The following is a 60,948-nucleotide window of genomic DNA, read 5'->3' on the forward strand; positions in this document are numbered from 1 at the left end:
TGGCGCTCGCCTTTGCGATTTGCAGTAATTACTCATTGAATGGGGGACATCAAGAAGCTGCTGACGCCGTCTCGTTTTTCAGCAATAACAGAGCGCTTTCCACATCGCTCTGCGTCACAATCATTCAGTCACCTGGAAATGTGAGTCCCTCCCCACACAACAACACATACTAGCAAACTTTTCACGTGCTTCTGCTGTGTATTGATCAATGCGGAGGAGAAACGGAACATAATACTACATGACCTCTGTTGACATTATAATGTTGCATTATTGTGTAATACAGAGAAAAGTGATGACAGCTTAAAAAGGCCGCTGCACAAGTATAATAGCTGACCCGTGTACATTTTGCATAGACAAAGATAAGGAGATAGAAACCCCCATGAGGGGCAAGAGAGACAAAGAGAGCAAGAAAGAGAAGTGTGGGAGTGAAGCATGAGAAAAGAGAGCGAGAGGGAGAGAGTGTGGTCTGATAATGGAGGGCAGGGGAAGGTTGCTGACCTGCAGATCATTCTAGGGGTTGTGTTACAGAGGCAGGACAAGGTCAGCCTCCTTAGTTTACCACTGTGGTTTCATCATCTGTGTTTTATTTAGTATCACAAACAAATTCGGAGATACCCTTAAATAGACATTACCGAGCATCCGACCCAAACGGCATCATTTCTTTTCTCTGTGATGAAAGGCAAAGCAGTGCACGATCTTAGAAGAAAAGGTTCTATCTAGAACTTTAAAGGGTTAGTTCACCCAAAAATGGAATTTCTGTCATTAAGTACTCTGTCACCCTCATGTTCCAAACCTGTAAGACCGTTCATCTTCAGAAACACAAACGAAGATATTTTTGATGAAATCTAAGAATTTTTATCCTCAATAGAAAGCAATGAAATTACCACATCCGTGGTCCAGAAAGTAGTAAAAACGTCATTAAAATAGTCAACTTTCAAGAATACTTTTGTGCGCAAAAACAAAACAAAAATAATGACTATATTCAACAAATTCGTCTCTCCCCTGTTATTCTCTTACACTATTTGCATTGCAGCGCTTCCAGGTTCTACGTCAGAACGCCGGCTCAGTATTGGCCGGCTCCTCCGTCAGCATCACACTCATCTGTCATGCTGCTCATGTGAACTAGGTTCACAGCATCAACTGTGAACCGATTCTGACAGGTGGAGAGACGAATTTGTTGAATAAAGTCCTTATTTTTGTTTTATTTTTGCGCACAAAAATTATTCTCATCGCTTCATTACATTAAGGTTGAACCACTGCAGTCATGTTGACTATTTTAACAATGTCTTTACTACTTTTCTGGAACATGAATGTGGTAATTTCATTGCTTTCTGTTGAGGATTAAAAAAAACCTCTCGGATTTCATCAAAAATATCTTGATTTGTGTTCCGAAGATGAACGAAGGTCTTACGGATTTGGAACGACATGAGGGAGAGTAATTAATGACAAAATTGTCATTTTTGGGTGAACTAACCCTTTAAAGGTTTCTGTCAGGCACTTTCTTCATTTATAAAATCTTCCCAGCATAGCATCATTGGGTCTCATTCACTAAATGTGCGTGAAATGTGTGTAGGAACAAATCATGATTCACCAAAAATTTCGTACTAAAAATCATTCTAAATTTTCAAGAAAATATAGGAAGAACTGAAAGCACTCATACGCAAAAAAAGCACCATTCTGTAGGCTACGGCCTTATAATCGTGTTAAGAAGTTACAAACCCAATTCCAAAAAAGTTGGGACACTGTACAAATTGTGAATAAAAACAGAATGCAATGATGTGGAAGTTTCAAATTTCAATATTTTATTCAGAATACAACATAGATGACATATAAATGTTTAAACTGAGAAAATGTATCATTTTAAGGGGAAAATAAGTTGATTTTAAATTTCATGGCATCAACACATCTCAAAAAAGTTGGGACAAGGCCATGTTTACCACTGTGTGGCATCCCCTCTTCTTTTTATAACAGTCTGCAAACGTCTGGGGACTGAGAAGACAAGTTGCTCAAGTTTAGGAACAGGAATGTTGTCCCATTCTTGTCTAATACAGGCTTCTAGTTGCTCAACTGTCTTTGGTCTTCTTTGTCGCATCTTCCTCTTTATGATGTGCCAAAGGTTTTCTATGGGTGAAAGATCTGGACTGCAGGCTGGCCATTTCAGTACCCGGATCCTTCTTCTACGCAGCCATGATGTTGTAATTGATGCAGTATGTGGTCTGGCATTGTCATGTTGGATAATGCAAGGTCTTCCCTGCAAGAGATGACGTCTAGATGGGAGCATATGTTGTTCTAGAACTTGGATATACCTTTCAGCATTGATGGTGCCTTTCCAGATGTGTAAGCTGCCCATGCCACACGCACTCATGCAACCCCATACCATCAGAGATGCAGGCTTCTGAACTGAGCGCTGATAACAACTTGGGTTGTCCTTGTCCTATTTAGTCCGGATGACATGGCGTCCCAGTTTTCCAAAAAGAACTTCAAATTTTGATTCGTCTGACCACAGAACAGTTTTCCACTTTGCCACAGTCCATTTTAAATGAGCCTTGGCCCATAGAAAATGCCTGTGCTTCTGGATCATGTTTAGATATGGCTTCTTTTTTGACCTATAGAGTTTTAGCCGGCAACGGCGAATGGCACGGTGGATTGTGTTCACTGACAATGTTTTCTGGAAGTATTCCTGAGCCCATGTTGTGATTTCCATTACAGTAGCATTCCTGTATGTGATGCAGTGCCGTCTAAGGGCCTGAAGATCACGGGCATCCAGTATGGTTTTCCGGCCTTGACCCTTACGCACAGAGATTGTTCCAGATTCTCTGAATCTTTGGATGATATTATGCACTGTAGATGATGATAACTTCAAACTCTTTGCAATTTTTCTCTGAGAAACTCCTTTCTGATATTGCTCCACTATTTTTCGCCGCAGCATTGGGGGAATTGGTGATCCTCTGCCCATCTTGACTTCTGAGAGACACTGCCACTCTGAGAGGTTCTTTTTATACCCAATCATGTTGCCAATTGACCTAATAAGTTGCAAATTGGTCCTCCAGCTGTTTCTTATATGTGCATTTAACTTTTTTTCCGGCCTCTTATTGCTACCTGTCCCAACTTTTTTGGAATGTGTAGCTCTCATGAAATCCAAAATGAGCCAATATTTGGCATGACATTTCAAAATGTCTCACTTTCAACATTTGATATGCTATCTATATTCTATTGTGAATAAAATATAAGTTTATGAGATTTGTAAATTATTGCATTCCTTTTTTATTCACAATTTGTATAGTGTCCCAACTTTTTTGCAATCGGGTTTGTATATAAATTTGAAATTTCATTCTAACAAGACTAATTATATTAAAGTATTTAATTGTATTAAATAATCCATATAAAAATTATATAATAAAATTATTAAATAATACAATTTAAACTTAAATAGCCTACATTTCATCTTATACAGTGATTATGTACATTTTTTCTTTCTTTTTGTTATATGAAGGTTACATTAAAGGGTTAGTTTACCCAAAAATGAAAATTCTGTCATTAATTACTCACCCTCATGTCGTTCCACACCCATAAGACCATCGTTCATCTTCAGAACACAAATTAAGATATTTTTTGATGAAATCCGAGAGCTTTCTGACTCGTTTGTAGACAGCCATTTAATTACCACTTTCAAGGCCAAGAAAGGTACTAAAGATATTGTTAAAATAATGTGATTATAGTGGTTCAACCTTAATTTTATGAAGCGACGCGAATACTTTTTGTGTGCAAAAAACATACAAAAATAATGACTTTATTCAATAATTTCTTCTCTTCCCTGTAATTCTGCTATGCTGTTGTTGTAAACACAGTGCAGTTCCGGGTTCTACGTCAGAGTGGCAGCTCGTTATTGGCCGTCTCCTGCGTCAGCATCACACACATGCGTCGTGGTGCTCACGTGAACAGCGTTGGCCAATACTGATTCGGCGTTCTGACGTAGAACTGGAAGCGCTGCACTGTGTGTGGAGGGGTCAGAGAGCTCTCGGATTTCATCTAAAATATCTTAATTTGTGTTCCGAAGATGAACGAAGATCTTACGGGTTTGGAATGACATGAGGGTGAGTAATTAATGACAGAATTTTCATTTTGGGTAAACTAGCCCCTTAAAATGGTCTTGGATAAAGAATAAAGGAGCTAGACACTGGATTCCAAATATTAGTAAAATGTAATTTCCACCACAAAATGTTATAAAATATGTCTCTAAAACTCTCTAGTGAGAGTGTGAAAAAATGCGTTGCAAGGGAGTTATTTTTCTAAAAGTCCACATGCCCATAGCTGAAGGAAACACCCAGTTTCTAATTTCATCATTGTTGTTTTCAGGATTTCTAATCCAATCTTATAGCTTCATAATTGGAATCAGTTGGACTCAAGACATCTAATTCCATTATTTCCAGCTCATAAAGCAACTTTATGAAGCATGTCCCCTTCACTCAAGACCATTTTTGCTCCAACGTGGTCACAAACATACACTGGCACAAATTCCCAGGTTCCCACAAGCACACAAGCCACAAACCCTCTATTCCCCCAAAACATATTCTTCATAAGCTAAATCATCAGCAGAATTGCCCTTAACACTGAGACGAATATTCAGCCCTGTGTTCCTTTGCAAGCAGTGTCAGTATCACCCTAGTGTCTTGATAGCAGTGGGTAGGGGGTCATTGGCTGTTAACCTTTGGTCCTATAATAGAGAGTAATGGGATTTTAGTTATGAATGGTGGGGCCTGTCCCGTATGCCAGGGCACGGGAGTACTCTGTGCCCTAGACTACCTCCCGCTGTGCTGGTAATGAGTAATCAGGGCAACAGCATGTCAATAGCTTGCCGTGAACTGGACTGACCTTGCGTGCGTTTTCTCCCTAGCAGCCTGGCAGCAAGAGCCGGTAAGCGGCTTGACCACCCCCCCCCATCGCCCCAACATGGCCCACTCTGGCCTTCTGTATGTATATATATTTGTCTTAAAAACATGACACTCCTGATGTAAGACACTGAAAACACAGAGAGATGTGATACAACAGCCAAAGATCTCCAACGGCACACAAGAATCAAAGCAATTTCATCAAAATATATAATGAACCCATTATTTCCAGCAATTGTTTTTTCTTGTGTAATACATTTATGTAAGACTAAAATCTCTGTTTAAATTCAAACTATGTTTTATTTAAATTATATATAGAGATTTTTGAGTGCTGTGTAAAACTAAAATAAAATGACAAAAGGACAGAGGGTAAAGTCCGAAAACAGTATGAGGAAGCAAAAACAACATTGCTGGGTAAATTCCACCAAGGTGCCCTCCCCGTCCTCTGTGTTAGTCCTCTCCCTCCTTTGATTTTTTGGCTCACTGAAAGAGAAAATGATGTAGGAGAAGACTGCATTGGCCACAGCTGGATAATTCTTCTCTTTGCCCTAATTAAAGATCCTTTCTGTAATTATGCTGGTTGCTTTGGAGTGGGAAGGGCCTGGGCAAGATCCAGTTTATTAACCAGGGACTCTGGCAATCTAAGAGGGATCATAAAAATCAGAGCAATGAAACTTCAAAATGTACATAATCAAGAAGTAGCTCTGATCTGTTAGGAAGTTTTACATAAAAATACACTAACATTAAACTTGCATTTTGGCATAACTCAAAGTTAAAACATGCTTTGCATCTTAAACATAATGAACGCTACGTTACTTGATTAGTCAAACCAGCATAAGATAACAATGACTTCACGATAAAGCGAGTCTGACAGATGAATAAAACCAGCCCAGCTTCAAACAGGATTATATTTCATTGAACCCTCCGGCACAGGGGACCAACTTCAAATCTTTACTCTAAGAATAGATAGCCTTACTCAAAAGCACAATGCATTGACTCAGAATAGTCTTTGCGATTACAGGCCAAGGCCCTGGTAAATGAGTTCAAGCTCAGGCCCTTGAGACAATGCACGTAACGCCCTTGTGCTCTACTTCCAGACAGTCCTTGATGATTTTCCTGTTTTTTTTTTTGTTTTTTTTGAGAGACCTTCTCCTGCTATCTGATATTCTAATGAGGGATAGGCATAGCAAAGTGCTCCACCCCAACCACCCGTGGAACGAGCCTGGAGGATTACTTCAAGAGCGCAAAGTAGGTCAACAAGATGGGAAAACAAAGCATGCAAGGAGAATGAATGGCACGCCACAAAAGAGCGAGCAGGTCTGACACATCGCCGCAGTGCTTTGGCGGGGCTCCACTCCCCCTCAACCACACATCCACCAAGACACATGTGGATCAGTGCCTGACCTGCTTCTCAGCTCATAGACGGACAATTCTGACATGTTTTTGAAAGAATATAGGACATGCCAGAAAAAGAAACTCATTAAAAAATAATAACAAAAAAGGAGCCAACTGTGTTAGTAATCTCTGGGACACAAAGCCTAAGTCATTTGCATTTTGTGTTGTTGACTAGTAAAATGACTGATTTTCACTAGCCTTTTAGGTTTTTTGGACATATAAAATACTAAATAAAGAGCTCTCATATCTCTGGTGATGTATGCAGGACTTCTCCAATCATTTAGTCTATTTGCACTCCGCCCCTGCAAGCTCACATTCATATGCAATGCCCACATCTCAACAGCCAAACGGCAACCAATACGTATACAACCCGTCCTACTTTTTTTTTTTTTAATAATCCGTTAAACTCTGGTGTGTGTCACAATATGGAAGAAAAGATCTGATGCTAAATACAACCAAAATGTAAAGCATATTTGTACAACTCCACTTTTACTGTCAGCATCGTCACACTATGCCAAACCATGCCTTGGAAATGCTTAATTTTTCCACTTGCCATTACGACTCACCCACTGTCAAGCGTTCTGGCAGCACTGACCACAAACTTGTATGGACGCATGCGCAATACGACTGCTTTATGATATTTCACCTAGAACCTGCAGAGAACAGCATGGCTGCATCCAAAATCGCATACTTTCCTACTATATAGTAGGCAAAAGACATTATGTGACAAAAGAAGTAGTATGTTTAAAAGTAGGCAAAAAGTACCCAGATGACCTACTATCCCATGAGGCCACTTGAGAGGATTTGTAAATGGCAGTGAAACGGTAGATGTAGTACCTCCAGATTACATTCGTACTACACACATTTATACAGAACATACTTTTTTAGCGGTCGCAAAGTACCAACTCCAACACGTTAGTATGCGATTTCAGACACAGCCCATGTCTTCTTTATACACTGTATTGCCAAAAGTATTGGGACACCCCTCCAAATCATTGAATTCAGGTGTTCAAATCACTTCCATGGCCACAGGTGCATAAAATCAAGCACCTAGGCATGCAGACTGTTTCTACAAACATTTGTGAAAGAATGGGTCACTCTCAGGAGCTCAGTGAATTCAAGTGTGGTACCGTGATAGGTTGCCACCTGTGCAATAAGTAAATTTGTGAAATTTTCTCATTACTAAATATTCTACAGTCAACTGTTAGTGGTATTATAACAAAGTTGAAGAAATTGGGAACAACAGCAACTCAGCCACGAAGTGGTAGGCCACGTAAAATCATAGAGCAAGGAAAGTTGCCAACTTTCTGCAGAGTCAATAGCTACAGACCTCCAAACTCTGTGCGGCCTTCAGATGAGCTCAAGAACAGAGTGTAGAGAGCTTCATGAAATGGAATGGCTGAGCAGCTGCATCCAAGCCTTATATCACCAAGTCCAATGCAAAGTGTTGGATGCAGTGGTGTAAAGCACACCCCCGCTGGACTCTAGAGCAGTGGAGACGTGTTCTCTGGAGTGACGAATCATGCTTCTCTGTCTGGCAATCCGATGGACGAGTCTGGGTTTGGCAGTTGCCAGGAGAACGGCACTTGCCTGACTGAACTGTGCCAAGTGTAAAGTTTGGTGCAGGGGGGATTATGAAGCGGGGTTGTTTTTCAGGGGTTGGGCTTGGCCCCTTAGTTCCAGTGAAAGGAACACTTAATGCTTCAGCATACCAAGACATTTTGGACAATTTTATGCTCCCAACATTGTGGGAACAGTTTGGGGATGGTCCCTTCCTGTTCCAACATGACTGTGCACCAGTGCACAAAGCAAGATCCATAAAGACATGGATGAGTGAGTTTGGTGTGGAGGAACTTGACTGGCCTGCACAGAGTCCTGACCTCAACCCCATAGAACACCTTTGGGATGAATTAGAGCGGAGACTGCGAGCCAGGCCTTCTCACCAACATCACTGCCTGACCTCACAAATGCACTTCTAGAAGAATGGTAAAAAATTACCATAAACACACTCCTAAACCTGGTGGAAAGCCTTCCCAGAAGAGTTGAAGCTGTTATAGCTGCAAAGGGTGGGCCAACTCCATAATTAAACCCTACGGGTTAAGAATGGGATGTCACTAAAGTTCATGAGCATGTAAAGGTAGATGTCCCAAAACTTTTGACAAGATTATATTTTGAATCGATAGACAGGCCTAATTTAATGCTTAGAGGGTAATACTTATCAGACATTTCAGCCGAAAACATTCAGTGCCGCAAAGCCCTTTAACATGGTTATGAGAACTGACTATAGACTCAGTGAAAGGTGGGAGTGAATAGCTAGATCTGAGCTGTTCGGCGGTGACATTTACCCAGTGTTAAATCACACAAAGGGCTAAGATGACCATCCACCTGATGACTTAGCCCTGGCTCTGAGCACCTCACCCTGCGGTCCTATTCAACTCAAAACCTCATTCGGTCGACTTTCCTTTAGCATGTACCCTAAATGGAAGAAGCGCACAATGAGAAATGAGATACTTGCCCCATTCAATGTGATCTGTGGATTATAATGTGAGATCCTTCACATGGAGGAGACAGTCGCCCAAGGCAAAATAAATGTGGGACCTCAGCACATTGATAAGAGGTATGCTCATGTAGAGATTAACATAAGCAATTTGTCATGGAAAGTCCAGCTTTTGATAGGGTTACCCCATTCAAATGTAGGATTATCACATGCCTTCCTCGGTACAAAGGAGAAATATTAACCATTTATGCCACTGAGATTCAAGGGAGATTTACTCAAATGACATTTTATTGCTAGAAGGAGTCAAAGCATCTTTTCTAAGTGGAATGGAATACTGATTAATATATTCAACATCAACATTTTTAAAAATGCATTTCGGATTTCATAGTTTGACTATTCAGTGCATTGGATAAACTATAAAGCAGGTTAGGCACAGCTCATACATCTCTAAACCTTTAGATTCCCCGAAGCTAGGTCAGTGATTTTCCATGCTTAAGCATTCAGATAAAAAGGGAACAAGGCCAATGAGAATTGGAAGTCCCTTTGGGAAAATTTGGGAGACTGTACATGGGTAAGATGTGAACTGTGGTGATGCCACACATGGCTGCACAATGTGCACACAGTGAGGCCTTTCCTCTGTAAAACGCCAAGTCTTCCGCCCCCGCTCTCCGCTCTGCCACACAAGTGCAGAAAGCCACAGTGTGTCACAACCCTGCACATAATACACTCATGGGGTTATTTCCTTTTTTTCTGAGTCTCTTTCTCCTCCACTTCCCTCACATTTGCTCTCTTAGATACCTCAGATCTTTAACCACATTGCCAGTCCCTGAATGCAACTTCTAGCCGTTTTCAAGTCATGCATCTGTGATGTCTTGTAAACATCCGATTATGGTTCTTTGTTATGAATAATAAATGTTTTTATTTGAACTATTATTTGATAAGTTATCTTTTGCACAAAGAAGAAACAACATAATGGTCTCCTATCCACTGAGAGATTTTTTTGTATGACATTTGTCTTTTATTTTCAGTGCTGTGTCTTTGGACACTGAAACCATGCCAAATCTTAAGCAGCTATAATAGCAACCTTACTTTCTCTGAAATAGTGCCGTATATGCGGGCTGCATGCATAAACAGCAGTTATTGATCTGCATCGCTCAGGGAAATAACGAGGGTTACATTATGATACAAGACCTAAATCCACAGAGTGTCTCACCTCAAACAAGCATTCATTCAAAAGGCACAGTCAAAGATGGTGAAACCAACTAAAAGCCACTGACTAAGTATTATGTTCCATTAACTAATCAGTGAAGATATTGACATACTCTAAGCAAAAACAAAAAATTGACACATTAATGGACAGGAAACGCTCCAGTATATAAGAATGTCAACCACTGGCCAAAACAAGCAATTAACCCCTCTGGGCAATCTGAATGCTTTGCCAAATTAGTTTAAATGCAACATCCTCTCACTTTAAAAGTACACAACAAGATACAGGCGAAACATGGGCAAGTTGTCACACCTTTTACTCCACTGAATATTTCTTAGAGTAGGTTTAGTTTTAAAAGTAAGTCAAATTTAGACACAAACCTTAAAATATTGGCTACAATAAGGTAATTGAACATTTACATTGTTATTGCCCATGAAAAATTAATTAAAAACATGTTGATCAATGGCCAGGCATGTTGTACTGCTATATGGGGCAAGTTAAATTGCCGTTAAACTGCTGATCTCACATCCTACTAATACTCTAATGAGAGTTAGTAGACATGTAGGATTGTGTTACTTATAGTCCAGAGAATGTCTAAAAGGGACCATCAAAATAAAGTATTACCAAAATTATTTAATATCACTTTTAACCCTTTGAGCGGTACGGTCCCACATGTGGGATGTTTATTTCTGTGCCCCTGGGCGTACGGTACCACATATGGGATTTCGAACGTTCAGCGACGTCACATAACTGCCAGATTCAAACTGTGCTTTCGCGCTCTGGCTGCGAGACGGACGCGCGCAGCTCTTGTCATATATCACAGGTATGCAGTGTTTTCAGCCACATAATGTTTCTTTTAAGGTTTCATACATTTAAATATGCATAAGCACCATTAAAACAATACATTAAGAGTTTTATAAAATACACACTGATGTCCGACATCAGTGGAAGCAGCAATAACAAATATAATTTGCCGACATTTATTCATATCAGACGCACATAATGGGCCTAAGTAACTATAAAGTTTACTCTATTATTCTTCCAGTTCACCAGCCACTTACTTGCATAATGCGGGAGAAACTGATGAATTCACCTGCTGTAATTCCGACTGACAGGACTCTGTGAACTGCAGCGCAAACTAAGATGGCGGCGCCCATCTCGCATTATAGATCAAGATAAAGATCATTTATAAAGGTTTTAAAACGACAAAGCACACTCACTTACACATATTTGAGAATCGGAATATCATATAGTTGATGACATGGTAAGCAATTTTGCGAATATTTTAAATATAAAAGGAAAAACTAAATAATAGCGATCCATCTGTCATACAGTGTTATTGTTGCTGCGTTCAGCGCTCGTGACACGCAAGACGCGTCGCCATGGAAACATTAAAGGCAAACGTTCTAAAATAACGGTCGCCTTAAAAAAACTCACTTAGAATATTTTAAACTCACGCTAGAAAGGGTTAAGTGTCTGAAACCAACGTACAAAAAACAAAGATTTGTGCAATTGTACTTTTTATTCAAATCTTTATAGTTACTGACATTGTGACAACTAGCCCCTAACTATAGGGCCCTATTTTAACGATCTAAGCACATGGTCTGAAGTGCATGGCGCAGGTGCACTTAGGGCATGTCTGAATCCACTACTAGTTTAACGACAGAAAAAATGGTCAGCACACCAGGTGCATAGTCCAAAAGGGTTGTACCTCGTTTCTTAATGAGTCATGGGTGTGTTTTGACTGTAACGTGCAATAAACCAATCAGAGTCTCATCTCCCACTCTCTTTAAAAGCCAGTTGTACTTGCACCATGGCGGATTCGCTATTTACAAGGTGAAATTTATAAGCGGAAAGACTGAATACTTCTCCAGAAAGAAATACCTTTATTTTTAATATTTGGCATGTTTGTTTGCTGCTGCGTGTCCCTGTGTGTGTAACAAGCAGAGTGTACGCGCACTGTGCACCCGCCTATAGGCGCATATTACTAACGCGTCCTTTAAATAACAAAAAAATTCTGCGCCATTGACTTTAGACCAGGTTTTTGTTGGTCAATGGCGCAGTCGTTTTCAGTTGCCTCAAAATAGTAACACGCCAACAATGCAACTGAACACACCTCGTTTTCAGACCATCATGCCCATGGGCGAACAGATGTGCGCGAGTGCATTTGCTATTTAAACAACGTGCTGCTGGACGTGAAAATGATAACTGCATCGGGCTGAAAATAGCAAAAAAACACTTGCATTGCACTTGGCGTCGCATTGCACCGGGTATATGATAGAGCCCATAGTCTTTGTTTGACAGTTATAGTTCATTAAAAAAGCTTAGTATGACAAAACATCTGAGACAGACAGTAACAGGCTGCTGAATAACTTTTTGATAGCTTTACTGAACTTTTTTTAAAGTTATGCTCTGAGACCTTTGAACAAATTACTTGAGGAAATGAACGTTGTCATATGAACATAAAGTGACAACACTTCATCATCAGAAGTTAATCACAACCCTAGACTCACAGCTTGGTTCTGGGCATCAGTTAACGCATCATGTAACAGTGCTGTGCAGTGCGTGCGTAGTTAGGCAAGTCGATATTCTAACCATATTTTTTCCCGAGGCACATTTTATCAATAAGGTTTATTGTGAATAAATATATTTGTGTAAACAGGGACAAAATATAATCCACACCAACTTTAAAGGGTTAGTTCACCCAAAAATGAAAATTCTGTAATTTATTACTTACCCTCATGCCGTTCCACACCCGTAAGACCTTCGTTAATCTTTGGAACACAAATTAAGATATCCGTGGCTGCTAGTGCCACCTGAAATCCGCTACGAGATGCCGCAATTTCAGCTTTGTGAGCATAGCTATCAGAAATTAATTTCTGTATAAATATCATTTATATTCATGTGCATTTCAAAGCAATGGATAACATTGCAATTTTATTTTATCAAAGCATGTGATTTACTTTCTCTTATGTAGTGGAGCATCAGAACGTTATTAACAAAATTTGTGATAAATGCTTACAAATGATAGTCTTCTGGTATATTATGTTATTTTGATTAAATGTAGTTTTTAAAATAAAACAAAAAACAACATTGAATTATGATGGCCAGCGGCAGGTGCTGCCGAATAAAGTCCCTGGCTGCTCTAGATGCCGATGCCGCGGCCGCTGGAGATGCCGCTCTAGCGACAGCTGCCGAAGAAGTCACTGGCACGCTGGAGATGCCGCCGGAAGTGCCGCTATGAGATGCCAATGCCGCGGCCGCTGGAGATGCCGCTCAAGCGACAGCTGCCGAAGAAGTCACTGGCCGCTGGAGATGCCGCCGGAAGTGCCGCTATGAGGTTCAATATTACTATTATAAAGCAACAAAAATATTTTTGGAGCGCCAAAAATAACAAAATAACGACTTATTTAGAGATGGCCGATTTCAAAACACTGCTTCAGGAAGCATCAGAGCACAGATGAATCAGTGTATCGAATCTGCTGTTCGGAGCGCCAAAGTCATGTGATTTCAGCCGTTGGCAGTTTGACACGCGATCTGAATCATGATTTGACACACTGATTCATTTATGCTCCGATGCTTCATGAAGCAGTGGCATTTTTCACTTCCAACCCTTGTTAACAATTATATATCACTTAGAAATGATTATATACAAAATTAATAGTATTTATTAAGATTGATGCGGTTTGGAAATTGTAAAATGCGCTTGGAAAATAATATGATCAGAATATCGACTTCTCTAATAATTATGCACACGCTTTATTAAATTACATTATTTTGTCTGCTACTACAAATCATATTTATATTTTAATGCAGCTACCTATATAGTCAGCATTCATCTCGCTCTGACTTCACAATGCCTATTTTCAGTGACTGTGTCAATATTGTGTTAAACAGTAATTTTCCTCTCTATGGTGGCCTCTTTGGCAAGAACAGCAACCTTTGTATTTGAGTCCAAAGGGGAGATGGCAGTTTGTGCTTCTCACCCCATATCCTTGTTTGCACCTGCCTGCCCAGAGAGCCTTTGCTCTTCCTGGCCATTGAAGGTTCAAGGGAAATCAGTGGAATCAAAGGTCATTGTCTCCTGGCAGACCTAATGTTTTCCTTTGTGACCGTCATATGCTGAGGCCAAAGTCCCTTTGTTTTTGCCTCTGCTCTCTGATCTGGGATCAGTGTTTGAACTGCTATCCGTTTCTAGAGGCACACAGAGGAAAAAGATGTGCTATAATAAATTGATATTGTCTTTCTTTTTTCAGTCAAAAAGAAATTAAGGTTTTTGAGGAAAACATTCCAGGATTTTACTCCATATAGTGGACTTCAATGGGGTACAACGGGTTGAAGGTCCAAATTGCTGTTTCAATGCAGCTTCGAAGGGCTCCACATGATCCCAGCCGAGGAACAAGTGTCAGAATTAAAATTATCAGGACATTTTAATTCTGAAGTGAACTATTAAAGTACAATACTATTGTGTACTAGAGATTAAAAGCAATATAGTAGTATTATTTGTTTAGAAAATTAAAGGATTAGTTCACTTCAGAATTAAAATTATCAGGAAATTTTAATTCTGAAGTGAACTAATCCTTTAATTTTCTAAACAAATAATATTGGTTTTACACTATAGTACACAATAGTATTGTACTATTTTTTTCCTTGAAAAAAGAAATTGTTATCACTCTGCAATATGTTAAAAGTTGTATATATAGTACATCCTACTTACCTGCACATAAAGCAATATAGCAAATCACAAACTGTAACTATATTATCAGCCAGGTCTTTATATAAAGTTGGATATATAAGTATGTCCAACTTTATCTGCATACACTTGTGTAGGGCGATATATTGCATATCTCAACTGCTTGATTGCTTGAATCATTGCACAATATAAACAATATTATTAATCGGTATTATTATCAGCCAGCTCTAATCAGCTAAATGTGACTATGAATATGTTAATATATTATTAATATTAACATCATGATTGTCTGTGAAGCTGCTTTAAAACAATGTGCATTGTGAAAAGTGCTACACAAATAAATTTGACTTGACACGATTTGGGTGGTAACTGAACATTTCACTTTAAACCTTAAACATATTTAGTCAGAGCCCTTAAAAAAATGTGTAAACATCACACAAGAGCAAAAGGTTTTTCTCACAGCTTGTCACACAGTAGTGAAACATGTGACTATCTTGGGAGGGAGAGGGAATCAACTGTAGTAAGGAGGGGCAGCTGGGATGTTAACATCTCTTTGTATGCAAGAGAAAGCTGTGAAAAACTTGATGGCTGATACTATGTCCCATCAGGATATAGCCCATCTGTAACCTCAGCGGGGCATGTTTACTCCAGCCAGAACCGTTGACTGGTCATATGGGGTCCCAAAAGGTGTGAACTTGGTGTAAAAACTGAGACTTCTTAAAGGCTGAACTAGGCAGGAAAGTCAAAGTGTAATGTTTTTGCATTCATTTTAACAACAGCAAACAAAATTAGATTTTAAACTACAATATTTCTTATTATAATAACATTACCAATAAGTAGGCTATGTAGAAATTAATTCAAAATAATAAAAAATCTAAATAAATTTACATGTTCTAATATATTTATGATAGATAGATAGATAGATAGATAGATAGATAGATAGATAGATAGATAGATAGATAGATAGATAGATAGATCTTTTGCTTTATGCAAAAAAAAAACAAACAAACAAAAAAAAAAAATGGGAAGGAAAGACCTCTTCAATCTGAGAGTCATGTGTGCACCTCCTCTGTGCTGGTTACCTTTGATCATACAAGTCATGATCTTATTTAAAGCCCAGGGTTAGGAAGAGGACAGATCTGTGGCTTTAAGGGTGGCGTCCATCAGCATTGTGAAGTCCGATTCATCTTAGCGATTCGATTCGCGCGGATGATTCAGTGAACCGATTAAAATGATTCAATGATTCGAATCATTACTCAAAAGTCTTCTCATAAGTCATTTTACACTTCTTTGATTTGTTATTGTTGTAAAATACAGTTAAATATGGGCAAACAAAAAAAAAATGTATAGCCAAATTTATGATTAATTATAGACTATTTAATATAGGCTATCAAATGTTGTGTTAACATGTCTCCCACCCCACAGATTTTTCCATGGTGACCACCGTTGCAACAGGCCACTATTGTTACTTTAATAAAGTTAAGTTAAATTGGTGTCAGCAACCAGCTATTATCAAACATGCAAGCAAATCAAAAGACAAACTCTGAAAACTTACTGCATTTGAGGAAGATCCCATCTCAACTGTTAAATCCAGTTTAAACTGGTAGGCCTGTGTTTTAACTTGTTTTTAGCTTTTTCCAATCTAGCTTTAAGCTGGCCCTGTCTTGCTATCTTTAAAACTAGCTATCCTGAGATAATTTATTATAGTGTTAGTGGTAATTATTGTTGTAATTATGGTGTTTTGGTGTAACTGTGGTTACCATAATAGTGTGTGTGTGTGTGTACACTCAGGTGATTTACAAACGCTTTGCGAATCGGTTCGGCTGAATCATTACAAGAATGATTCGTTTTCGAATCGGATCTCACTAGCGTCCATGAGGGTAGGAGGAGTGAACATGGCATTGCAGAGTGCCGGGGATACCTTGAATAAACAATTCAGTCAAGCGACTGACTGCAGGACTCAAGAGCACTAGAAAACCGCACATGTGGGGAATAGACGCTGTCAGCCCCAGTCATCTTTCCGTTATTACATCTGAATTGTTCGTAGAGAGAAATATCATATGCGCGTCTCTGACTATTCCCTAAATGCAGCATAATTTTCAACTGGATTCTCTTCATCCGAACAGGTAAGGCTGTGTGTGAAAATACGATTTCTGGTTTATTTTTTCGTCATCAATGCATTTGCAGCAAAGCCAGAATCCGCTATGTATTTTAATGGCTTGTGCGTACTATATAATATAACCAGGGAATATAGGGTGGTGGGAGCTGACGTTTCCATTTTGAGTCCTCATTTATTTCATTGAATGTTTACATGCAGACATGCACGTATAATGTGTGCGGTTGTTTTAAAAAATGCATGTGATCAAACGATTACATGAAAGCGACCAGGACTATACGCATCCTATATCAGAATATAGTTACACATGTACATTTTTAGAGGGTTCACCGGCAAGCACGTGAAATGTGATATAAAAGAGTGGTGTTGTGCTAATAGTAGCCGAGCTCAGTTAAAGTACTAGATACATTGTTACTGTGGTTGTGATAAGAGGATGACTCTGGCACCTTGCTTACCTCATAGTTTATGTTTAGTCTAACCGAGACTCTTCAAGTGCTTGTGTGGAATCTTTAAAGTGCTCCAAGACCTTGCATTGAGAAACAAGACATTATCTCGCATGCTATAAATCTTTTTCTTCTGCGATTCAGCGTTTATGCTTACTGAAAATAATATTGTTTTGTTCAGTGTTGCAGACAGTAGTTTATGAGATTTGTAAGAAGAACATTACATTATTCATATTAATTCGTTGAACATGAGGGTAGTTTTACAAATTAAACCACACTGTTGAAATAGCATTACAATTACACTAATATGAGACTTCAGCCGTTTTTATTTTTATTCTATGTGGAGGTGGTCGCCCCCTTATGGGCGCAGACATGTTGCTATCACATGACCAATTGGGTCATTCAATTGATCAATTTGATACTTTACTATTAGATTTTGTTAACATTTTTAAAAAGTAGGTTATTTACAAAGCATAAACATTAAAGGAAATTTGTCAGCCGCTGTTCCACCGAAAGAAATCGTAACAGTCTGTCAGCTGCGTAACAGCATGTACCACCAACAACGCATGCAATGCGATGTGATTGAATCCAAGAATATGTATTTGTGTAGTTTGTATGAGACAGAAAAAAAGATAAACAGATTTGGCCTGTAGTGGCAGCAGTTTGTAAACATACTACATGCCTCCAGGCCAGTAGGTGTCAGTATAAAGTTACTGAATGCACCTTTATTTATTATGTTTAGGCCTCTGGCCTTTGTTGCTTTTCTCAAATCAGTGTGGAGCTGTTTAACAACATGACCCGAAGAATATAATGTTCAGTGTGTTGACTCATAGGTATTTTCGCATAAATATACCTTATGATATAATTAGACAGTATTGAATGAGCATGGTGTTGTGTCATTAGCTCAGCTGTAATAAATAATAAAACCTACTGTATATTATGATCCGTATGGACACTCTTTTTTTTTAAAGCACATAATGCACTGTATGTGGGAAGTTGTGTTGATGTTTATTTTTGTGTTAAGCTTGACTAAATCAAAACCGCCGAGGTGGTTCTCTTCTTACATCAGACTTTACTCTGTTTGTTCTGGTTTAAAAAAGTACCAAATGTTTGCATTTTGGGAGGATCAGCTTGCTTAAGATCATGATGACATGTAACCCAAAAACCTGAACACCCACTCACATTATGTTAAAGTGTACTTTGTTTATAGTGTGGTTTTGTTTAAAATAATGCTCTTAGGCTTTCTTAAAGAGCTGTGAAGTAAGCTTTTGTTAACAATCTTGTCACTGAAGTCTAGATTAAAGAAGTGGATATCTTGGATAGTGATAACCAGTTAACAGTAATATTTGTGGACAGTTTTCCATATTTGTAAATGGATGATTTCATGTAGCATTTCTTATTATTAAAGGGGTAGTTCACACAAAGATTAAAGTTCAACATTTATTTACCCTGATTTTGCTTCAAACCTGTATGACTTTCTTTTTTCTGTGGAACACTTTTTTTTTTTACGTACATTGAAAATCAGTGGCATCCCACGCTGTTCTTGACCCCAGTTCATTCACTGTATGGACAAAAGCAGTTTTTAAAAATGTCTTCTTTTTAAGGCTTAAATCCCAAGAATCGATCTTTTAGTCTATGCTGTTTTCAGTTGATGAATGAATGAATGGAATTGTAATGTGCATCCCATCCATTAAATTGCAATAATCTTTGTGCTTTGTTACTTTGATATGAAACAAAGTCCCAGATTTCAAATTCTGTCAGTTTTATTATGAAACTCCAACAATAATGTTTTGGCACTGTTTAATGTGATGTGCCTCAGATCAATCTGAGCAGCAGCGCAAAGCATATGTGAGCTGATCATGTCTTTCGCTTTACTACTAGTTACAGCACAAAATAAACATGAATGAACATCAGAAGGTATGTTAAAAAATACAGCTTAGAGAAATCCTTATGTCTCGTGTAATCGCTTGTAAACACGTAATGTTTCATTTACCTCAGAAAAGCTGTTCTGTGACCATAAATTTGTTGTAAATGAACTATAGAGAGGAGCATTTCGTTAAATATATGCACCATATTACATATTCATTATTCGGTTGTTAAGTCTGACATCACGCGGCAGCGCTTCCGGGTCCTAACGCTCTATCTCATACCACAAGAAAACAACAAATGGTGCTAATATACACACACGATGTGGTGTAATACTACAAAAAAATTATAATCATATCCTTTATCTCCATACCAAAATTCCAGATGGCCAGACAATGATTCATCTTTTATAAATCGTTAAAATATTAATGTCTGTGACGCTGTGAGCACGGAGACTGTTGTGTAGACTGTAAGTATTTAAAATGTTTAACTTTTTAAAATGATTGATGTTTTATTCATATGTTTAATATGAATAAATAGCGCTCATAAACAGCCGTCGATGGCAATCTCAAGTGAAATGAGTCGAGGCTTGGACCCGGAAACGGCATTCCTTTACGTCATGACTTAACAAGCGGATATTTTTACTGTTTTTCAATATTTCATGTATGTTTAAATAAGTTAAATTTTTATGACGGCCACTATTTAAATATTTCAAAAAAAAAAAAAAAAGAATTGAAGTAGAAACATAACTATGTAATTATAAAGTTAGTATTGTAACTTTATTATTAAAAAAATCCTTCTGTGTGATATAATTGTTTGTTTACAAATCAGTTAACTTTATCCTTTTAGTAATGTAGTAACAACTAGCATTAGTTGAGAGATTTTTTTTCTTTGAGAAAATTTGCTATGTACCTGATATATCTAAACTAATTGCAATCAAATCAGAATTGTGTCGAATCACAAGCGTGTGAATCGAAATCGAATCAAATTGTGAAATTTGTGTCAATACCAAGCTCTCTTGTGTTCACAGAAGAAAATGTCATACAGGTTTGGAATGATTTGAGAGCGAATAAATTGACACAATTTTAATTTAAGTCATTAGATAGTTAGAGTCATGTATATAGACAAGTCAAAAGATATGGATATCTAAGTTTGTTTTTGTTTATTTTAATTTGTTTTTGATTATGCATAGAAGTGCCAGAGGTTTTCTTCTGTATTTGGTTGGACTCCCAAATGATGCTCATATAGTCCTACAGAGATGTTTGCCAACTTTTGCTTTGTTTTTTCGTTGTTCTGAATAATATTATGATGTCAGTTCATCATATTACAAATTGAATTTCAAAGCTCATGTAACTGGGCTTTGACAGAGTATGCGGTTGGCGTAGAGAGACAAAAATACTGTCATTTTACACAGGGCGGAACAGTAAATGCCATCTGATCATGTGGAAAGAAAGCCAGGATGAGGAAATGGAGGGATGAATTGAAAAGCTGAAATGGTTTGTGTGTGTGTGCATGCATATGGATGGCTGGAAGGGGTTCATTGTTCATGAGATAATGGCAGGATCATCTACCAGACAGGAGGTCACCACGCCCCTCAATCATAACCCATAATTGATTGACCATAATGGAGATTGAAGTACATTATTCATAGTTTGCGAGAAAAAAATTACAGCCAGCCCACTGCGAGATCGGGGTCAGATAAATCAGGAGGAGAGGTGCGCATGCAAGCAACGGCTTGTTGAAGAGACAACCGGCTGAACGTGATCTTGTAAACAACAGGGATCAATGAGATCTCAGCAGCGCACCAGCTTTTAAGAAAAAGACATTTACAGTGCCTCTTAAATTGGCTTGTGTTGTGGTCCGTGAGGAGGGGGGTGGTAAAAAAAAAAGACAAATGCAAGCAAAGAGTCCTGTATTAAACTAATGGCGTAAGCAAAAGTGGAGGGCAAAAGGAAAGAAGCATCTTAAATCATGTCTCCGTGTGCCAGCTCATCTATCAGCAGTACACCACAGAAATGATTTTTCCATCTGTAGAATAGAAATGTCAGCCCGAGGCAAGCGATGTGTATCAGTGATGTTTTTATAGAGTAGGCCAATATTAGGTATGCGATTTATGGCACATGTGCAACTATCCTTAACTTCACATGCTTAAGACTCTTAGCAATCAGAAGCCAAACTTAATGGGTTGGTAGTCAATGCTGATTGTGAAGGGGTTTTTTTATCCGTTTTTACAATATCTCAGTCCATAATCTACTTTTTTATTTACAGATTGTTATGAAGTTTTATAACCAAGTCCACATGGAATATGTGACCACAGAAAGTTCCATATTTCTGCAGAATTGGAATGCCTGTCATTCATAAAATTCTACACATTATATAATAATTGGCTAATGCTAAATGCTAAAGTTGGCCTTAAATAAAAAGTAATCTGCTTACTAAATGTATGTTCGCATTCATTTTTGAGTGCAATGGCCATATCTCAATCCAATCATCAACCCATACATAGAACCAAGTCACCGCCCAACACTTTCACTTGGATATATGTCACAATACAAAAGAAAAAAACATCACTTCTGTTTCATTGTGAGTTTTAGAGGTAGTTTAGCATTTCACACCGTACGACATGTTAACATCCCAGAAGTATTTCATATCAGCTATACCAATAAAGGCTCCATTTACCATATTTATATCCATACCACAGATTTTCCTCAAATCAGCATAGAATATGTGAAAATTGGCTGCAGATTCTGTCTGGAGCTGCTTATAATTTACTACAGTAAATGTCATAGTGACCTTTTGAAACTTTCAAACCAGTCTTTTAGTTGCTTAAGATATTGGCTGATCCTGCAAATATTTTCCAGAAATATTCACCAAAACCACTTCATTTTAGCTCTCTTACGTTGTAGATCAGTTTTGAATGAGGACAGCGGGGTGAGGCGATCATTTCTAACATGTATTGCCCTGGCTTCTGCGTCTATGTCTCTAGACAGCTTTAATGGCTGTAGGGATAAAGGTTTTCGTAGGTCACCATGTGGCAGGATCAGCATAATTGAAGGCTTGAGAGGACGCAGTAGGGGCGATAGTTAAATTGGACTTAAGACTGTTATTCAATGGTGTCTTAATTTAACCACCCTGGGTTATATGAAGCAAATCCCACTGAGAAAAGTGGCTCACTCGAATGCCAATCATTCCTCACCGATCCTGAGACTTTTGAAGGTTACAGGGCTGTCTGTGGCTGGGCTGACGGATTGATGTATGTCCCCCGTTGAGCAGAGAATTCAGAGTCCAAGGCCGCCGCAGTGCTGTCCTATTAGGGGGGATTGTCCTTCACAACTTCTTAGCCGCCTGTCCTTTCTGGAGCCTACAGAGCTCAGGCAAGGGCATTGTGTCTGCTACAATAAGCCGAGCCGTGGAGTGCTTCACCCACACATAATTATATGGCTTTAATGCAAGCATCTTTCACCGTTCATCCGCTCACACCAGCAAGCGCTGTGTTGTCAGAGGGAGTCGGTGGATGTATCCCTACTTCATTATGACTTGCTCTTCGGAGGGCTTTTTTAGAAATTAAATTGGTTCAGCAATTAACTAAAAGGGGATTTTTAGAATTTATGAATGACTGAGAAGATTGATATATTGCAAGAGTGGAGAGCGGCATGTGCAATGGATGTGAGGCAGAGGTAATGGATTTATTGTCACATTGAGAGGCACATGAAATGCGGTTAGGTGCGAGAATGACCATTTCCACGTTTTAGGACCGTAACGGTTAGGTGATCAGACTTGGTGGCGTTGTCTTTTTGTTTGAGACTGGTTTTTGCCAGGTACTGTGAAAGAAAAGTCTTTTCAAGGAGCTCTGTGGTGGCATTACGACACGAGTGATTTCACCGGCTGCATTTTTGTGTACCCAGTACGATAAGATATGAGGTCATGCTTGCTAGATGTTGTTAGGAAAATCTAATCCAACGGTTGCCTGCCGAGACAAAGACGGCTCTATGCCGAGCAGATCAAGAAAAAAATGCACAGCTTGAACTTAGACCTTCGAGGTGTTTCTTAAGAGTTAATTAAACAGAATTCATTACCAGGTAATCTATAACATATGGTGAGAAAAGATTATTGTGCCACCACTTTGAATACAAACGCTGGGTATTACCGCCTGCTCATGAACTGAGTATTGGATGCAGCAGGGCGGTTTGATGATATATTCTTTGTCACGGTGGAAATGTGTCAACTGGTAGATATTTTTCTGTCCTGTTTATACTGCGATATATCTTTTAAATCAGGCTGTATAGATGTGCTTATGTATTTTATTTTATTATTATATTTTAACAGCTTCAAATGTTGCTTATTATTTAGTCATGTATTTTTAATGCATTACTCTTTTAGTCTTTTTTACTGTGTTAGTCTACATGATGAGAAACATATTTATTATCTAAACTATATAGTGCTGAAATAACTAATTTATGTAGTTATATACACCTTTAAGCATAACAAGATTACCAAAAAAAATAAAAATGACACAAAGCACAAAATATTGAATGTCTTCACTGTTGGGCGGGTAACCTTGTATCTCCAAAAATGCTAATTTTTTTAGAAAATGGAAAAAAAACCCACTATTTTTTAAAATAATTAAACACTGCTTTGTCAAAGTTAATATTGTGGTTTTATATTATTAAAGTGTAAGACACTTGCATGAGCCATTATAATATTAACATTTTACCAAAACCAAGCTGAAATGGAGTTACAATGTTTTTCACCAGCAAATTTCTGAGAATTTAGGACGTGTGTGTTTTGTCCATCATTAGAACGGCTGCATCTGAGGTAGTAAGTGCAGTGCATTAGATTACGTTTTCATCAACTTACAGGTTATAGCTATGAGGGCACTTAGTTTTTTCTGACATTTGGAAAAAAATGTCATGATATTAAAGATGATGTGCTACGCACAGGATATTTAAGGCAATCAGACTCTGACAAATGCTAGACTAAAACACTCTTCTCCACTCCTCAAATACATAAAACATTAGAGCTGGGACAATAAATTTATTCATCTCGATTCGTGAATTGATTCTGAGATTTTCAGAATGTATTGCAATTCTCTCTTGAATCGATTCTGAGCTTAGTTTTTAAAGGGTTTGTTCACCCAAAAATGAAAATTCCTGTCATTTATTACTCACCCTCATGTCGTTCCACACCTGTAAGACCTCCGTTCATCTTCGCAACACAAATTAAGATATGTTTGTAAAATCCGATGGCTCAGTGAGGCCTGCATTGCCAGCAATAACACTCCCTTTTTCAAATGCCCAGAAAGCTACTAAAGACATATTTAAAACAGTTCATGTGACTACAGTGGTTCAACCTTAATTTTATAAAGTGACAAGAATACTTTTTGTGCGCCAAAAGTAACAAAATAGCTACTTTATTCAACAATATCTAGTGATGGCCGATTTCAGAAAACTGCTTCATGAAGCTTCGAAGCTTAATGAATCATTTGTTTCGAATCAGTGGTTTGGAGCACGTATCAAAGAGCCACGTGCACTATTGAAGTTTCAAAACACTTATGACGTAACAAAGCCTCGTTTACTGAAATCTTAGGATTTTGGCACTCTGAACCACTGATTCGAAACAAAAGATTCGTAAAGCTTTGAAGCTTCATGAAGCAGTGTTTTGAAATCGCCCATCACTAGATATTGTGGAATAAAGTCGCTATTTTGTTATTTTTGGCGCACAAAAAGTATTCTCATCGCTTTATAACATTAAGGTTGAACCACTGTAGTCACATGAACTGTTTTAAATAAGTCTTTAGTAGCTTTCTGGGCATTGAAAGTGTTAATTATCTTGCTGTCAATGGAGGCCTCACTGAGCCAATTAGATTTTATCAAAAATATCATAATTTGTGTTCCGGAGATGAACAAAGGTCTTACGGTTGGAACGACATGAGGATGAGTAATTAATGACAGAATTTTCATTTTTGGGTGAGCTAACCCTTTAACAGCAGATTGCACTCTATGCTAGTTTTTAACCGCACGCTCAAATGCAAACGAAGAAGAGTTTCGTGGAGTTTCGTTTCTTCAGTTTGAGGATCCAATGGAGATACAAAGTTTAGTCACAAGCTCTTTTTAATACTTTTTATTGGTTAAATATTTGCAAAACCCACAGACAGACATAAAGGGTAACGAATAGTAATGATTTATGAAAAAAAAAAAAAAAAGATGAAATGTGGAGATACAAGGTTTCCGCCAGACAGCGACGATATATAATAAAATACTTCCTGCTATAATAACTACATTTTATGTTGTTATATATTATCTGATATATACTGTTACTTTGTGGTTGGGCCTTTGGCACGGAGTATGAAGATCTTTAATGGGAACATTGTTTCTCTATGTTTTGGAGTCACCCATTTCATCAAATGGGTCTCTACAGCTAGTAAACGAACCTCTTATGGCCACAGGCACTGAGAATAAGAGGGAACAACATGTTCAGCCAAATAATATGTTCTTTAAAGACATTTAATATTTTCTTGTATGCTACGCTCTGGGTGGATGGAACCAAAAGATTGTGCCGTAAAATGTTTCAGACATGCTCTGTGGTTGTATTGGCATCACAGAGAGGTGTTCAAGGTTTTTGAAAATGTTTGAACCGTCAGAGAGTTCATGGTCAAGGGCTGTTTAGCGTGAGTGTCTGGAAAGTCCTCTGGCCATGATTTGGCAGAGAGCGAGTGGTGATGGCCAGCAGATCCACTGCACTAAAGCATAAACTGGACTAATCTGTTTCCGAGCAACAGCAGGCACCCCTTCACAACACGTTCTGGGTGTGTAGTTCATGCCGTTACCCGGGGGATGCGGTTTTGTTGAGTTCAGCTCGTGGCACATTTATTTGGAGTAGTCTGGTTGCCCTCCGTGTTTGGTCTGTGGAAGGAATCTGCGGTGTTGGAGAGACAGAAACACCAGGGACAGCTGGGTAAACATTACAGTTCTGTGTTTTCAACATGCCACTTTGATATGTTAATTCTTAGTGCTTTTGAGGTGAGATATGTAGTCTTTTTTGTTGTGGTCATGTGTGCTTTTTTTGTTTTGTTTAAAGGTTTTATTGCCGCCTTTGCGCTTTGAGCGAAAAGTGTCACCTCATTCATCACAAAGAGGCAGCTGTTTTTCCATTTGATAGTCATCAGTAAATCAGAACATTACCCTTCCCCCAAGTAGCACATAGTCGCATACTAAAGAGAGCAGCTTTCCGAGACCTTGGAAGTGGTGGACATGTCTTGGTCAAACCGTTGAGGATGACGCTGTCGTCACCTTTTGCGCATGTTGTTAGACCTGACCCAGAGGGCCAGATTGTTTCCCACCAGGGTGAGATAATTATCATCCAGGCTGCTTTGGAACAGCACTTTACTGTTCGTTGTTGTATTTTTAGTGGGCATCTCCAATAATGGGGGCCGAAACCTGATCCAGCTTGCTCTGTTGAGTGGATTAAGGCAGTTTATCGGTAGTGTGCCATCCACAGTTCAAGGTTGACATCCACTTTAGGAGTCAAACCAAGGTCAAGCATGGTTTAATAAGCTGTTTTGTCAGGTCAGGACACATGATCTTCCCTCGACCAGTGATTTGGGTTAATTATGACCAATGATCTCTCTGGAGCTGAGAAAACAAGGCTCCAGGAAGAAAGCTCTGTGTCAGACGACCTGAACACATGATTTGTTATTTGTGGAAGGTAACAGCCTCAAGTAAGGTGTTAGGCACTTTAAGGTGAACTGTGGTGAAAGTGATCATTATTTTCATTTGGGGTGGGAAATGTATATACAAATCCATTCAAGGTTTGGGAACCAGATGATTTTTGGATGCATTAAATTGTTCAAAAGTGACAGTAAAGACTTTTTATTTTACAAATGCAGTTCTTCTGAACTTTCTATTCCTCATAGAATCACTATGTATATTATTAATGTATATTATTGGATTTCTTAGAAGATCCTAACTACATATTCAGGGTTGGGCTGACCAAATGTAAAAATTATGAATAAACAATCAAAAAGCAAGAAAACAAGCTGAATATTGGGTGGACAATTCCTGCATGCATGATGAGAGCCTGGCTATTTTAATTCCTTTGCCTCAAGACAAATTAATATGACCTTAAAGTGTTTTGTGATGTATCCCACCACCAAAGTTTTGTCCTAAAAAATTTTATTACGGTAAGAGGATTTTCTAAAACCCACCATTGAAAACTTCAAAAGCTTTAAAAAGGATTTTTTTTCCAAATGCTAGATGGGCAGACTGATGTGATAGTTCTTAGCACAGACCTCATGGTATTTTTTTTTTTTGCTGTGCTGTGTTCATTTGTGGCATCAGCAGAAAGGAACTAGAACACAGAATCAGAACTGCTACGGTAGGGTAGAATTATTTGGGCCAAAGTGCATAAAATGGAGGCCACTTGTTGGATAGTTAAATCTTGCTGATAGCAGAACCTTATTGTTTTAATCTGTACATAGGCTATTTTTGTAGATGTAAACATCTACAAGTTCTAGTCCAGTGATCTCACTAGCACAGTATGTGTTACATAAGATAGGATAACTTGTATTAGGAGTCCACTTACAGGCAAATCGATCTGTTTTCAAAGTGAATCTAAGGGGATTTGTGATAATCTAAAACGACAGTTACGACCTTAATACCCTTTTGATACACGTCGACGTGACCCTGTGCAAACCAGACCTCAACTCTGGTCAACTGCAGTGACACAGTTTCACATATGCTTCAGTTAACCTCCATTTTATGCACAGCAGGCCAACAATTTTCAGCTTTTATGTGCCATTTTGTTGTTTATGTAACTGTGGTTTGCCTGACATTCATAGCTAGAAGTCTCTGATTTAGCTGGCCTGTTTTTTGAAAAGATATGCACTTTTTGTGGTTTGACCTCGCTGATTAGGAGGAGATTAGAGCTGACCTGAAAACATTTGAATGGCGTAAATAAGGGCAATGATATAATTGGAGCTCGGGTCTGCTCATCCACTATCCGCCTGCTCGGTTCGTGTGGGTGGCGAGGCCAGCAAGGAGAGCTGAAGGTGATAAAACATCCAAGTTGCCTGTAAATGAGATGAAGACTGGAGCAGCACCGGGTTCAGCCATTAAAGATGTTTTATAGCAGCCCTGCGTACTCTTCCCCTCCTGAGGTGCACACACGTAAACCTATCTATCAAAGGGAATTGACCTGCCTTTGAGTGATCACTTCACAAGACCTGCTGTTGTCATGAAAACATTCGCATGTCCTTCATGTAGACAGCAACACCACTCGATTAGGGTACAAAAGATATCCGATGTGTTATTTGAAAAATATAGTTCCTTAAAATGTGATTGCGATCACTCAGATTTTGAAATTTTGAACAAATGTGGAGCTTGAAAGATACAACACTGAAAACGATACTAATAAGTTGCGCAATTGAACTGGTGTGACATTTTTTTTAAACAAAAATCAGGAAAAAAATTGAGTTTGGGAATTTGAAACATCTTGCAAAAGTCAGAAACTACCATTGGTCTGTGGCGATTGTATAACCGGTAGGTTTTGTCTGGGGAGTGGAAATTTTCTCTGGTTAATTTCTTCTGTTCAGTCCGTCGAGGTCAGACGTCTGCGACTAAAAACGTGAACACACTGGGGAGCTGCTTTATACTAGAAATTACAGTTGTAATTCTAATTGAAAGCTCTTTTTTATGTTTAATACTGTAACGCTGCTTGTTTTATCAGATTCTGTTGTAAAACGTGATACATAAACATGACGTGACTTTACTGGAGTGTCAAATTGAAGCACTCATGCAGACATATCCACATCCCTATGATCGGATGCTTTCTTAACAGCTGTTTTCTCACCGCTGTCATTTATGTTGTTTATTTTGTTATTGAAAGGAAAACACATAGCACATAGTTACATATTCATCTAAATGCCATTTGCTGCCGTGTGGGCTGCCGTTGGGATGTATGCTAACGGTATACCGCTGCTTAGGTCTTTCAAACTTCTTTTTACCCCTAAGTAAAGAACGAAAAATAACTTTGCTGTGAGTATATCAAGGCCTTTTTAGTGTTTAAAACCGAAATTTGGTTCGCAAAAATGTTGTTGTGGGCTAGCATCCAACAAGTTATTAGCACACAGAGCTGTCGTATTTCTCTTCGAGTGATATTTATTTCTCTATCAATCTTCCACACTGTTCCCAACCGATTTGCCTGTATTCGGCGGATGCCCTTGTATGCCCTCGGTAACAGCGGATAGTGAAGCTGCCCTCTGAGCTCGTGGAACAAAGCAGAAAATAAAGTTGCTGCCTGCAAAGTGCTGCAGTGGGTGGCTTTAACATTCCCATCCACTTTCAGCTCCTGCTAACCTTGCTGAGCTCTGACATCATCCTGGAACAATGTCAGATCCATGTAGATGAATATAATTAAACAAGTGCTTATCATCCAGCCGGGAAAAGTTTAGTGGCAGGTCAGCCATGTTTGCCTCTCTTTCCGCTGAAGGTCGGATGAGGGTTAGACAGGCAGTTTGCAGGCTGGAAGGTATGTGAAAGACATAAAACACACTGTAGACCAACACAAGAATCTTTTTCAGAGCACAAAAAAAAATCTATTTTTACACTAGCTTGTTATTTACATTGAGCTCTGTCGGGCCAGACTATATTGGAAAAATTGAGTACCAATGTAAAATTTACCACAGTTACCACAGTTTCCTCATATTCCACAGTTAAAACTGTAAAACAAAAATGAATTAATATGTAATATAACAGAAGTAACTATGTATTTTATTGAAAACTATGGTGGCAAATAAAAAAAGAGTAAGTATTAATGAATTATATGGCAAATTGTGAATATATCAGTATGTAGTAGCATATCAATATGTAAATATATATCACATATATCAATATGCAAAAAAAAAAGGCCAGATAATTTAATAACAGACAAAAGCATTGAATAGATATTTCACAATGTATTAGATGACAATATTTTTTTATTTCCATATCGGTGAACATAAACCAATCACTGTCAACAGTTCACAGTAATGTTTTGCAATTGATTTTGTCATTCTGTCTGTGGTAGACTTGGGCTGTTTACATTAGACATGTTTGTGGTATTCAGTCTGCAATGTTTTAAAATTGATGGTCTATGTAAAGTACTGTCTTTGGTTGTTTGTCAGCATCTCATGCCATTAGAGTCACGTTTAATACATTGTGTTGAAGTTGAGAGTAGTTAAACTTAAAGTAGTTAAAGTAACAAGTCGTTAAAAAAAGCAACTTATGGCTTTTGTTACATTCTCCGCACTCCATGAATGTGTCCTGTGTGAACAAAAAATTACCTTTTCATTACCTAAAAAAATGAGATGCAAAATTGTTACATTTTTGTATACAGTGTATTGAAATGATATTATAATCATAACTATTTTTTAAAATTGAAATACTATTGATTTTGCCACAAATATAGCCATTGCTTCTGATATCACGTTAAATCATAAATGAATAACTAAATAAATGCTCTATATTAACGTCAAATGTGTAGCCTTACTATTTACACAAGATTTTAAAGGGTTAGTTCATCCAAAAATTCTGTCATTAATTACTCACCCTCATGTCATTCCACACCTGTAAGACCTTTATTCATCTTCGGAACACAAATTAAGATATTTTGATGAAATCCGTGACGTTTTTTTGATCCTCCATTGAAAGCAACAAAATTAGTACATTCAATGTCCAGAAAGGTACTAAAGACATCGTTAAAACCGTCAATGTGACTACCGTGGTTCAACCTTAATGTTATGAAGCGACGAGAATACTTTTTGTGCGTAAAAATGAAACAAAAATAATGACTTTATTCAACAATTTTTCCTCAGTCTGTTAAGCAGTTGGCGCAGTGCTGGGTTTCCGTGTTTATCTCCAAATGCCGGCTCATTATTGGCCGGCTCCTGCGTCAGCATCGTGATGAGGCGTTGGCCAATACTGAGCCGCCGTTTGGACGTAGAACCTGGAAGCTGCAACAAAAATAACGTAGCAGAGGAGAGACAAATTTGCAAATAAAGTTATTATTTTTGTTTTGTTTTCGCACACAAAAAGTATTCTCATCGCTTCATAACATTAAGGTTGAACCACTGTAGTCACGTTGACTATTTTAACAATGTTTTTACTACTTTTCTGGACATTGAATGTGCTAATTTCGTTGCTTTCAGGGGAGGATAAGAAAACCTCTTGGATTTCATCAAAAATATCTTAATTTGTGTTCTGAAGATGAACGAAGGTCTTACCGGTGTGGAACGACATGAGGGTGAGTAATAAATGACAGAAATTTCATTTTTGGGTGAAGTAACCTTTTAACATGCATTATAAAGGAAAACATTAACATGCAGGTGACTTGTAATAATTAATGAGTTGAAATCGAAAATTGTTACAACTAGGATTTGCAACCTAACCAGTGAGTAAACGTGGCTCCAAAATGAGGCAACCTGCCACGGCTAAAGCCGTGGTGTTAGGTCTCAGCTTTGAATTCTAGCGAGTTCCAGCGAAACCATTTGCTTAAGATAGCATGAGGCACAATATGTTACTTAATAAGGCAAGGGATTTTTAGAGTCCTCCGCCATTAGCTGCTGAAATAATCTCCTCCCTGAATGGGAAAAGGCAGCAGTGAAGGGAGTAAAAACGAGTGCACTGCATAGCCTTTGGATAGGAGCAGTATTTAATTAAGATCAGCCTGTCTCACATACATGCTGGCTGATAAGGGCTCCAAAGCACATCTGGCAATATGAGAGCTTGATCTCTCTTCGCTGGGGTTAATGAAGGTGGTCTCTGCTGAGTTATGTGATAAAACTCAGCTGAACTTTTCTTTTGTCCAGTAAAAAAAGTGGAAGACTATATGTGACCTATTTTCTCCAGCACAAAGCAAAGAGTCCCAATGAAATAAGTTTAAAGGGCTTGGAATGGAATCTTGTGGAAATAGAATTACATTGATCTGAAAGGTTATTACAAATATAAATATGGCATTGATTCAGTACTCTCTGTATGAAACATTTCTACATAGTAAATCACTATGGCAATAGTGGAAGATATATTTAATATTCTTCATATATTTGCAAGCAATGCAAATTATGATTTTGCAATGATTTTAATGTGCTTTTTATATGAGGGTCAATGACATGACGTGCATATTTTTGTGTCCAAGTGCATTATTTTCTTTTAAAATAATTTGATAAATTCATGACTTGTATCACTTTATTCTATAAAACCTATTTAGTTTGAATTTATCTTCAGTACATTTTGATAATAAATATTATTCTATGTTTTGGTATGTTTAAATCCCCAAAATGTCAGGTGGCACAACCATCCTCACAAATGAACAGACTAAGAAAACTATTTATAATTGTATTTTATGGCATAATTTTATGTTTGAAACCTTTCATAAACAAATTTCATAAATATGGCATCCAAGGCATCCAAGTAGAAGCCTGTTCAATGTAAAATTAGTTACAAAAGTCAGGTGGTGCAACTTAAGCTAGGATTGTCTGTTACTATTCTATTTTTTTTTTATTATTGTTCTAAAATGTTGGCTATAAGATATTTTACACTGTCAATTATTTTCATGATGATTATTTTTTTAAAATAATTTTAGATGCCACTATCGTATGAAGTAAAGGAAAATCAGTCACACTTTATATTAAGTGTCTTTAACTACTATGTACTTACATAAAAAGACAGTTAGGTATGATGTACTTGCTACTGCTGCTACTGAGGTGGGATACGGGTAAGGTTAGGAGACGTTTGGTGGGTTTAAGGGTGGGTTAAGGGGTAAGGGAAGGGTCAACATTGTATTAATTATAGATGCCATTACAGAAATTAATTACAGATTTAATATGCAGACGTTTTAACTTTAAAATCATCAAATAATAATTCAAAATGAACAAATGGCTGAAAAACTAGAGTGTGATTAGTTATTGTATTGAATGCATTTACTGATATACTTGAATTATTTTTTAAAAGTAAAATCGAATGCTAAAGACACTAAATTCCTGGCCACTTTTAATGCAATAATTATAAATTAATTTGAATAAAATACACAACCACAAAATAATAATGTGTAAGGCACTGGAGACATTTCACTTATATGTATTTCAGAGTTAATCTTCAGCAACATTACTTTTTTAATTAAAATTTAATTTAAATAGTTATTTAATATTCAGCTCATAGAGAAATTGCATAAAAGAATGTATATGAAATATGTAATAAATATTTTTTATATTCTCAGATGCCTTAAAAATAAAGTTTTATGGTATTATTTTTTTTATTTATTATTCTATTCAAATTCTTTACTTTTTATTTAAGCCATGTCACCCAGCTCTCTGGATCGCCTCTTATGGCCCATGATGTTGACCTTAGTCTTAAAGGAGAAGACAGACTAACTAATCAGCCTTTCCATTTTGCCCATGAACGTAACCTCTGATCTCAGGGTCACCTCATCTCAGTCCTTATCAGGACCCCTGGCAGTTGTTCAACATGTTGCCTTATAAGAAATGGATACCACTCTCCTCAGATATCCCTACAGAGTATTAAGGGGTAAGAACAAGGATTTGTCACGGTATATACCTGCACTTGAGTGATGTGAAAGGCAAATGTGTCCTAGCATTCCACTGACTTGTGTAAACTTAGCTTTGCAGGCCAACCTGCATGTGTTGTATTTTCAGATAAGATATCTGGCAACATGTTTTCAGCCATACCAGGCTGGGATGATGAACAACGCTGAATTCTGTCCCCTCCTGATCACCCTCCTGAGGTTAATCTAAAAACCGCTCTATGCAGGCTAAAGCACACCCAAGTGCAGGACAAGAACAGCTGGGTATCAGTGGAGCCACGGTTGGCAGGGTGTTGGGTTTCATCTGCCGAGGGGGTCAATTCTACTTCCTCGGAAGGGGGCCCGGGCCTCTGAGAATCTGTCATCGTTCACGTTGTAAACGCTCTGCATGTATCTGTTTTTGACCTGCCAGAAAAAGACCCCTATCAAGGGTGGACATCCAAGAAGTGTTAATGCAATAGCATTCAGAGTAGTTCAACCATGCATTGAGGTGGCAAGTTGTAATTACATAAAATGGTGTATATTTAATTAGTGAAAAAAATTGTATTACTTGGCTGAATTTTTAAATGTTACATTTTTACACAATATTTTGAATTAATTATTTTTAGTTTAACAACTTTTTGTACTTGAATTCATTTTTTTTTTTTTTGTAATGCCAATCGATCTGATTAATGTTTTGATGTATTTGATGTAAGTGATCAACTTCTTTCGAAAATCAAAAATAATATTTTTAGGCATTTTTGGCCAAAATTTTGTGGTGGAAAGGGATACACTGCAAAATTCATGTGCATTCATTTTTGTAATTGCTTTATATGGCATGCATGTGGCATGCGACTGTTATGGATGGCGTTCAAATTGGTGCAGCACTACATCAGTGTGCAAAAGCTATCTGACCTCCTTTTAAGCACCCTTATTCTTCTGTTCCCCCCCCCCGTTTCATCTCTTAGAGTAGACGATGCACTGCCTTCATATTGCAAATCATATCTTTGGCTTGACAAGCAGATAACTGTGCGATTCCACTGTGGTGTGAGGTTAGAGGTACACGGCTCTATGAAATTTTTCATCACTGGGAATGATAACACAGGCGGCCATTGAAGAAAGGCAGGATATTTGAGATATCTATCAGGGTACCGTGAAGGATTTTTTTTTTTTTTTTTTTTTGTCTTGCAGCTTCAGTTCAAGGACGCCTGCAGGCAGCACGACCCTCGCTGTGCTTCTGACGTGACTCAAGGTCACGCACACTCACCCTCTGACATTCACTCACTACAGACAGAGAGGAAGAGTGTGTGTTACTGAGCGAGAGAGTGGGGGAAGGGAGAGAGAGAGGATGGGGTTGCAGTAAAAGTCATCTTCCCCTGTGTGCTCTGAGTAAACAGTTCACTTTGCTCTGTGTGAGCGCAGCCAGGGCCTCATTTGCTCAGCCGTTTTTACTCATCTCTCCCATTTGCAGACAACTTGAGACATGCTGTTCTCTGGCTGCCTCTCGGTAGGACCGTTTGTCATGTCAGGGGGTTTTATTTGACTTAAGTATGAGTTATCTCAAACTCGGCTCTGAAATTAATGCACCTTTAAATTCTGTGCCGTTTCAAGCCTTTATAGTTCTTTTATGTGATCAGTACTGAGCACTCAGGATATTGAGACAGCATACGCTTCCATTCTCTGCTAAACGGATGCTGTTGTTATAATATAAGTAGATACATTACGACATATTGTATATTGATGATCTACCCAAAACTACATATTTTCATAATCGACTGGTCAGAACAAAGCTTTATATTATTAGCCTGGTTTAGCATGTCTGCCATAAGCATTTCTTAAAGGGGTTAGCTCACCCAAAAATGAAAATAATGTCATTTATTACTCACCCTCATGTTATTCTACTCCCGTAAGACCTTTGTTCATCTTCGGAGCACAAATTAAGATATTTTTGATTAAATCCGTTGGCTCAGTGAGGCCTCCATAGACAGAAATGCCACTGAAAATCTCAAGATCTGTAAAGATACAAAAACATATTTTAAAACAGTTCATGTGACTACAGTGGTTCTACCTTAAAGGGATAGTTCACCCAAAAATGAAAATTTGATGTTTATCTGTTTACCCCCAGGGCATCCAAGATGTAGGTGACTTTGTTTCTTCAGTAGAACACAAATGATGATTTTTAACTCCAACCGTTGCCGTCTGTCAGTCTTATAATGCGAGTCAATGGGAACTCTATCAATAAGAGTCGAAAAAACTTGCATAGACAAATCCAAATTAAACCCTGCGGCTCGTGACGACACACTGATCACGCTCTGACAACAGAAGTAACGTCTATCACTCTTGTTGAAGTATACGCGCGGGACATCACTGCCGTTGTCAGAGCGCGATCAGACCTCACTAACCGAGTGCTGAATGCAGTTGGACATAGTGGCATATTAGAGGTAAAAATAATATAAATACTGTTCGTTTTCTCACACAAAACGATCGTTTCATGTCTTAGGACATCAATGTGTCGTAACGAGCTGCAGGGTTTAATTTGGATTTGTCTGTGCATGTTTTATTTACTCTTATAAAGAAGTTCCCATTGACCCACATTATACGGCTGACAGATGGCAACGGTTGGAGTTAAAAATCATCATTTGTGTTCTACTGAAGAAACAAAGTCACCTACATCTTGGATGCCCTGGGGGTAAGCAGATAAACATCAAATTTTAATTTTTTCACTTTAATATTATAAAGCGACAAGAATATTTTATTCGTACGCAACATTCGGATCTCCTATCAAACGGCTAAACAGTTGAAATCACGTGACTTTGGCGCTCTGAACCACTGATTCGATTCGTAAAGCTCCGGAACAGTGTTTTGAAATTGACCATCATGAGATATTGTTAAAGTCGTTATTTTTTTTTGTTTTTTTGGCGTTTTAAATATGCTTTAGTACTTTTATGGATCTTGAGATTTTCAGTGGCATTGCTCTCAATAGAGGCCTCACTGCTAGGGCTGGGCGATATATCGCATGCGATTCTCACGCGCATTTTGTCAGTAAAGCCGGTTCCCTGATTACGAAGACTTCGATACTGAACGCGATTTTGCGTGGCTTGTCCGTGAACTACGGCTCTGTCTATTAAAAGGCGCTCCATTTGAAAGCAGGTGATGGCGATTTAGCGGTAATCAGGGAACCGGCTTTACTGACGAAATGCGCGTGAGAATCGCATGCGATATATCGCCCAGCCCTACTCACTGCGCCATCAGATTTAATCAAAATATCTTAATTTGTGTTCCGGAGATGAACGAAGGTCTTACGGGTGTAGAACGCCATGAGGGTAGGTAATAAATTACATTATTATCATTTTTGAGTGAACTAACCCTTTAATGGTTGTTCACATGTGTACTTGTGGACAATCAATGTAATTGTAGTATTATTTATATACTTATATAGTGTTTATTAATATTTTGAATTATTTTTACTTTTTAGTTTTCATTTTTAGAATTTTATAGAAGCTTTTTAATATTTCTATTTAGCTTTAATTTATTTTTATTTCAGTTTTAGTTTAGTAATTTTAGCATGTCAGCTTAGTTATTTCAGTTCAGGCAACATTTCTACATTTCATTTAAGTTATTCATTTAATGTTTATATTTTATTTCAGCTTTATTTCAATTACTGAAAACATTTTAATAGTTTTAGTTAACAATAACAATACTTGAATGTAGACTCAACTTCTAGAAAAGAATAATTTTAGATTAAATTTTTCTTGGGCACAGAAGTACAAAGAAGTAGCCAATTACTTTAAACAACATTTTTAAAACCAATTGGAAGCTTCTGTCACCCAGTTGAATGAACATGCAAATGGTAAATGGTAATCGTATCATGGCTAGCACCAACTTAATTCTGTTTGGAAAATGTGTTAGGACAAGCAAGTGATCTTTGTCATCCAATTAATATTCATGAGGCAAGCTAAATGTTTATATTATTTCCTCACCACTTTTCAGATCATTTCTACACCCCTTACTATTAGCATGCCAAAGCACACTAAAACCCCTCTCAAGGAAGTTTGAGATTTCCATCCTTCGAAGTTATCATTGTAAAAAATTATAAATGCTAATAGATTAGCATAGCATCAAAGTTGCTGATGACTAGCCAACCAAAACTATCTGATTCAACCCCTCTAAGTACAGAACATCGATTAACGGCAGGCATGACAAGGACATGTTATCGTTCATAAGTGTTTCTGCTACTGTTTGACGCTCATTAATAAATAACAAAACAGAAAATAGGACAAGAGGATAGAGGGAGGGAGAACAACTGTGTAAACGTAGCTTTTAAAGAGACAGGCCTGTCAAAGGTTTGCTGACTCGTTTAGCTTTGTGTCTTGACTGTTATCACCTCCCCATTAAGTTTTTAATCCAACTTCATTTCTGCTAATTAGCAACTGTAGGACTGACAGGCCTTGCCATGTCCATCCGTCTGTGTCAGGACAACGATTTGCCTCTCCTGAGTTGTGTTCATTACTTTTGTCTTTTTCAAGTCCTTCAAAAGTGCTTATTATTATTTAAGTCAAACCAATGGAAAGTGTACTGTCAGCTCTTTTGGGAGCGCGCCGTAGTAAAGAGAGCAGGCCAGGAACACAGGAGAGACAGTTGGAGGTACATAAAAAGCCCATGTGCTGTGGAGGCCTACCGCTAGCTGCTCTGTGGGTAGCCAATGCACATTTTAGATGTTGAGTTACAATGACGATCGGAAAAAGTATTGCTGCTTCCCGAGGCTTTATGATGATTTAATTTAAGAGTGGTTTGTAATTATTTAACCTAAAAAGTGGTGTGGCGATACCATCTGTGGTACTTTTACTGTATACTGTATATTATGTACTAGGGTACAGAACTATTATCATATTCATATACCATTGTATTTATATTAAACTTCAAAGCACAATCAAGTTGCTCTTAAATTAGTTCTATTACAAGCTACTAAGAAATATATATATCGGTGCATCCATTTAACATTTGATATTGCATGAAGAATGTCATGAAGAAAGCTGGCACCTAGCAGGAATGAGTTTTTAAATTTAGCAGATGGTTGGTAGTGTATTATTCATGGCACCTCCATGACACAAAAATGTAAGAAACCTGCTTATGTAACTTGTCAACACATCTACATCCAGCTTCACTAACAGTGTCGACTTTTAGCCCTCACAGAATTCCTTACGTGAGGTAGGGGTGGGCGATATGACCAAAATCATATATCACGATATGAGAAATTTTATTTCATGGTAACGATATATATCACGATATAGTTATTTTTGCTTTAAATATGGCTTTTATGATATCAACATTCTGACACCACTAAAATTTTCATAATTCTTATCACCGTTTTCAATATCATTAAAAAAACTAATATTAGCCTAAAAAATCTCTAAAGCTTATTGACGACAAATAAACAGTGATAAAGAGCAAAGAAAACAAATGAACATAAGTGAAATAGACCTACTTGAAAAACCTCAAGCACTAAAATCAAATGTATAAAAACCAATGCACAGTATTTACTGTGTAAATTAAATATACATTTATTCTTATTAAAGTTACAAAAGTGATTCAGTCAAGAGCAGTGAGTGATTTTCTGTCTTGTTTTTGTTGTTGTTTGATTAGAAATAAATAATGACAGCAGGTAAATTTGGATACTGCCACATTAAAGGTCCCATTCTTCGTGATCCCATGTTTCAAACTTTAGTTAGTGTGTAATGTTGTTGTTAGAGTATAAATGAAATCTGTAAAATTTTAAAGCTCAAAGTTCAATGCTAAGCGAGATATTTTATTTAACAGAAGTCGCCTACATCGAACGGCCAGTTTGGACTACATCCCTCTACTTCCTTCTTTAATGACGTCACTAAAACAGTTTTTTTGACTAACCTCCGCCCACAGGAATACACAAGAGTTGCGTTTGTAGAGTGTGTTTGTCGCCATGTCGTCGAAACGCTGTTATTTTCATCCCGCAGTCCAATCACCGGGTCTGATTCCGGCTCAAATTGATAGGGTAAAATTAAAGACATGTTTACAATAACACTGAGCGCGTGCATCTCCACGTTATGGTAAGAGGCGTGACCTTTCCGGGCAAGATGCGCTAAGCTGCTGTCAAATCACAACACAGGAACCGCTGGCACAATCAGAACTCGTTACGTATTTCTGAAGGAGGGACTTCATAGAACGAGGAAGTCATCAGCCCGTTTTTATGACAGTGGAAACAGCGGTATACAGATAAGTAAATTATGTGAAAAATACTGTGTTTTTTTACACGCGAAACATGAACACATGTTATATTGCACACTATAAACACAATCAAAGCTTCAAAAAAACACGAAAAACGGGACCTTTAAGACCGGCTGCAAAGATCCATTATACTCGTGCATTGTTCTTTCTCAATTCCTCAGTTCAACTGTTTATGTTGACTTAATACATATATGACTCTGATTACTTGCAAATACATGTCACTTTGACACGTAGGTATGTGTATTTAACTGTTCAATCCCAACAAGGTGGCAAAAAGCACCATTTAGTTCTCACACGCCCTATGAGCAGCACATCACGTGTGCGCGCATGTACCGAAATGAGTTCTGTCGCTGCTTATTGTGATTCAACGATTTAAAATAAACTGCTTTTAAACCGCAGTGCTTAAAAACGCATGCAAACAATAAGCTTTCGTGACCGCAAAGCACAGTAACGTCATGTGAGCGTAACCGCGATAGAGACGATAGTCCAACATCTCAGTTAATCGTGTCTATATTGCCCACCCCTAACGTGAGGACCTATATTTGATGAACCCCTGGATCTTTGGAAATATGACCAAATGAAATGGCAGATAGGGATTTGTTTTTATGTTGATGGAAATGCCTGTAAAGGATTTACTGCCCTTCTAAGTAGTATAACGTGGTGTGTTGACATGCTTTTAAATGAAACATATGGTCATAAGGGATTAAATGTATTTCTCAGATTGGAAATATTACAGCATTGGTATTGCATTGTTTCGATGTACTGGTTACGTATTGAATTGAATCATTTTGAAGTTTCGCAATAATAGATGCAGTTTCAAGTTTGGTCTTATAAGGACTCAAGGAGTTTCTTCTAGTCTTAAGTTGACAGTTGACTCTGTCCGGTCACATCCTTGAAAACTCTCTGCTCCTTCCTCTAGACTTATGCATTTGGCTCTGATGACTGCAGAGACTTTACTGTGTTAATAACTTCTCTCTCATCTAGGGAAAAGGCAGGGGACCCAGGCACTGTCTTCCTTTTAATGTGCTGGCTTTTCTTCAATCATTTAATTAAGAAAAGGAGCGATTATTCAGCCTCGAGTCAGCTCCTTCTCCCTTCCAGCGCCTCATTCATCTCTGATTAAACTTGTAGCATTCGGTAACTGTGCTTGCCTGTTCTTTCTGGGGCATGTGAAACAGGAGGAGATTGTGACAGTAGAGAAAAGAGGAACCTGAGGTCTTTAAACAAGTTGCAGGATAAGAAAATGGTCCCCTTTGGTCTCTTCGTCTTGATAAAGGCTGGGCTTGCAGCTGTGTTATCTCTTTATGCGTTTAAGTTTGGGTTGTATCTTTTCGTGCAGCATAACCTGTCTGAGGGGTTCGACACATAGTTTAACCCTCCTAATTAAGGGCTGCCCCCCCCCCCCCCCCATAGGAATTCACTAAAAAAATACTGGGGTCGTTTCTGTAATAACAAAAGTTAGTTAACAAGATTATGTCAAAGTACAAGTTTACATAGATTTTCACCTGGTGCTTAAATAGATGTTCACAAACAGAAGAATCATTTACCCAAGAGGGTAGTCGGCTGTGTTTTCTGTAATGTTCAGTATCAGATGGTACAAAACATTGACCAAACATTAATAGTAGGGCTGTCAAAATAACGCGTTAATTTCGATTAATTAATCTGAGAATAAATAACGCGTTTAAAAAAAAATAACGCAGATTAATCCATTCCGTATTGACCTTCGAACCTGGAGCCGTTCTAGCCACCATTCGACTGTAAAATGAAGGAGGGAGATGACTGCTGCGCTGACGGACAGAACTAGCAGAGCTCCTCCCTCGTGCGCGCGAGCTCTCTTCTTCTTCAAAGTAAGCACCGTCTTTGCACTCTCTCTACCTCACACATAATAATCTAAATCAACTGACACAATGCTAAAAGGTCGTAAGACCGAATCCATGTTTCACGAGGCGCATTCGGAGAATGTTTTTCCTGAATAACCGCTGGGTGTGAATAGTGCTCAAAAGAACATCACTTCATCTTCTCTGACAGGCGCCCTTGCACGTGCAGCTGACATAAACCATACTTTCAGTAAACAAAAAGAAAATCCTATCCAGCGGTGAAGTGTTTTCTGTGCTGACAAATCTTTTGCGATGTCCTAATGACAGTCGTGATTCGCACGCAACGCGTCAACGTCCGCTAATGTCCAATTCGCGACCTAATGACTCATTTGAACAGATTCATTTGAATGAATCATGACAACAACTGATCTGTCCACACGGTCTATAATGAATCATTTACTCGAACAACTCTGAAATGAGAACATAAGCATGCTTACCCCATTTAGCAAGAGTGGTTAGTAAAATTAGCCTTAATAATCCACAATATTTTCAGGTTATTTAAATGACAATGTGTAGTAAATTAGGCCTATAAAATCAGTTAGTTTAGACTGGAGTGAGGTGAAACCAGAACAAAGCAAGTTGTTGTTAGCTAGGTGCATTCAATTGTATATGGTAGAAAATTATATTATTAGTTAATATAACTTCTAAATGCTACTTTTTAATACTTTTCAGGTTTAGCAAAAAAGCATCTTCTCTTACAAAGCTATAAAATAATTTTTTTTTTTTTATTTTTGGAAAGAGGGCAAGAAAGAATTACAGTGAGAGTGACGGGTACTTATTGTCAGTATCGGGCTCGCAGATCACGTGGGTAGGGCGCTTTTTACTGTTTGTGTGGATGACCATGTCTGTCACCACCGAAGACCATTTTTGACCCAGGAAAAACCCTGCATTGATTCATTTGAGTTGAAATATTTAATACTTTAACAGCAGAGTATGTAATTAATTAGATTAAAATTTGTAATCGATTGACAGCCCTAATTAATAGTCATTATTTACAGTAGAGTTGAAAACTGAAGTGTTGCTTAAACACCAAATAAGCATATTAGAATGATTTCTAAAGGATCATGTGACACTAAAGTCTGGAGTTTAGTTTTCTGGAGTTTATTTCATTACAGGAATGTATTGTGTTTTAAAATATTTTAAAATGGAAAACTTATTTTAAAATGTTACTATTTTACTGTATTTTGATCAAAAGGCAGCCTTAGTGAGTACCGACCTCAAACTTATGAACTTATGGATTGGTGTATGATTTTATTATAGATTTAATGATCAAGTTTAACACAAAATTGACTGCTTAAGACATCTTTAAGATATAATGGATGTTTGCCTAACTGTACTAGGGATGGAAAAGAAACTCAAAAGATTTCCCTGTTTTCTATCCACCTTATTCCTGACGAGCCTACTGCGTTTTGAATTGTGGGTGACACTTCCGGTTTGGGGAACTTCCATTCAAAAAGACTAAAACTAATCATTTCAAATTATAAGGTTGCACTACAAATAAAGCTTATCCGTTAGTTTCCTTCGTCTTATTTTCAGACATCATGAGATTAACGTAACGCTTGGTATTTTAACGTAACATTATAACAAGAATATCTATGGCAAGAGGTCTTTTCAGTCGCTGCATTCTTTTCCTCATGATGATTTTCTTTTTTTCCCTTTTGCATTCCGCTGTAACAGTATGAAAAAGGACAACATATACTGCACATTTGTGGTCTGTTGTCCTGATTTAATTTACGATATGTCCCATTAATAATTCACTGGAATGCACAAAGAATCTCTTGTTTTTCTCCTCAAATCCTCACATCTCTTTCCAGGTTTGTTTTCACAGGTAAATACAATGTCAAAATGGCGGAAATCACTTTTAAATGGTATCGCGCAATGCTGAAGTTAATGAACATTTTTGATTAAGGCAACATATGTTACATAATACAGATATATATTACTACAGTGATATTTAATCCATCCGTTATTGCTGTGGAATCGCGCTTTTGGGGTTATTCATGGTCTGTTGAAAATACCTTGTTGATGCTTTTACACTTTTAAATGTCCTTTTAGTGTTTGATGGTTGAAGGGTGAGTAGAATAATGTCATCTCATAGCACCCAGTTTAAAAAAAACGTATTATTGCGTTCATAGCAAGGCTTTCACTGACTGTTTACAACTTAACGGAAGTTACACCCATAATTTGCGCAAAGCGTCATGGGGCGTAGGAATGAAGTGGAATAAATTGACCTCCTGAAAGTCACTGAATAGGTAGCTCTTAGTGAAAGTAGATGGTAGTTAATATTACACAAATGAAAATGAACTGGTGAAAGATTCTGAGGATTTTTTTAATATTATCATTATTTATTTAATTACTTTTTGGTTGTTGTGAAATTTAATTTGACATGACATAGTTAAAATGACATTTGAACTTGATCACCATTCATTTTCGCTGTATGAAAAATATTTTTGAGTAAGGCTGAGGTTGAGTGGTTCCATCGAATATCCACTTGGCATGAAAAAATCCGCTTGAATGGCCATGACGCTTCCATTGACAGTCTTGTTTTCATTGTCTAGATGTGTAGCAGTACCTCTATGAACTATTGCTAAATGCATTCCTGTATCATTAACAGACGCAAACGCACAAATGCAGAAGGTATATAGGGATGCTTTTCCAGCTAAGCACTATTAACAGTTGAGGTGCTATAATTCGAGTCAAGTTCCTCAGCCGAATGTGACAGCGGTTGTAAACAGACCCCACGAGAGGAATTCCACCGGGAGATAAAGTAAGGGTTAGAGAGCCTTGCTCCCGTCTCCCTCTGCTCTAGGGTGGAAATGGTTAACATATCACTGTAATTGGCACCCGCAGCTGCTTGTCCTCTCCACAAACAGGAGGGGATGATTTTTCCCCCCGGCCTCCCCCTCTCTTTCTCCCCTCTCCTCTCTCACTCTCTTTCTGCAGCCTCTGCTTTGTGTGACAGCTGCCTAATTGGGCATTCTCCCCTCGTAGCGAGGCTGCCTCCTCCGGCCTCAACTGCTGACGAATGGCAGCGGATTACAGATGAGGACACGATGACCCGTTCGACCTTCCCGCAGCAGGGGGAGCAGAGGGAGGGGCCTGACTGGCCGGGCCCGTGCCCAGAGCCTCAGGTCACTGGAGGATGAGGTCGTGAGAAGGTGGAGGATCTGCCAGGTGGCCAGTGACAGAGTGTCACATGACAGTAGCTTGATGTCAATGTGTCAAGGGTAGACCGGTGGCACTGCATCCTCAATAACACTTGCACGGGTGCATGCATGCATGGTAGATTTCGTGTTAATCCCCAGCTCTCAAACCGATCGAAAGCATCAGACGGAGAGGCAGTGATATTTTTCATTCTCTCGCTCTCATTTACATCTGTTTTTTCTTCTGCTGGGCTCGTAATCATGCTCATTATGCTCAGAATGGTCTCCTGGGTGGGGTATATAATTATATACAGCAGAAAGATATATTAGATAAAAATATATCTAATGCTGTTGTGCCTTAAATCTTATCTGTGTGTGTAACATATGCATGTTAGTAGTAGAAATTTTTGGATTTTTGGATGTTAAAATTCCATCCATCCATCCATCCATCCATCCATCCATCCATCCATCCATCCATCCATCCATCCATCCATCCATCCATCCATCCATCCATCCATCCATCCATCCATCCATCCATCCATCCATCCATCCATCCATCCATCCATCCATCCATCCATCCATCCATCCATCCATCCATCCATCCATCCATCCATCCATCCATCCATCCATCCATCCATCCATCCATCTTCAGATTTATTTGTATCAGTGACCATATCCTCAAATATTAGCATTTTTTAATTTTATTATTATTATTATTATCTGTATCAATCTGATTTGGATATTTTAAAGCAGGCTTATATTGTGGCCTATTTTTTCCACTTCAAACTGAATACTTTTTCCCCCCCTAGTATTGTGGCCGGTGACTTTTTTTTTTTTACCGGCCGTAAATATTTTTTACCGGCCATGAAACTGTTTTTGCAAAAACAGGCAGTTGTGGCACCAACATTTTAAGCCGCGCACACACTTAACGATTCTAAGGCCGATTATGAATGTAAATTGATACTTATGACTGATCGCGCTCAAACGCGTCCAGTCAGAGCCAGTTGCATTCAGTCTGCGATTACAGTCGGTGTTCAAATTCCATGTGCGAGTATATAAATCGGCTTCAGTCAAAGGAAACAATCGGTATGTGTGTGTTCAGTTCAGTCTTAGAGTGTTTCAGCTAATCGTTAGGTGTGTCCCCGGCTTTAGATACCAGTGAAAATTCACAATTTTCAGGTACAGAAATTGAATAAAGTAATCAAATGTATAGTCTTCACTGTATAAATTAAATGTAGATTCATCTTTATTAAAGTTAAAAAAGTTTTTTAGATAAAAGTAGTGAAGGATTTTCTATTTGTCTTTTGTTGTTTGATTAACATTAACGACACAGACAGCAGTGGGATTATTAGGCTGTTGTCACTTTAAGACCTGCACGGATCCAATATAGGCTACTGATACTGTACATGCGTTTTCTTTCTCAACTATTTACGATCACTTTAGACATAACCGACTAGCGCAAGAAGACGTGAAATAGAGCTCAATTCAGTATTCACGTGCTATCTGAAATGCAACTTTATGGGCGCGCTTCAGATGTTCTTCTTGCACTTGAAGGTTTTAACTTTCGTGATGATGCAGCACTATTCCGTGCATGTGATCACATTCATGTTCTCACAACATTGCATTGTTAATTCATAGAAATGTTACCGGCCAACTGGTGACTGATACGGTTTCATATACTCACCAACACCAATTTTTAATTAATTTTAGGCCCTATGTGCATATATTTTGTGCTGTACATGGTTTTGATGCCTGATTTTACTTGGCATATAAAAACAGTCAGAACAATAGATTAGATTTATAATATACAGTCAAACCAAAATTTATTCAGACACCTTGAACATTTCATTCATAATACAGTTTATTCACTATAGTTTATAAAAATGATAATAAAATATGACAAGATCTCCGAGTTAAACTGAAAGACTTATCTTAATTATGTCAGATAACACTTTTTTTTATCAGTTTTACTGGTTAGTCCACTGTATAAAGAATTTTTTGGGTGTAATATGTCACAGTTTGCTTTATTTTGCTATCCTCACTTACATAAATGAACTATAGTGTCCTGCACCCACTAGTAAAAATATATAAAGATATCAAAAATGTCTGAATAATTTTTGGTTTGACTGTATAATCATCATCTTTGTTATCAGCCAACATAAAAAAAAAATCTGTCGGTTATCAGCATTTTTGAAAAATCTTGTTTTTATTTATTTTATTCAGTACCTGCTGCATGTTGCTGATGCAACAAGATTCGTTTCGTTCCATTTCTCGTTTTTTCTCTTTGAAATGTGCCAAAACAAAACTCTTAAAATAAAGTTAAAATAGCTGTGTGTATAAATAGCAAAACAACAGCTGGTATTTAAAGACACTAGGCTAATGACTGTATTTTTCTTAATGCCAGCACCTTGAGAATTTCACAGGATATGTGCAGCAGACTAATGATCCAAATGAGCCCTTTTCTTTCCAGATCATTTGCTGCACACATTGGAAAGCTATTGGTTAGACTTTCCTCTGTTAATAAAAAGGTGGAAAAAAAGAGGAAATTCTATCACTAACCACTGCAAGGCAAGTTCAAGCTGTAAAGGTCTTGTCTGCTGAAGCATTTCAGCTTGGCTTAGCATTCTTAGCTGACTGTAGTAGCCATGAAGCCACGACCAGTCTCTGCTCCACTTCACCCACACACACACACACAGGCTCTCACACTATAAAAGCCAGTGTGCGGTGACAGAGCGCAGCATCTTCTAAGACACAAAATGCAGGCTGTCAGAAGGGCTGGCGGTGCCTTGTTTCTGTCACGCTGCCAGGATGCAATATCACTCAGCTGAGGTAGAAAGCCGTCAGTTGTAAAATATGATGAATTATCCCTATTCGGCAAAGAGTGGGCCGTCTGTGGGCGTGTGGCTCTCTGTGTGTACGCGAAAGTACGTGAGGGTGTATAAAGAAGAGGCTACGCTTGTGTGTGTCAGTGTGTATTGTGTGACTGAGCACCGACGGCATGGTTGCGGCACACATAAGAGTGTGTGGGCGAGAAAAAGAGTGAGAGAGACCAGCCACGGGGTTACTACAGGTTTAATGGCGACCTTGTTGTGCACGCACTTAGCTGCTTTCAGTGTTGAGTTGCTCAGAGCGAGTGTCTAATCCCCCACCCGGGTGCTCGCACACTTGATTAGTGGCCTTGGTTATCTGCCTAGAGGACAAGCCGCTGCCCCCCTCCTTCACTGGTCAGGGCTAGGGCACTGAAGGGTGTCAACCCAAAAGAAAGAAGAAGGGAGAGACAGAAGGAGAGAGAAGAGAGGGGCAGGATGTTGTTGAGGTGTATTAGTATTCAGACAAAGCCTTACAGCCCGTAGAGCAAATTGATTACTACACTGTACCTGTTCTTGGTGTCACTGCTCCGTAAGAAGGTAAGATTGTATATATTGTATATGAGTTTGGGCATGGCAGAAATATCTCTTCCACATCGCTTGGGACCCTTGTGAATTTGAGCTTTCTTAAGTTGTTGATGAGTTTGATAACTTAATATTTTCTTATTTTTCTGCTTTTATAGATTCATTTGTGTGAAATGTTTAAAATGTTTCCATGGTTTTAGGTTGTTGAAAATGAACTTCTAACCCCTAATTTAAGTATTTGCACACAAAGAAATAGGTTAAATGTATTTAACATCATGGAATTGATGGCATTTTTTTTTGCAGGCCAATGGGATATTTTTAAAGGATTAGTCCACTTTCAAATAAAATTTTCCTGATAATTTACTCACCCCATGTCATCCAAGATGTTCATGTCTTTCTTTCTTCAGTCGAAAAGAAATGAAGGTTTTTGATGAAAACATTCCAGGATTATTCTCCTTATAGTGGACTTCAATGGCCTCCAGATGGTTGAAGGTCAACGAAGGACAGTTTCAGTGCAGCTTCAAAGGGCTTTAAACAATACCAGACGAGGAATAAGGGTCTTATCTAACGAAACGATTGGTAATTTAAAAAAAAAGTGTAAATGTATATGCTTTATATAAACAAATGATCGCCTTTGTAAGTGCTTCTGTATTCTTCTGTATTCTTCAAAAAGTTGACGCTGTATGTCCTACGCCTTCCCTATTCTACTTACAGAACGAACGCAGCGCCAGTTACCAGCGCCAGTGTAGGCTTTTTGAAGAATACGGAAAGCGGAAGCACTTACAAAGGCGATCATTTGTTTAAAAATCCTAAATATATTTAACATCATGAAGTCTCCAGCCATATCAGTATCTTCACAGAGTGCTGCTATGATGATGTAATTTTGTTGGCCAACCCAAAAGTTAGCATCACCCTGGTTCCCTCGACAAAACAACAAGATTTTTTTCTCCATGGGCTTTTGGATTATTGCAGAAAATGAGCTCTGTGAAAAAACAAAAGTTTAGGATTCTTGCACATTTTGTTCATAAAGATTACATTTTATAAGTTTTGACGCCTAAATGCAATCACTAGAAGTAAAAAGCTGAAGTCAGGCTACATCAAGGTCGCACGACTTCATTAAGCCAGTGACAGCTCTTTTTTTTAATATTTATTTAAAATCTACAAGTTCTAAGTTTGAGTTGAATAGTTTACAGGAGTGCAAATATATTGTCAAATTAAGCCAATTTAGCCGCAACAGCCTTTTTCAAGACATGCTTAAAAAACACGTGACTGGGGTATAACTGAGGTATATTTTAATTGTAGAATAAACATGAAAAATTATTTAGCTTTATTTAACCACAGACCTTATTTCAGGCATTTAACCAAAAACCTATTCAAAAAACCCATCGACTTTGGGACGATGGGACTTTTTTTGTTTTTGAGTACAACATTTTTATCCAGTAAATTACAAATAAATGGAAAAACCGTGGGGTCATGAATATTGTTGTGGAAAGTGGGGGGCCTTTGAGACAAAGGACAAATTCCAAACAGTTATGACACACAAGTGCCCTGCTCCCTCAAAAGTCCTCACTTCAGAGTGAGTAGGGCATATAGGGATGCTCACTTCCAATTGGAATTTGCCCAAAAAGGTTGAGAACCACTGGCCCAAGGCACCCACACACTACAAGATAATCGGGGCGATTTTGGGCCCAAATTCAACCTTTCCAACAATCCTAGGTAAAGTCCTGAATATCTTGATGGTTCTACAGATTTATTTTATCAGATTTTCCTGTGGTGTGAGGTTGTGATAAGAGTGATTGAATCTGCTCAGAAGAATGTCAGGACCATGCAGATCTCAAATATCCAGCACGTTGAATATTTATGATCAGAAGTCCTGTTGTGTGATGGGAACACCGAGACAAACTCACACGCACTCTGTAGATTGCCACGTGGAACGAAGCAGTCAGAAAGCGAAATGACGGAAGATTGAAGCATAACACGACTTCATCCAAACCTTTTTCTTTTGTCTGCAAATTTTCCTGTAAAAAGCAGTCCAAGCACTATTATCGCCATTTCTTCTTACCCGTCGTCCACCATGTTTGTTTACTCTAAAGTCACGTTTAACCACAAGAGATTTTGCGAGATTTCCCATCTGTGACTGTGAATTTGTTAGTGTGTGGTCTGCTTTCCTGGCCACATTTTAGCACTCCACACACAATAGAAACAAAATGTTATTATTGTCATCTTTTGGTCTCTCAAATTTTGAAAATCTGATGAGATTTTAAAAATATTTAGGGTGGGCCAATCTCTAGGCTCATCGTGCCTGACATATACCATGTACTGTCAGTGACTTGTAATGAGATCACATCCTGGAAAAAGTGGAAGCTGTCTGTATTGGATGAGGTCATTGCTTGGTTATCTCAAAAGACTCAAGGAGATGACATGAGTTTCATGACGCACATGCTGGACCCTTCATCTGACCCTTAAGGCAACGGTGCAGTGTATGTTTATTTTATTAATAATAAAAAGGCTCATTGGTTCCCTCTCGATTTGGACTTTCAGATCACTGATATAGGCTATTGCACTTTAGTCCGCACCATGTGACTTCTGTTTATTTTGTCATGCACTTTTTGTGTTTGATTTTGCAAATACAGTTGCACTTTGCAGCACTGTCAGTCGATATGCTATACTTGGTCAGAGCTGTTTACATAATGACTGGCATAAACTATGATCCCGATAAACATGATCTTTTGAGTTAGAGCGAAGGGTGACTTTTAAAGAGCCATGGGCTCTCGCTGTATAGCCATTCGTTTTTATCATCCTTTTTCTCACAACGTCTACTAATGCAAATTTGTTCTTTTCCCTGTGTGGAGTCTAAAAAAGGTCACAGCTTTCTGAAGGTTGGGTACAAGTTCACACAGCCAAAAACTTCCTCCAAAGTACTTAGTGTTTTTTGGTATTTTTATGATCTGTTTTTCACAGACTGATTCCCATGCTCACTAATTTCCAACCCCGGAAACTGGGCCATTTACCACAGTCAATTAAGAGTACAAATATTTTGTTTGTTCTCATTTCCTGGTTGTGGGCAGTAATTACATTTTTTTTTTTTCCTTGACGAGCTTTAGCGCACTCAGTATCACTTCTGTATGTCATTTGTTTTTGGGCTGAAAGAGAACCGACAAAGATACATATTATTCTGTAGTCGAAGATGAACCAGCTTGGTCTTCTCTAAGTGTTCCTGTTAACATTACTCTGCCGTCATAAATCTACAAGTCTAAGGTCAAGACTATTACTTGTGTCAGGACTCTGGAATTATGTTTGGAGTCTTGTGACGGTACATGCAGGGGCCCCTGTTTATATTTCTGCTGTCTACTTGGGAAAGGGTTCCTTCGGCTTGGCTAAAACATGCTGGTATTGCCCCGTGCTTGCCCATGTGAAAGTGTAGCTCATCATAGGGTCATCATAATGTAGGTCAGACCATGCTTTTACTAGGAGTCAGAGATTGCACTTGGCAAAGCCCTAACTAAAGGGGTGTGCCCCAGCTGGGAAATGTCAATGCGTGATGCCCATAATGCTTGTTTGGAAGTAGGTCACAGTGACCTAGTTTGAATGATGCATGGCCCTGATTGACTGAGTCACCCAACGCTATCTTAGGAATGTGTTATTGTAGTTCCACAGGCTTTTGTGCCTACGTGTGCAACCCAGAGGATAACAACAACTTAGCAGTTGTAGAGGCACAACTATGTCCGAGATTCCTTTTTATTTCGAGAACAAATGAGCTAGACGCCAGGTACGAGTGCACATCGCAAGGGCAGCTTTGTCGCTTTTTATTAGGACCTAATGCTTTGTATGGATGCCAGCTGTTGCATCAACTCAAACAGCCCCGGCGGGGGAAATGACCTTGACTTGAAACAGGGCATGCAGCAGGTTTTGCTCCTTTTGCCTCATCATGCATTTTAAATAGCCTAAATGGATTACAGTTTCTGGACTGTGGATGTAATTTATGATCTGGTATTTTTTGGGGGGTCAATTAATCTTCCAAACTTGCAGTTGAGAAATGAGGGATCCAGTCCAGATATCAGATCCTTTCCATTTATTATCAGGCCACTCATTTTACAGGGATTTTTATTTCTCAGGTAACTCATTCAGGAGCGTCTTCAACCTGCACTGATGGTGATAATATTGTGATGACAAACCCCTGAATAGAACTGAGACTGACTTATATATAACTAAGTTTTTGTCAAAGATGGGCTACTATAATCACTTTTTACAGTTATTTAAATATAATTTCTTTTTTAAAATGTAGGATACTAAATATCTTTTCCTATGTTAAAGTAATTGTTTATCTGTTTAACAGGGTTGAGGAGTTGTCAGTATTGTGTTTCCACTTTTCATTGGATTAGGACAACAGTGGCCTATTGACAGAAGTATAGGATGAAGTGTTGTTGTTGTTGGCCCAAATCAATTTCCCTCTTCCACTCTTTGCCACATTTGATATAACGCTCGGTCAAGAGCGGACAAAACTTTAATTTTTGCAATCTGATTCACCTTCCAACCAATTTCCATGGAATTCCTCAACTATTTCTTTGACAAAAAGTATTATCCCATACCATTACTGAATAGCTGAAAACATATATCTCACAAAGTCTCACTAAGACTTACATTCAGTATTTTGTCTCTAGCAGTAGCTTTATACCAAATTAGAGGTATTTAGTGTGGTGGCATAGTAGTTTCTCAGGCCTGTCACTCTGACATCTCTGTGACCGATATCTTGATAAGGTCATCCTGTACTGTCCACTCCCTGTCAGCCCTAGCAAAGTAGAACAACCAGAGGTGCCAATTATTAGCAGAACAAATCAACCATAGCCATTGACCTTCACTCTGATCATAGAGCACTGATAAGGTCAGTCTTGTGTGTATTCCATGGTTAAGTGCTTACAGTTCCATCTCAATTTATGTTTTCATTTTCTTATGTGTGGACATTATTTTGGTACTGGTGTAGAGGCTTGTGTGTTACTTTCACTGTACGTCAGTGAGTTGTGTGGTGAGTATAGTGTTTAGCAGGCTTCCACATATACATAAGCGTGTCATTCTACAGAGCCAATGGCACTGTGTGATCCAGAGGTGGTATATTATGAGATAATGTAGTGAGAGCAACTGTGGTAACATGGGAGTGAAGGACTAGGTTGGATCATGTGGGTGTTTCTTCTCCAGGCACTGACACTGACTGCATGAGAGGGAGATGCATTACACAGGTGTCTGATCGCAAGAAATTTTAGCTATTTCTTTAAACCTATAAGCGATTAACCGGTCTGTCAAAGCAGCTAGCCTAAATGTTTGCTGCAAATTAGCAATATGTTAAGAGATAAAAAATTTTTTTTTATTATTATTATTATTTTTTTATAATGTCAGCATTTTTTGTATCTTTCTGTGGCATTTTTTTCTTTGAACCCTGTTTAATTTCTAAACCTGTCAGTGATTATAGATGATATGGAAAGACAGTTCCCAAGTACCTGTTAGCTGTCTGTTGTTGTCTTACAAAGAATTGAGTTCTTAACTGGCAGTACTGTGGGTCTATCTTGGCAAGAATTCTGTCAAAACATTTAATCCTCTTCAAGATACTATGCTTTGTTTTGTTTTTTGTTTTTTTACCTAATATCAGTCAAATCAATCAAGTAGTCTTTAAAGCCTTGTGTATTCAGTTTTAATGAGATTCAGCAAGCTAATTCCTACTGCTTAGAGTCCGGAGAAGGAAAAAAAAGAAACTCCGGCAAGAAACATAGATTGTGATTGCTGTAATGGGAGAGAATGAGTCTTGAATGAATCTTTCAGTATAGGAGTGAGGCCCATCTTTGGTCATGACCTTTTTGCATGTGAAATGGCTGTCAGAAGACTTGCATTTGGATTTTTGGCCTTGCTTGCATATCATTTTCATTTTTCATCATAAATAACTTTGTTTAGTCATGTTTACAATGTCTTTTGCCTCTATAACTGATCAACATATGACATGTTAAATATGATTCTAATTGTTACATGTATCATTCTAATTCTAATTGTTGAATACAATAATGTGTAGTAGTGATGTGAGGTAAGCTAATAATTTTAATAATTCATGTTTCTCTCTCTTGTGCAGGACCGTCACCAGCAGACCTTGTGGACAGATGTGGCAGTGATTTTTATCCACTACCCTTGAGCTTTGAAGTACAGATTCAGTGCCATGGAATCCCACAAGACTGACTGCATTATGATCCTGTACTTTTCGTAACAATGGAAAACATGATTATAAAAAACAGTCATGCTTAGCTCTTGCCTCCTGTATGGGGGAATGGCTTGTGAAGCTACATTAGACCTTTCTTTTACCTAAAGACCAAGGTTTGGAAGCTAAAAACTGTAAGGTCTCTTGGAAGAACATAACAGAACGATTTTCCCCTCTATTGTAGTGGCCAAACATACAAAGGACTATAGTATTGAACATGACTCATGGGGAAGAGCCTGGCCCTGAAACACACCAGGATTCTGCTGTATTAACATATCTGGAAGGCTTACTCATGCATCAGGTAGCAGGAGGACAGGGTGCGGCAGCAACACAGAGTGGAAGCCAAGAGCAGAGGAACAAGGACGGGACAGAGCATGCACAGCCTAATCATGGCACTCGACAGGAGCAGAACCGAACAAATTCCCACTGTGGAGCCTCACAGCACCTCAGAAAGGCTCGTCTACTGAACTCAGAGGCCTGGACAGAGAGTGAGAGTCAACGGAGGACAGCACCCTCCGTTTCACTCAATGGGCAAAGTGAAGACCACCACAGTGGCCAGAATGGCTCCTCCCAGGATAAAGGAGAGAGTACACTTCTAGCTAGTTTGCTGCAATCTTTCAGTTCTCGACTTCAAAATGTGACCCTGCCACAGCAGATTATCCAAGGCTTGAGGCCACCTGATGCCCCATGCCAGATAAGCAAGCCTGCACAAGAGGACAGGGCAGATGTACCCTGCCACAGACCTGCCTCGAGCCATCTCAAAGGGTTAGTGAGCAAGAGCAAAATGCAGAATCACAGCAACAATGTGCCTTATCAACATCGACGGTCTAGCCAGGAAAGTTTTTCAGAATCTCCTAAGGCGCTGCAGAACAGTACTCCCTCCCCATCTCCCGAGTCTCTATCTTGTACTGAGCGCCTAAAAGCCGTGGCAAACCTGGTAAATATTAGATCAAGCCCTGCTCCATCGCCCAAACCAAGTGTGGCATGCAGTCAACTGGCTCTTTTGCTCTCCAGTGAGGCCCACCTGCAACAGTACTCACGAGAACATGCCCTGAAAACCCAACTCTCTGGACGATCAGCCAGTGAAAGACTGTCAGCCATGGCCACACAGCAGACACAAGATAAACAACCTACAACTTCCAGCCAGAATCATGGACTAAGCCTCTTACACACCAAGAACGGAATACCTTCACAAATGTCAACAAGCTCCAGCAGACAGAGTCCAAGCCTAACTTCAGGGCAAAGAAGGACGGAAGGTTCCATGCGAACAGGACATCGCTTTAGAGAGCGTCGACCTTTTGAGAAACAGGGCAGACCATCACAGAACTGCAGCAGTCTCCTACTTCAGCTTCTCAACAGTCACAACACCTCACAACGAATTAATGGGCAGGGTCACTTGAAAGATGACCTCTGTACCTTTGGAACTCTGGCCTCTCCACTTTTTTCAGACAGCGAGCACTCAAACCCTGACAGCAGTCTCACAAAAGACAGTAGTGATGCTGAGAGCACTTACTCTAGTTGCTCTCCTATTGACCTTTCTTTGAAGAGCAGAACAAATGTACAAACACCAGTATCTACTTCGTCCTCACCTGTACTGGTCCCAGAGTCTTCGTTAAATAGGTGGAAGCCTGAGAGTCCACCTGTCAGAGTTAGCACAGATCACCGGGAGGTGGATGCATGTTCAGAGATGAAACCTCATCACAAGGTCACTCTATTACAGTTGCTCTTGGATCACAAAAATAACGAGAGAGCAAACAAAGGTCTGGATAATCCAGATTTGCTGCGAGATGTAATCCCTAAGGTCACTAGTGCATCTACAAGTAGCCAGAGTGTTTTCAGTACAGCTAGGTGTAAAGACACAAGTGAACTTAGTGGCCACTGTGGATTAAGTTGTAGAAGTCCCAAACCTTTGCCAACATACTCCCAAAGCCGAGACTCCAACAGCAGTGCATCTCCATATACACTTTATGGGTCTCCCCATTCTCAGTCTGTCCCCTTGGATCTTTGTAAAGCAAAACAATCTACAAGTGATGTAAGAGTAAAAGAACCTGCCTTTAGTGCTAGCAAATTGTTACAGAATTTAGCTCAGTGTGGAAAACAAAACCCTGATGTTTCTCCTCCAGCGAAGGCACCTTTACCCCCTATCAAACTCATGACCCAAGAGCTGAAAGTTAACCATCCTCCAACTTTACTTGAAAGACTCACTGCACCAATTCAGAGAAATAACCCACTGTGGGAAGAGGCCAAGGCAAAAACTTCAACTGTGCCTGAAGCAGCACAGCATGTCTCAGAAATTGAGAATCTGCTTGAAAGACGTACAGTTCTTCAGCTTCTTTTGGGCAATGCTCCTCAGAACGAAAAAGTAGGCAGTAAACGAAAACGAGAACATGGCAAGGCCAAATCTGTGGAAAAACGAACACATCAGGCAATAGGCCAAGCAAATGGTCCTCCTTTGGATATTACAATAAAAACTGAGCCAGTTGATGAGGGTCATACATATGACCATAACAAAATGTCAAAGCAATGCCAGAATTCAGTGTTGGAGCCTAGAAAAAGCAGTTATCATTCTCACAAAAACATCAAGCAAGAACCACTGTCCCCAGAGGCTCCCACCAGAGATGGTCTTCTCTGTCATCTTCTAAAGAAACGACCCAACAAAACCCTTCAGCCGAACAAATTAGAGGACCTAAACAAGGGTTGTGTCAAAGAAGAATCAGTTGAAACCCAGGGACCAACAATCCCAAAGAAGCGGAAATTTTCGATAGAACTAGAATATCATAACTCCTCGAGTCACCAGGCCAGGGATTTGGAACATTCTGGTATCATAAAAGAAGACGACAGTAGTTGTTTTGCTGCCGGAGATCTAGAGACCAGAGAGACTAGGGAGGCCAGAGACCCTCTAGCCCCCCAGAGGCAGACAGTCCACCAGCTAAGTTTCCACCAAATGAGTCTAACGAAAACCGAAGTTTCAATGTTCTAAAGCAGCTGCTTCTTTCAGACAACTGCTTGAAAGAATTGTCTCAGCCCAGGGGTACATTTAGTTCACCATCACATGCTGTGCTGAATGGGAATACAATCAAGCAACCATGTAATGAAGGTGAGCTTCAAAACTTTCACCAGAGCCTGAGCCCCAGCAATGCATCTTCTAAAAAAGCAAGCATTCAAAGGCAAGAATCTCCCCATATTACACAGCAGGAGTCTGCAAGGTCAAAAATCGATTACAGCATCATGAAGGATTTGAAGGGCCCTGCAAGGATGGTTAATGGAGATGAACAAACACAAAAGTATGGGCCAGACTCACCTCGATTTACCAAGACTAACCCTATTTTGTATTATATGCTCCAGAGGAGCAATGCACAACTGGTTAAAGAGGGGGAGGGACTGGAGGCAGGCTCGGGACAAATGCAGACAAAGGTCAAAAACGAGTCGTCGGGTAATACTGAGGCCTTTGAACTTTGAAACAAAATTCACAGAATTACAATGGAACACTTAGTTGTGTCTCACCACGGCTAAACGGGTCATTGAAGAAATACTAGTTTTGAGACTGTGAACCAGCATCTGTGCTTGAACTAGAAATGTGTTTATTCTCTCAACTTACCTGATTGCTACTTTTGTTTCTATTGAGGCATCTCACATTTTTCCCTTGAATTACATGTCATTTAGTTCACAAAAAGACCATGAAACCAAAGTTCATTTGAATAAGCACTACTTTCTGGCTGATTTCTCTCTTACATTCTAAACAGCAATGGAAACAAGTTTTCTGAAAGGTGTGTGACAGATTTGCCCTCATGTATTTGTAACAATATCAGTTCCCACTCCGTTTTCCACACGTTAGACTTTTGGCCTCAGGCAGTGAGTTATGATGCAACAATGCACATGACAATCTGTATAAACAGATTGTGCCTCAGCAGTTGTTAGTGAATATTCTTCAATTTACCATGCTGAAATGAAGAAATAACTATGTATTGTTACTTTTGTCTTTGCCTGGAAGGCTTTAAATGTCGCCGTATTTATACATTGAAATAAATGAAACCGGTTGCCTTTTAAAAAAAATATAGGCATCTCTCATTGGTTATGTATTGTTCAGATAAACTAACAGCAGTTTTAAAGCTGTATATCTTCATGTTTGGATAATATGGAATATGAATCCATCAGTATTAAAACATGGTGTCTTGATATCTATATGGTATGTGAAGTGTTTATCTCCTCTTTAATTTCTCCCTCTCTCCCATTGAAAACAATGTTGTGATGTGCTTTATTCTTTATTCTGCATTCTCAGCATTTACCTGTCAAGACAGCAATGGATTTTTACAATACTCTAGAAGATGATGAATGAAAATCACAAGAGTTACTACAAATGACTGCTTTTTTTTCCCTCATATGTTTTGTATTTGTGTATTTTATGAACAGGTCTTGGTATTAGCATGTCATAAAATGTTGTTCTATTATGCAAGATATTGTTGCATCGACTTGAGACAAATCAGCCCAATTTCAGCTGTCTGTCATGTTAATATAGACATGTTGATCTAATAAAGGGAGTGTTTGTGATATTAAGGCCATTCCCATAAAAATGTTTGCTCATGTGATGTTTTACAGTCTTACATTTGACATGTTGTTTTTCATCAATTTAAAGACTCGTTATAAACTATATTTATGTACATAGCATAATCTTTATGAAAGACAGCTATTTTGTATGAATGAAAAGCATTTTAGTTTTGAAATTTCTTAAAGAGACTTCAAAGTAAATGCCATGTGAATATGTACTTTAGAGGATGATTTTTGTCCTTCTTTTGCATGTGTCTCCTGATTAAACTATGATAATCTGTTCTGCAATATCTTGTGTTATGTCAGATATTTAAGAGTACACTGCTGCCTGTTGCATGCAGATGCATGAGAAGGTTCCTATGTATTACTGGACATGGGGAAATTCAAAGTCTTAAGCATATATATATCTATATATATATATATTTTGTCATGGAGCCCAGTACAAAAATGTGATCTGTATGTTTGTCATGAGAAATAGACCACCGGGCAAAATGTTTGAACTTTTGAAACAAATGTGCATATGAAGATATTTATTTTGTTTTTACTCAATTTTATTTTTTACAAGGAGAAAACCAAACAAACAGGTAAACAATCATGTTCCGTACTGTACAGTACAAAGATGGATTTCACTGATGCTTCAAAGACTTCTATTGGTTTTGAAATATTGTTTTGATGCAGGCTAACTGCAATACATTTGAGTATTATTGTGTATCATTATTTCTAAAAAATACATTTCATTTGGGTGTTTACTTGCACAGATTTTGAATAAAGTTCTGAAATGCACAATCAGAATAAACCTGTCGTTTGTCTTGCTAAGGGTTTTTTTTCCTTACTATATTGTCTTAATTTATGTCTCTAGTAGTGTATGACCTGTGCTTGACCTCTGGCTGCACAAAAACAGTGATCTTACATGCAAAAAAGTAAGTTAGGAGGAATCCGTTGAGAGTATGTTTGTTGTACATAGAACCTTGTCTTTGGCTGACTAAACCTTGCTGTTGACCTAAATTTTTTCTGCTGGGCCCTGAGTCATGACCTTAATTCCTGCCGGTTGCAGTGACATAGATGTGAGAGGAAGTGATAGGACCGAGATGACCTCGTGCATCACTGGGGCCAACATCAAGACAGATCAGTGGCCTGTAAAAAGGTATTCTGGAAGAAAGAGACACTCTGCAACAAAGAACAACCTGCCTCGGGCCTACAGGGTTGCTTCTTCTCAGGAAACGGAGGAGAGAAATACTATTCCCTCACCTTTTTCTCACTCGCATCTAAATACTTTAGTTTTTAAAAGCTCAAAAATGACATGCAGACATATTTTGGTGACAGACAGCAGAGCACGAGGGGTTTTAATACTCAAAGCAGGGAGAAGAATGCAAGCCTGTTTTTGAAAATGAGCTTTCTTTTATGTTTTCCTCCAAAACTAGGTCATATAATGTAGGCCTACACCTCCTTTTATGTGTCAAAGTGAGGGGGTAGGGGGTGGCTGAAGTGAGAGCTGATGGGATTAACTTAAAGCAAAAGCAGGTTTGTGCTGTACATGAGCGTGAATAAAAAATGCTTTTGGAGTTTCCGGGTATGCTAACAGATCCGAAAATCAAATTATCATCTACAGTGCTTTGAATGTTAAAAAGCATAATAAATGGCATCATTTTGTTTGTAAGGGAAGGGATGATAAACCTCTGAACAACTGGAAAGTGCTGTCGGGAGGGTCAGTAAAGCAGCGGCGCCGCTGATTAAGTGGAGGACACTCTTCGCATTCCTGCTGAGTTTCTTTTACAGATCCTCTCCCTCGTAATTGGACAAGAGCTTGCGTGCATTTTTGATGGATCAAAGAAAGTTGCA

At 38.6% G+C, this 60,948-nt stretch overlaps 1 protein-coding gene across 1 annotated transcript; it reads left to right on the top strand.

Moving 5' to 3' along the window:
* The first annotated feature begins 16,541 nt into the window (after window positions 1-16,541).
* Window positions 16,542-59,892, top strand: nrip1a (nuclear receptor interacting protein 1a). Its single transcript, XM_048160037.1, is given in 4 exon segments — window positions 16,542-16,807; window positions 44,786-44,968; window positions 54,442-57,451; window positions 57,454-59,892. Coding segments are annotated over 2 exon segments (3,240 nt in total). The 5' UTR covers window positions 16,542-16,807; window positions 44,786-44,968; window positions 54,442-54,781; the 3' UTR covers window positions 58,024-59,892.
* Window positions 59,893-60,948: the final 1,056 nt, after the last annotated feature.

This window comes from Megalobrama amblycephala, linkage group LG16 (genome assembly GCF_018812025.1).
Source record: "Megalobrama amblycephala isolate DHTTF-2021 linkage group LG16, ASM1881202v1, whole genome shotgun sequence".
NCBI classification, from domain to species: Eukaryota; Metazoa; Chordata; class Actinopteri; order Cypriniformes; family Xenocyprididae; genus Megalobrama; species Megalobrama amblycephala.